We start from the raw sequence: 72,089 nt of genomic DNA, 5'->3' as shown, positions 1-72,089 counted from the left end.
CAAATAGCGAGTCTCAAAACCATGTACAAATGTTTTGCGGTCGCAAAACATTTGAAATTACCACCTACTTCAAGTAGATGGTAATGCATTTGCAAATTGGGAGGGGTCCTCAGGGGACCCCTTCCCCTTTGCAAATGCATGCAAAATTATCTTTTAAGGGCAGGCCGTGGTCCCAGGGACCTCTGCCTGTCCTTAGAAAATTAAACGAAAATGTTTCATTTCCTTTTTCTTTCAATGCATGGTAAATCGGCTGCATTTTCTTTTTAAAACTGCTTTATTTAAAAGCAGTCCCAGACATGGTGGCCTGCAGAGCCCAGCAGACCACCATACCTGGAAGGGCTGGCATTCCCAATGGGCTCGCAAATTGCGAGAGGCTCATTAATATTAATGAACTTCACAATTTGAGACCCCATTGGGAATCCCAAACAGTGTTTCATTTAGCGACTCGCAATTTGCCACTTCCCATATGTCGCCAATTGCGAGGCGCTAACTGAAATGGTCGTACATCTGGCTCAAAATCCTTAGTACTTTGATTATTTGTTTTGTGTGCACACGTGTGTATTTTATTCGAATTACTGTTTTAATATTTGAAATTTAACTCATACAAATTGCTTGGGGTCCCCGGCTTCCAATGGTGACTCAATGGGGGTCCTCAGGAGTCAAAAGTTTGGGAACCACTGACTAACAGATAAACAGGTTGAAATGGCACAGAGAGGAGCTGCATATACAATGCTGCATTTTGAAAAACTGGATAGACTAGCATTTACAGTGAAGGAATCACCATAAACAGAATAGCTAATCCATGGCCACATATCTCTACTGATCACTACTTTTCAATTTCAATATTGCCAACAATCCTCCAATAGTTTTTTAGGAAGAGGCCAAACACGATCAAGGGCCAAAGTGAGATATACACAACCATGGGAGATGACAACACGCCAACAACATTACAAAAACTAGCGGTATCCCCCATTTTCAATCTATCAAAGAAAAACCTAACGAAAGCGGAGGAAAGTGTTTTGGCCAAAGGACTTTCATTTGTACCGTCAAAAAGGACCGACTTCATAAAAATGAAAAATGAATTTATTGAGTTTTGTCGCAAGCTACGCCTAACTATGTTTTTCACTGACAATCCAGCCCCCATGCCTTCTGAAGTTACAGGACTCCGGAAAAAATCTACATTTTGCCCACCAGGTAATAAAATACCCAAGGAAATCATCATATTTGAAAAAACGGTCCTCTCAGCCATCACTGAGATGGAGAAACAAAGGAAATTCGTCAAATTTAATATTTCCAAAGAAGAAACCACCGCTTTATCCACCTTGAGAAATGACAACACAGTCACCATTAAACAAGCAGACAAGGGCGGCTCAATCGTCGTATGGGATACCACCGATTATACCGCCGAAGTGATGAGACAGCTGAACGATCAAGCCTGTTACCGTAAGAGTGGGAAGGACCCTATGACCGATTTTCAAAACATGCTTTTTCCTATACTCAAAGAAGGATTCGAACAAGGATTTATGGGCCCCAAGGAACTGGATTACTTACAAAATAAACACCCCAATATACCCATGTTCTATGTTTTACCCAAAGTGCATAAAGACCTCACTAGACCACTGGGAAGACCTATTATGGCAGGTTGTGATTACCTACTTGAGCCAATAGCCAAGTACGTCGAGTGCTTTTTGAAAGAGTTTATGGTCTGTGTTACATCATATCTACAAGATACAACTGATTTCATTAATAAAGTGGAAATGATTGATTTCAATACAAGAAAAGATTTGCTGGTCACACTAGATGGGACAGCGCTCTATACCCAAATACCCCAAGATGAAGCTGTAGCAGTACTGGAACACTTTTTGAACTTAAGACCCAGACCGGTCCAGGTGCCTACAAAATTTCTAGTGGATCTGGCGACATTTGTACTGAAAAGGAATTATTTTTGCTTTGGAAACGATTTTTACCTCCAAGTTAAAGGAGTAGCTATGGGTTGCCCATTCGCTCCCGAACTGGCGGTATTGTTCATGTCTCTCTATGAGGATACGTATGTTTACAATAACAACCCCTTTGCGGAATACATCACAACATGGCTGCGTTTTATAGACGACGTCTTTATGATATGGACAGGTGGGGCTAAATGCAAGAACACTGGATATAAAATTCTGTATCACACACTCAGAGAATAAGATTGCATTTCTTGACGTTGAGGTGCTCCCTTCAGAAGGCAAATTAGCAACATCTTTATTCGTTAAACCGACGGATCGAAACAAGGCCTTACTTTTCTCCAGCAACCACCCTAGGAGTTTGAAGGAAAACTTGCCCTTTGGCCAATTTCTACGAGGATTACAAGTTTCATGCCGAAAATCTGGTATCCAAATTATGCGACAGGGGTTACCCCAAAAAACTGGTCCGCAGTGCAATGAAACGTGCCAGGTGGATACCAAGGGAAACCCTCCTGGAACGCAAAATTAAAACAAAGTTAAAACGCCAAGTGTGCGTTACCACCTATTGCCCCAATGCCAATAAATAAAAAAAAAAATTGGACAAAATTGGCACCTTATAAAGAATTTGGATGGAAGCCTGCATGCACCTCCATTGTTTGCATTCAAAAAAGAGAACAGCATAGCCAATTATGTTGTAAGAGCGGCAATAAAAAATGAAAGTCAACCCACTCTGAGACAAATGATGGGATTGACTCTGGTTGTTGGCCACCATAAATGTGGAACATGTTCATGCTGCAACTTAACCATCGAGGGAGCCTTATTTCAACACTAGGGCACCTCATGGAAACATGAGACCTTCAGTAATTGCAAGTCGAAGTTTGTAGTTTACGGAGTCCTCTGTCCTTGTGGTTTCCTATACATCGGAAAAACCAATCAGGAAATCCGCCAGAGAATCTCCCAGCACAAATCAAGGATAAATAACAAAGTTAAACCTGCAACCTTGGTAAACCACTGGAATAGACATAAACATCAGATTAATGATCTAAAATGGACCGTGATTGCAAAAGTGGAAAAGGACCAAAGAGGTGGAGATTGGGATCTAAAACTCTCTAAACGTGAGGCCCACCTAATTGTCAAGTTCAACACAGCTGTTACAGGACTGAATGAATTATCGGAAATCTATAAACTGTAGCATTATATATACACTGAATATGTCGATTTGATGGAATCTGGAACTCCCATGCCGGCATAATTTTGCTAGGTACAGTACGCCAGATCGTTCTGAAATTATACAACTTGTTGGAATCTGGCTAAGGAGTAATAGGGAACTCTATGCCTTGGTCCCGGTTTTCAATATGCTGGTACATCTTCGAACAACCAAACACCGTTTTTCTAATTAATCAACAACTTCAATGTGGAGAATGAATACCAGCAAACTGTTTCTCGGTGCCGCTACACACTGCGCATGCGCCAGGACATAGGGGTTTTAGTACAAATGAACACTACAAACTGCATGCTGGACTGACCTGCGCATGCGCGAAGTGATTAGTGCTGGACTCCACGCTGAAGGAACAAGCGACCGGACGGAACCTTTCATTCTTGGTGAGTTCAATCACGAAATCTCCTGATTTTAAATTGGTCTTTCAGCTAGCGGGTGCAATGACTGTTTAGCTTACCGGACTGTTTAATTTCCACACAGTAAGACGCCCATGTTGAATTTATAAGATACTGCTGGGGAACCAGACGACCAAGATCGATTTAGGCTTACAGAGCCCCGGGACTAGGGGTAAGACGCTTTCATTCTTATTACACTTTTGTAAAAAAAAACCTCCAAATGAACTGGAATTCGGGACTCATTATACATATTGCCCCACAGATCCCGCGGCATTATATTACATCATTCTTCTGCCACACAGGACACACTGATACTAAGGACCAAGGTAACTCCCTTTGGCATTTATGCTGGCTGCACCTAATATAATTTCCTCCTTCGAGAAAATTCTTACACACATTTTTTCTGTTTATGATTTTACACAGGCTTCTTCGCCTTTATTCATGAGATTGATTCCGTGGATAGATTCCAACTGGTAAGCTGTTTGGTTTGTCTAGGTGTTGTAGCGCACCTCAGTGTTCTATCATTGAAATCTGTATACATAGGTTATTTTTCTTTCTTTCAGAATAATCTGGCCCTGAGGAGAATCCCATCGACCACTAGGGATTCAAAACGCGTAGGCCCCCCCCTGTTTTTTGTCTGCCTTTGGTTGATCTGGTGCTAGAGTGCACTAGTCTTGACAATTATACACTCACTTTTGTAAATATTTAGAAATAATTGATTTTTTTTTATCTAAAGGATTGTATTATTTAGAAATTGAATTCTTCAGAGATTCACAGCAGACCTATTACTTCCCCCACTGGTGTATCAATTCTCCAGTTTGTGTGAAGTATCCCTGTATGAATGTCTGTGGTATGAATGTGATATGGTTGATTTATGACTGGTTGTTTGATATTTTTATCTTGTGCTGTGTCCTTATTTCATTTCCTTGTCACAAAAATTTCTTTGGTGTTTACCATATTTAACAAGGTCTAAAATTATTGTACCTTTCTTATGAAATTTTGTGAATAAAACAGCTATTTAATAGCACTTCCCAGTCTTGAAGTACACTTTTTTCTGGTTGATTAAAGGGTTTGAGAACGAAATTATCAGTGCTGGCATCTCTCTTTTGTTGTTTCTTTGATTAGGCTCAGCCTTACTGATTAGAGCCAGCCCTAGTTGTTTCTTGTTGAGCAAAGGCAGGCATACAAATATGAAAATGGGTAAGGATTACATTAAGGAATCCTAGGAATTACCATATAGATTTCGATGCAGGAGTGGGGATCGAGAAGTGTTTCTAAGTGGTACAAACTGCAAGAACACTTTAAGCCGTTCTCTCATGTAGCAGGACATTTCACTGCACGGAGCATGTAATGGTTCAGTAGCGAATTTGTCCTGCCACATGCAAGGGATTCCAACTGCCGTGATTACACAGGTATTCGAGCTGCTCTCAAATGAGAGTTACTTGATGCTGAACGATCAAGGTTGCTGTGGGATGCTTCTGGGCATTGCCTATATGATCACTGTGAACTCCAGGGTTACTTGCTGTATGCAAGTATTGTTTCCCCCAGCAAGTACAGTCACGGAGGTGCCATTATGGCCTTTGTTGAATGTTTCTTTTATACAATTTGATACTTTGAGCAGAGTGAAAGCCATGCTTTTACAACAAACCATACCCTTAACCTGCGCTTGAGAGACCTTTGGTCTTCAAATCGCAAGGACCTCGACTGAGATATAGGCACTTATATGTACAAACGACCCCTTTCATTTCACAAAAATAGTGGGTTGTATCTTTAATATGTCTGATACAAGTGGTATTGTACAGTTATTTAAGACCATAGGGTCAGGATTTCTGAGCACCTTTCAGACATTCCTCAGAGTTATTCCAAATTTTATACACTCTGTATTTGGGAGCATTTTTGGAGGTCTACCTCTGATCCTGCTCTCAATATCTGGAACCCTGATTGTCATTTATTTGCTATGCAATGGATGGCCTAATCACCAACGAGATAGCAAAAGTGCTCCTGGAGCGGAAAAACTGTGAATGCATGGTACAACATGTGGGCACACCTCGCCTACGTGAACTGAGCGCCTCCTGGTTCCTATTGTTTAGGCCAGTCTGGATGGACTGCATCTTACTGTTCTTGGATGCGTATTTTGCGGTGAAGAATGCGTGTTGGATCTCTGTCTGACACTTGCATCGGACACGCTGCGGACTTAAATACCAGGCTGAAACCCTTGAGGTCTCATGCTCGGCAAGTTCCCCTGTGTATTGCTATACTGATGGCTGCATTTCATGAGAACCCACAGGTGCCTTTTACTACAACTGGCACTATACAACTTTCCACTAGCACCTACGTATCAACTACAGCACCAGCTGCCTCTACACCAGCTATTGGCAGTGCTGAATATCATTTGTGCTCCATTGACGTAATCCGCGAGGTGTGACAAGGTCCGTCCCCTCCAGCAGCAAGCAACAATGATGTTTAGTCTCCCAGCTAGGACACTTTATCTATAATTGCTTCATCATGTGCAGAAAAAGAATTTGGATTTTACTTTTTGTTTCAAACTCAACTGAAATTGGACCATTTCCTAAAAATGTGCACTTTTGCTAGAAAAACATGGCCTTCTAAACACTTGTAGGGGTTCAAATTGTACAAACAAACTCGTCTAGGACTGTGACTTAAGGAACAATTCCAAAAACGAATTTTCAGAAAACGTTTTCCCCTCTTAGACTATTTTTTAAAACATTTTAGTGTTTTTAAAATGTTTTTACGTGGCTCACTGAAACTTTTATGCGCTGCTACCTAGTAAAGTTCGCTAGCATTTTATTATTGTTGACTCATTCGGAAGAAGATTGGGAGTTATGTTTCATACCCTTTCACCTATATTACCTGCCCTACACTACACAGTAACGAGCCTTTTAGGATTGAACCTTTACCTAGTTTTAGTCCTGGGCGCAGAAGGAGGGTTTCCCTGAACAACAGCGTTCTATAACTTCATCTTTAGACTGAAACAATATGTATGAATATTCCCAAGGGTTCTTGGAAACCAGGCAGGGGCTATATCCACCTGTATAATATCTGCATACAAGGTTCATCCCATACGTCATCCTCAAACCCAACAATAGCTAAATACAAGAAACACGGAACATAGGAACCCTAGATACTTTTCTGTATAAATACAGCACCTCTTGCTGGTATTAGTTAGAGGAAACCGAGACATCCAGGCTGACACACTGACCAGAGACGCTGAGGCTCCTGCATGTAGACGCTCCAGCTGACAGTAGTATAAATATCCCTTGCGGGGTGTCCAACTCGAGACCAGGATGAGGTCCCACAGTCTCTCTTGCTTCAGTTAATGGGGCTAGACTAAACCTAGAGGGATTCTTGGCTTCACACCTACTCACATGCTAGGTACACTTAGGTACATCTAGATAGGAATCGTAGGAGTATGCACACTTTCTTTTATCATGCATTTTATATCCATGTATGTGTTAATGACTATTGCAAAATGGTAGAACTGTACTATCCTTTTATATTCACTGTACTGCTGTTCATATATCCCTGCTACTGTTTAACGATTGTTACAGCACATATATTATTCACTAGAAGAACAACTGTGCACCAAACATGCCAGACTGTTTCTTCTGTGTAACTCTCTGACTAGAAACCAAGTGAGCATGAGTGACTGAGCGAAAGTTAGTACAATGTTTCCACGATCATGGGGGATCAGGGTTGTCATGTTCCAAGGTTGCCAGAGACTAATCTATCCCCGATAAGAGGAGATTTTAGTGGCACTGTGCACTAGCTGATGCAAACAGGTTACCATACGTGGTGGGGATGCTGAGAGTTAGTCTGTCAGCAATCCTACAGTTTATGTTATCCAAACGTGCAGGTACTGCATGGGTACTATAGGAACTACACTGCAACCAGTTTAACACCCAGGACGAATTGTGCCTATGAGGGGGCATTCAGCCCTTAATGTCGTTTCTTGGGAACTTGGGAGGAGAGGGTTTGGCTTTTAGCATCTGTTTTGTTGTTCTTTGGAGCCCTAAGGGATCTGGGGTGCTTGTAGCTTGCGCCCAATGCCTCAAGGCTGGGATTTCCTTTTTCTCTATAATGCTTGCCCACCCAAACATAACCATATAATTTCTAGTGCAGAGGTCCTTGCGGAGATGGCAGCGTTTGCGGGGGAACAAGCCAGATGTCAGGTATCCCATTGTTATTGGCAAGCTGGAGGCAGTCCTGGGCTTCCTGTGTAATATCCACAGGTCCGCAGAAGAGGTTCTCCAGTTGAGGGCAGCATTTACATTAGCTTTCAAGATGGGGGTATTTGTGGCAAAGAAAAAGAAGGACATGCGAGGAGGTCTGCAGCTGGCCCATGTTCAATTTGTGGGTGGTTCTTCGACTATTACGCTGCCGTGCTTCAAAACAGACCAGGGTTGCAGGGATGATCACATCATCTTGCATAGGGCACCAACGAATTTCTGCTGTCCTGTGGGCAGCCTCAAATTAGTTTTGTCTTATATGCCTAATGGACTGGGCGGCCCCCTCCTAGCACATGCTGATGGGTCACCATTGATGATGTTTCAGTTCTCTAAGGTGCTTGGATTGGTGCTCAGGGCAGTGGGATTTGACCCCACTGAGTTTAGTTCTCTCTCTTTCAGGATCTGGATGGCCACTGCGGCAACATCAATGGAACTCTTGGGTCAGGCGGTGCAGATGATTGGCAGATGGTCCTCGGATTGTTACAAGTGTTATGTTAGGTTGCACATGCTGTTTGATTGCTTCTAACCTTTGTGCTTTTAGTCCGCTGCCAATTTTTCCCTTCCTGTGATGCAAATGGAAAGTCTGAAGTGCCAAGTCGATTTCCGGATTCCTGTGCAAACCTGGTGCACGCTGAGGTGACAGGGTTGATGGAAGCGTGGCTAATAGGCAATTCTTATGTGCACCAGGTTAAGCATGTTTTTTTGCAAGTAGTTTGAGGACTGGGCTTGGCAGGTGGGCTACTCTGTGTCTTTTTATGGCAAGGAGGCTATGGTTGGCACATTGGAGGACTACACTTGAATCATGGCTACTAAAAGGGTGTACGCCCCCTGAGATCGGGGTAGTGCATCTTGGTGGCAAAGATTTTGTGCTCCTTGGAAGGAGGAAAATATGGTTGGGAAACTCCCTCAGTCACTCATCGCTTGGTCCCACATCATCCTGAGATTACAATGGAGAGGGGGTAGGTTGGTCAGGGCAATCACTCACTGCATCAAGTGTATTATTATGAAGGGTGGTAAGCTGTTTAGACTGCCAAGATTGCAGGCTATCCCACATGGGTCCATCCAAGGGATATGCTTTTTTTGTCCAGGATGGGGTTCACCTCTCTAAAATGGGTAATGAGATATTTATTGAGAACATCCTTGCATGGTTATTACATCAGACTCTTGACATGACCATCTTGGGGTGGAGGCCAGATAGTAGGTGAACTATGCTGGCGTGTGGCGGGTGAAGTTATGATTGGTGGGGCACTTCGAGTCCATAGAAGGCATCCTTTTTCTTGAGCTAACTGGGACAGCAGTCTCAATGGGCCCTCCAGGGGATGCTTACAGCAAGTCCGCTAGAGGTTACCGGGGTGTGGAAGTGCTCTCTGCAAACAGGCCCTTACGGCCAATCCTCACATGGCACCTGGGCGCCAATCTAGCACAGGCTCTTAGGGGGATATGAGGGTGTAGGGGGTGCCCGAGAGAGGTAACTTGGCAGGCAGATGGGCCCCCTGCACAAGCTTTCACTGGAGAGGAATGCTAGGGGGTGGGCCCCTCCCCTTAGAGAGGCTAGATATGGTTAAGAAATCCTATGTATTAGAGTCCATGTAAAGGTTAGCCATCCATCAAAATGAATTGTAAATAAAACTCTACATGGTTTTATGGGGTTTCTGCATATCATTTTTTGTAAAGTGATATTGAGGGCATTTCAATGTGAGTGGTTTTTGTTATCATAATATATATGGCTGTGGGTTTATGATCCCTAACCCAAAAAGTGTGGTGTGTGCTGCCTTTAGCAATGGGGAATGATGGACATACAGGTGGGAGGATGCAGTGGAGGTGCTGGGTCTCGGTGCACACAAACATGCATCAGAAAGTAGGAGAATAACTTTTCCCAGACTTAGTTAAGCCTTTGGTGTTTATTAAAGCTGTATCAAGTGACTGACTGAGAATATGCACGCAGTTAATGAAATAAAAGTACAGAAACAAACAATCATATTTTATGCCTGAGGACTAATTTGTTTCAGGATCTTAGTCCAAAAAGTGTAAACCCGTGTCTCTTAAGACATAGAATTCTGTGGAACATCAAGAAAATACACTTTGGACATGTTATCTGTCACACTTTGTTCGATCATGTAAGCTACTTTAAGATGAAATCCAATCTTGCTTAACAGAATATGTTGTCCTTTGCTTAGTCACTCCTTCCAGAGATGCCGTGCATCTCCCTAAGTTAACCTTCATCAATCTAACAAAATCCCTCAACTCTGTGAAAAACATTTTTCAAGAAGTACATAATGATTGCATGCTTTTACTTAGTGTTTGTTGGACATAGTCTTTTTTGCAGGTCTCTACCCTGACTTTTTGCTTTTTGTCTCCTATTTTAGTACCCTCTTTATGTTGGCTTTAGGACTCTGGGCAGTTTACCACTACTAATAAGTGCTAAAGTGCTTATCCTCTCTGTGTAAATTGTGATTATAATTGGTTATCCACGATTGGCATATTTGATTTATTGATAAGTCCCTAGTAAAGTGCGCAATGCGTGCCCAGGGCCTGTAAATAAAATGCTACTAGTGGGCCTGCAGAACTGGTTGTGCCACCCACATGAGTAGCTCTGTAAACATGTCTTAGGCCTGCCATTGCGGTATCTGTGGGTGCAGTTTTAAACTGCCATGTCAACCTGGCAAGTGGGCTTTTGCTAGGTCCAAACATTCCTTTTTACTGCAGGTAAGGCAGCCCTAAGGTAGGCCCTGGGTAACCCCATGGGCAGGGTGCTGTATATGTGAAAGGTAGGACATGTGCTCATGTATATTACATGTCCTGATAGTGAAATACTGCAAATTTTGTTTTTCACTATTGCAAGGAGTAGATATCCCATGGACTATCATTTGAGCTCCCTTGTAATATTTTGCAAGTGTAACTTTCAGTTGGGAAAAGCTAGAGTTTTAGAGTTTGGGCTCCCTAAGCTCAAAATGTAATAACACACATTTTTGTAAAAGTGGTTTTTAAATTGTTTGGGTAAAAATGCCACTTTTATCATCCTGTTCCTCTGCCTGCATGTGGAATCAATGTCTGGTTTAGACCGACAGCTGGGTTGTTTGTGCATTCACAGGCTGGTGGGCTTTCCTGAGTTAGAATGGTGGGAGGAGCTGTTGCCTGCACCTGAATAGAGCTGTGCCTGGCCTTTCACAATGCTGTCCCCACCCTCCTGGAATGTGTCTGGAGCCAAGATCAGGCAGGACAAGAATGTATGCGCTACAAAAACAAGCCATTGAAGAATGCCTACTTAAAACACCAAAAGGGGTAGAAGTATTGGACCTAAAATTACAGATTTTTAGAGCACTTCTGGATCAAGGGCAGACTCTGCCAAAGATAAAGAGCTGAAGTGCTGTGATGAGTAGTACTGCCTCTTTGCTGGCTGGAAACGCCCTCTACGCCGGTGTCAACAGGACCCTCCTACACAAGCTCCAAACCATCCAGAATGCCGCGGCCAGGCTCGTCCTCAGGACACCTCGGCACAAACACATGACTCAACACCTTCGAGATCTACACTGGCTCCCCGTCAAGAAGAGAACAACGTTCAAGCTTCTCATCCACACCTACAAATCCCGCCACAACATCGGACCCAAATATCTCAATGAGAGAGTCTGCTCCCACGCACCCAAAATAAATCTCCGATCTACCGACCTCGCCCTAGCAGAGACCCCCCACATCCGCAGAAGAAGAGCAGGAGGAAGGGCCTTCTCTTACATAGTAGCCAAGACCTGGAACGAGCTTCCCAGTCAGCATCAGACGCTCCCCTAACCTGCACACCTTCAGACCAGACCTCAAGACCATGCTCTTTTGACTGAGCTGGAGCTGACCACCCCATCCCACCCCCCAGCGCCTTGATACCCTCACGGGTGAGTAGCACACTCTATAAACCCCCTGATTGATTGATTGATTGCTTTGCTGGGTGGCCTGCAGGTGCTCATTCTGGTTTGTAGAGGAAAGGACTGGACTTTGCTTTGTATTCTACTCGTGAAGTTTCTCTAAGGGCTTGTTTGTGCTTGCCTCCTGTTAAAAAGTCTCAGGGCCATCAAAGACTGCACCTGCAGCATTCCTGACCTCCACTGCTGGGAGTTCTGACCTGCACAGTGGTGCCAATTCCAGTTCTGGGCCCTTGGAGGTTGTTCCCTCTGCACAAATCTGCCAGAGACTAAAAAAATCAGTGAATCGCCCTTCCAGGTCATGTTTGTCTGATGCAGCACCGCCGCACTGTAGAAATTCCCATTCACAGCTGCCGTGCAGCTTAAGAAATCGACATGGAACCTGTCTGTGGCCGAAGAAACCGTTCAGCTCACTGTGTCTCTGAAGTCTGAAACACATTTCCATCATTCTATTGTCATTACGCGTTTAGACATTCTAATCTAGTCTCCTGCTAATCTTTGCAAGCATATTTTACTAATTCTCGTCCCGATCAGTGTTTATTTTGTTTACCTCAAGAAGTAAGAGAGGCAAAGTCATTGAACGCAGAAAACAGAGGCATCTTTCGAGATAACGCTGTCCTGCAGCCCAAGAGCCACCCAGGTAAAGTCAAAGAGACAATCACATCTTCTTAGTGTTACTTCACACCACGTGCATTGCTAGATTTTGGGAAGTCAACTGTTGTCTCACATGAAAAAAAGTGAGACCTTCAAATGGGTAAAGATCACCAACTGGGCCCTCGCTGGCAGACAGTTCACAAACTAGTTGGTTATGCCAGTTTAGGTCACTGGAGGTAAACTTCAAACAAGCAAAAGCAGGGGGAGGGACGCGCGCCTTGCGCAGCAGCAGGGGGTAGGAGGGGGCCTGCCCGATTCACTTGTGGAAGCGATAATTGCTACCATATGGCGGCGCTCGCTCCCACAAGTGAATCGCCACACGTGCATGCGTTGCCATTGAAGGTAATAGAACGCATTTACGTTTTTGGCTGAAAAGCCGAAGCGATTCCAAAAGGTCTTATTGCCTACGCAGTGCATGTGTGCTGCTTAGGCGAGACCTAAAAAGGGCCAAGTACCACTGGTAACTTGCGCTCAGTGCCCGCAACATTTGAAGTTATCTTACAATATAAAACACAATATACACTCATTATAGATTCTTAATTCTTGTTCTTTTATTCCAACTCCAGTCAAGTCAAAGTTGCTTTATTCGAGGTTCTCTCATAAAAGCACTTACAATCTCTAGTATAAAAACATTTTTTTTAAACATTTCAGTTAAAAGTAAGACTTGGTTAGCAAACAAATAGTTTAAAAACGTAAATATCGTTACAGAATAAAAATTTACAGATAAAAATTTAACAGGTAAAATAGCAGACAAACTTATAATACAATAAAAAAGACAATCAGCTGCCTAGAGACCTCTGTTTGATAGACCATGCCCATCCAAGAAATTTGGCGATAGCTATTACTAAAGGCAGTAGAGTGCTAGTGCGTATGATTCTTAAAGCTACAACACTGCTAGTGGTACCTAAATTATTGCACATTGGTGTTAGCCAAATGCGCCTGGGTTCTGCATAGGTCGTGCAAGCAAATAGAAAGTGGCCAATTGTTTCCTTGTGAGCTCCACAAGCTGCACAGTTGCTGATAGATGAACCTCCCCACCTGCCTGTCAGAGATCTAAGGGGAAGGGCACCTGCTCTAATTTGGAAAAGGAGCTTCCTGTCCCCTGGTGTGGTTATAGCGTCCCAGTAAAGTTCTAGGCTGGGATTCAGCTTTGCTTCTAGGAATCCTCCAGCCATAGGCGCTGCACTAGTACCACTCCAGTGCCGAGCGGTCACCTTCTCCCAGTAGATTTCTTTTAGGACTTTTTTAGTTGGGAATGAGGCTCCCACTGGGTTTTCCCAAAGCATTCGAAGACCGAGATCACCCAGCGTTGCTCTAAGTACATTCAACCAGCCAATTGTGTGGAACACATCCGCTTTAATGATATCTAGAAACCCCTCAGCATAGTGTAGAAGCTCAGGTGTAGTCCAGAGCCTCCGCCAATATAAAATTGGACGAAGCCTGGCCAAATCTACAACAGCCTTCCTGCCCAGATTGTACCTAAGTGGCAGCAATGGAGTACTTTTAGGGAGGCCAGTAATAGTCCGAAAGAACTTATTTTCAGATGTTTGAAGTGACTGGAGCTTCTCAAGGCCCCACAGCTCAGCACCGTAAAGTGCAGAGCCGAGGACTTTGGCCTCGTACACCTGCAGTGCTGGTTTTATTGGTTTGGTCATAGATTTTCTATGCTCTGAACCAAGAACACCAGCCAATTGTCTGTGCCTTAGTACTTCGATATCTATATGCTGGGACCATCTAAGATCATTTGATACATGGATACCCAGATACGTAAAGGCATTAACTACCTCTAGAGGGCGATCATTCATGACTAGTTTAGACCTAAAACTTCGGTGGGGATTACAAACCATAAGCTTAGTTTTAGCCACATTAACTTCTAAGCTATGTTCCAAACAGAATTGGTCAAAAATAGATAATGCACGCTGCAGACCACTCGGAGTCTTTGATAAAATCAAAGTGTCGTCTGCAAACATTAAAATCGGTATCTTAGTACCAGCTAATGAAGGAGCATCGACATTTGCAGACAACATACGAGCCAAGACACCATTAATACACAAAGTGAAGAGCGTGGGAGCCATCAAACACCCTTGCCGAACTCCCCGCTCCACTGGTAAGTCTGCGGTGACCATTCCCTGCTCCCCGCCCCACTGGATCTTAGCAAAATTTGCTTCCTGTAGCCTCATTAACATTGACAATAGTTCTTCTGGTAGGCCCAAGTTCTTCAATACCAACCACAGCTTGGACCTAGGGACTAGGCCAAAGGCAGCCCGCAAATCGACAAAAGCCGCATACAGGCTGCCCTTGCCCAGCAACACAGTCCTCCATTGCAATAAAGTAAAACGGAAGACCTGGTCCACCGTACTGGTAGATTTTCGAAACCCCGCTTGGAATGGAGACAAAGCGTTATTCTCCTCTGCCCAGTCCAGGAGCCTATTGACAACCATCTTCCCAACCGCCTTTTGAATGGTGTCAATTAGGCTTATGGGCCTATAATTCCCTGGTTAGGATCGATCTCCTTTCTTAAATACAGGTATTATGACTGCACCTTGCCAAGATGTCGGTACAGGTGCGCCCTGTGCAACTGCATTGGCAGGAAGAAAGATGTACTTACTCCAGCGCTCTTTATCATTAATAACGACGTCCGCCGGCACCCCATCTAAGCCTGGGGCTCTACCACTAGTCACTCTACTGAGGGCCATCATTACTTCATTGCTGCTGAAAGAGTTGTTTTCTTTGTAATAAACAGGCCTAAAGCCGACCATCAGGTTGGCAGGCTGTGTTTCAGCATACTGGGGCTTAAAATAGTTGACCCAGTCCTCCTCAGGTACGTTGTTATTAGGAGGGTCGGATACTCCCCCCCTACCCCACTTTATGATATTCCAAAAGTGCCTAGAGTCTTTTCTTTTACTAGCATCCTTTAACTCTTGCCAGTGGAGCTCGCCCCAAAGTTTCTTAGCGTTAGATATACTTTCCTCATACTCTTTTCTGCCGATACGAATAGTCGTCAATTCTCTTCCCTTGATCGCAGTGCCTAAAGCTAATCAGGCATTCCTGCACTGAGTAATATACCACTTTGCCGGCTTGAGGATAGCCCTTCTACTCCTCTTTGCAGGTTTCAAAAAATGATTCCTGATGACAGAGAAGAGGTTATCATGGATTTTGGTTACATTGTTCATTCCTGGTTCGGTTGTGTTAGGTTGCTCGATAGCCATTATAGCTTTATCCGCCTCAGCGTTAATATTATCCATGGCCTGTTGGTTGGTCACAACATATGCCCATTTTAACCTATGAATATCATTTGTAGGGACAATCAAGGGGGCGCTATCCACCTCAAGAATCGGGGACACATTGTCAGATGTCCACCATGTGTGCTCTACGCACATATTGAATTGTGGTCACTTTCAATCCTCCATTTGACTTCCATGTCACAAACTAAGTTCCAGAGTTTCATGCTACACAAAACATAGTCAATTCTGCTCCTATGACGCCCATTATTGAAAGTGCATGCCCCTGTCTTGTCGCTCATGGTCCTCCCATTTAGTGCCCTTAGACCCCTTTCGTAGCATATAGCATTTAAATAGATAACATCCTCGGACCAACGAGTAACAGGATTCAAATCTAATTTGGGGACTCCCCATTGCCTGTCCTCTTCATCCCCAGCAAAATCATCATAAATGGCCAGAGGTTCGAAGGTTCGGTTCAAATCACCAGCTATAACAATATTGTTGGCCAGAGAGTGGGTTTCAAGGAGGGAACCCAGCCGCTAAAACTTCTGACCTCCCACCCTTGTTACCCCTGGCATAGACATTGTAAATGTCAAGCCATCCTAGAGGGCCCAGGTCCACTCTAATAAGTTGGATGTCTTTACTTCCAATATCTACCACCTTGACAATGAGCGACAAGATCTGCCAGACCCAAATGGTCAAGCCACCCATAGGTCACCCCTTGGGACCCTTTGTTGCTTGAACAGAATAATGCAAATATCCCTGAGCAAAAGAAGGTTCACACAGCCACGTCTCCTGGAAAATACACACCTCAAAGCTATTTACAAAATTTAGCCAATTCTGGGATTCCTGCTTGAAACACATCCCAGCAATATTCCATGAGACTAGCTTGCCCACACCATCCCTAATGCTGTCAATTGTTCTTGGGGGAGTGGCTGCAGGGGGAGTATTAAGAACAATGATGTTAGAGATAGCTGCAACTGTGTTGTTATTACCATTCACCAAGTTAACCCGAGGTAAAGGGTAAACAGGCAAGATGTTGATGCCGTCCTGGAGGGGATAGCTAGGTGGATTACCACCCAGTCAATCGCAGTCGTTGAGGCCCGAAAGAGCATTAAATCTGTTTGTGACCTCAACATCTGAGATGTCTCCTGGGCCACCTCTCATCCGTGCTCCATCGGATTTCATAGGTATTAAGTTCCACCCTCCTGGACCCCTGGGATAATATGGATTATTAACAGGCATTCTGTTCATGTGGATCAGGTTGCTGGGAGTGCCCTGAATCCCTGGTCTGTAGACGAACCCGAGGGGCAATATTTCAATGCCCTGCCCCCCCATCAAGGTACTTTGCTCTACATCCTGGAGGATCTAGCTACTTGTGTTGGGCTGTTAAAGTTTATGACTATACAGTCACCTTCTCTAGTCTTCCTAGAGTGTCCCAGCCATGCAACTCGGCGGGCCATAATTATGTTATGTGCTACAATATGGCCACCTGCAGTGTTTCTGGAAAGCCAGTATGTGACCTTATTTTTTAGTTGAGAGAGGTCCTCTCTTTCTCCTTGACGGAGAGGGGGGACATTGCCCAAGATTATCACTAGAGGAGTACTTTGTGGGGGTAAATCTAGGGTGGATCGGTTTCCTATACCCTGGACCGGCTAATTGGAATGAATAGGCTCAGTCGCCAGTAAGGCTGATTGTATGCCATCCTCCTGATTTATCTGCTGAACCCCCACGCGTCACTGGCTTCCCTCAATGCCCAGGGCTCTATCTCTTGTATCTGTTGATCTATTATCACTATTAGTTAGGGTCCGTTTGGCTGTTGGGAATGCAGGTTCACGTGAAATTGATACAGGGGGTTCGTTAATATCTAACCGTTCACTTGCGTGTGTAGTATGTACTCCCGCCTTCTTGTTATCTGTTAGAGAATGTAACAATTTAGTGTTGCCAATGGTGGCCTGTTGGAGCTTACCTAAGGTATCATTAATTATTTTCAATCTCTCAATAAGATCGAGTATTAGGGATTTAATTATCTGTTCTACCTGCCCTATCAGTGCACCATCTCCTTGTGCAGCGGTTGTAGGTCTTTTCATTGGGTGTGATTGGCCATTTTTTAACAGGTGGGGTATACTCTTATTATTATGTGCGGGAGTATCAGCCTGTATATGGTTCTGTACACCCAGAGGTTTGGCCCCTTTGTTCACTAGTTTGGGGATCTTTGCTCGTTTACCTTTCTGTCCTCCCCCCCTCGCTTTCTTTTTCCTGTGGGTATATTACTTGAGGATGTCGGATCAACTATATGACAAGCGGGTTTAATAGAGGGGGGTATCTTGCAAGGCACATTTTCCTCCTGAATAGCACTACCTATCTGTGTGTTCTGTGTGCTATTCCCCAGGGAGATGTTGCTAAATGAATCTGACCCTATGCTAATCTCTGGCAATCCTAAATCACTTGGGTGTAGACTTAAACGATTCTCAGGGGTTGTACAGAGCTGAATTAATCCCAGGGAGGACCGTTTAGAGAATATTTCAGATGAGAGTCTTTTTTCTACATCCTCTATCTCTTGGTCCAGGGCGACTGAGACCCGAGTGATATAATTGTCTAGTGTTCCCTTAATACTTCCACTGGGGGATTTAAATCCTGGCTTTACCCCTTTGTCCAACTGTGTAGGCATGTTTTTAGGATCAAATCCCTGATGAAAAAGTTGGCGAGGTGCGGAATAATAAACATAAATCAGGTTAGCCCTTTATAATTATCGAAGCGACCAGTTCAGCTGTGGGTAGAGACACTACGTTGTACAGGTTCTTGGGGGGGTAGCCCAGCCCTGCCTCATCTGGCCTCATAGCCCATGCGCGGCCCCGCGACGCGGGGGCTGCGTTCAATTTATGCGCCTCCCGGCACGATGGTGACGTTGCCCTCTTCCGCCGCTAGGCAGGCTGGGAGGAGTAGTCCAGTGTCCCCCTCCGCACTGAGGCCGCAATGAGCTGTAAAATGCGGTGGCGGGAGGGAGACGGCCAGCGGGAGTGCCAGGAGCAGAGGGGAAAAGCAGAAGGACAAAGCCCCAGAATCTTTCACAGTGGCAGCAGGTAGGAAATCCAAGAAAACAGCGTCGCTCTTTATGTAAAAAAAAGGGACTACTTGATTAATAAAACAAACTACCAACTAGAAAGTTCGTTCCACAGCACACAAGTCCCAGATATCAGTTTTTTACTGCGTAGGAGCAGCGCAAAAACAATCACAACAGTAGTTGATCAACAAAGCAGTTAGCTGACCTACAGTGCTCCAAAGTCTCGTACTTGCCTCAGACTTGCCGCCTTGGACACAGACAAAAAAGGTGCATGTTGTAGTCTCCTCTTGCCCCAGGGCTTTGAAACACGAGTCCTGTACAATTCACGCTCCTCGCTCTGTGCAGAGGGAAAACCCAGCAGAAAGCATCGACGGGTGTAATCAAACACCGCAGCTCCCCAGCGTACTCTGCCCACTGTAGCTCCGCGGCGTCTCCTGCCTCACACCACTGAGAGCCGCGCTGAAGAACATTCGAATGCCGGATTATTGCTCCTTGTTAAGGAATTTTTAATCTATTCTAATACAGATTCACTACAGATGGCCCCGACACCCATAAGATCCGACAAATGGTCCTAAAAAACTGGCACCTTCTTGAGGATTTAGAATGCCCATTTCCTCGCCCACTGTTTGCTTACAAGAAAAACAGAAGCATTGGCCAAAGTATCGTGCGTGCAGAAATAGCTTTGCCCAAACCAAAGAGTGATTTATTATCACAATGGGGGTTGAAACCCATAGAAGGACACCACAAGTGTGGCAACTGTGTGTCCTGCACCAACACGATTGAGGGGAAAGAATTCCAACATGCCAACACCAGATGGAAACAGGTGGGATTCTCAAATTGTCGGACACGCAATGTAGTGTATGTTGTAATTTGCCCGTGTTCAAAAATCTACATTGGTAAGACTAACCAGCAGGTTAATGTACGAATAACACAGCACAGGTCCCGTATTAGAAACAAAGTAACATCAGCCCCTATGGTGGAACACTTTATTGACAAACAACATGGGGAAAATGACTTTAGATGGACAGTCTTGTATAATGTCAACCAACTAAAATGCCCCACTGACACAGAGAAGTTGTTGTTGCATAAAGAGGCGTATTTCATTTTAAAATTTAACAGTGCCCTAACGGGTTTGAATACTCTGTCTGCAGTTTCGAGACTCTAATTTGAAGAATGTACCATGTAAATCACACCTGAACTTAATAACATGGTTTTCATAACAATAAAAAACTAACAAAGCCCCTTAATGAAATGAAATGAAAAAGAAACTTGATTAAGCGCACTGCGGCCAAGCGGCTTCCTGGCGCTGGAGACTCATCCAGGCTCACAGAGGGAACCCAAGGGGACTATCTGGGGAATGCCTGAGAGAACAGAAAGGTTTTGAGGGCCTTACGAAAGTGTGTGTAAATAGGGATGGAGGGTATGGAAAGAGGGAGACTGTTCCAGAACCAGGGGGCCAGAACCGAGAATCGGGTGCCCCCTGTGCGTGATTTACAGAAACGGGGGACGTGGAGAAGGGAAAGTGATGAGGAGCAGAGAGTGCGGCTGGGGGTGGGGGAGGCGATGAGAGAATTGATGAAAAGAGGGGCGGAATGAGCGTGCGCCCGAAAAGCCAAGCAGGCTAGTTTGAAGTAGGATCTGAGATGAACAGAGAGCTAGTGTAGGGACTTGAGTGCAGGGGTGATGTGAGAAGATTTGGGTAGACGGAGGATAAGGCGAGCCGCTTGGTTTTGAATGGCCTGGAGGCGGCGGATTTCATAGGCGGGCATGCCTACGTACAGGCCATTCCCGTAGTCCAAGCGGGAGATGATAAGGGCCATGACGATGGTTTTGAGGGCATCTACAGAAAAAAAACGGGAAATCTTACGGATTAAACGAAGAGACAAGAAACAGGAAGACACGACGGAACTGATTTGGGCATGCATGGACAGGTCGTGACTGACCTTGATGCCCAGGGTCCGAATGGAAGAAACCGGTGAGGGAGGGGGACCAAAGGAAAGGGGCCAGTGTAACGGGGACCAGAGATTAGAAGGACCACCCGTGAGGACATGCTCTTTCTTGTCCGGATTGAGCTTCAAGTGATTGAAGCTCATCCACTGAGAAATAAAGACTAAAGTGGACCAGAACTTGGGAAGGGAGTCAGAAGGGGACGAAAGATCAAAGACGAGCTGGAGGTCATCTGCGTAATTATACACAGAGACCCGCAGCTCAAGAAGAGAAGAGATAAGAGGGCAGATGTAAAGATTAAAGAGAAGTGGGGAGAGGGAGGAACCTTGAGGAACCCCACAGGTAACCGGACGAGGGGGAGCAGAAAAACCGGAGAGGTGAACCGCTTGCGACCTGCCTTGAAGGAAGGACGCGATCCAAGAAAAGGCAGCGCCCTGGATGCCCGCTGCTCTGACACGATCGAGAAGGATGGCATGATCGACCGTGTCAAACGCAGCGGACAAATCGAGGAGGACCAGAGCTTGGGGGAGGTTGCTGTCAGCTTTCCCCTTGAGTTCGTCCAGGACCGCAAGGACCACTCCCTCAGTGGAGTGGCCTGGGCGAAAGCCCGCCTGATGAGAGGCCAAAAGATGGTTCTCCTCGATATAAGTGGACAAGCAAGATGTAACATGGCTTTCAAGGATCTTCCCCAGATAAGGGAGCAGAGAGATAGGTCTGAAGGTAGATGAAAGAGAGGGATCTAGACCGGGTTTTTTAAGAATTGGGAGAACTATAGCAGATTTGAATGAAGAAGGGACAGAACCCAAAGCCAGAGAAGCATTAAGGAAAGTGAGAGGAGGGACAGGACAACTGGTGAAGAGAGTTCTGAGAATCCGTGCAGGATCACAGTCTGCCGGAGAACCAGACTTAACCTTGACAAGCAAGTCAAGGAAAAGCTCAGAAGAAATGGGTTGAAAAACATCCAAAGAAGAGGAAGGCAGAGGAAGGGAACCAGAGAGTTCAGGATGAGGCACAATGGGGATGTTGGACTTGATGTTGATGATCTTGTCAATGAAATAATCATTCAGTGAAGAACAGAGAGTTTCAGATGGAACGAGAGACGTGCAGGTGCGATCGGAAGTGGCGAGATTGTGGACTAATGAGAAGATTTCTCTGGATTTGTTGGCAGAGAGGGCCACTCTCTCGGTAAAGTATTTGGTTTTAGCCGCTAGAATGGCTCTTTTGTAGTCGTTGAGGAGAGCTTTATATTTGAAGCGGAGAGTGGGGCAATAGTTCCGTCTCCAATGGCGTTCCGAGCGCCTGAGATCTAGTTTATGAACTTTAAGATCGCTGGTAAACCATTTGTGCGCGTCATAGGGACGGACGGATTTGAACTTCTTGAGCGGGGCAACCTGGTCACAGGAAGAAGAGAGCCAGGTGCTGATGGCATCTGCCTGACCTTCCAGGGACAGGTCAGTCAGGTCAGGGGCAGAAGAGGCCAAGGAAGACAAAAGAGAGTTGAGGTCGGTCTGGTTCCAACTACGAGCCAGAATGTTTTAGGTAGAGGGACTTTCTCGACTGGACCCAAGTGGATGGAAAATGAGATCATAGAATGGTCCGACCAGACGCAAGGGAGAATAGAGGTAGATGAAACGTTACAGCGTGAAGACCAGATTTGATCCAGGGCATGGCCGTGGATGTGAGTGGGGACCGAAACGTGAGATGAAAAATTCAGGCACTGAAGAGTAGCAGAAAAGTCTTTAGACGATGAGTCTTCTCTGGGGTCACCCGGCCAGAAGTTGAAATCACCAAGCAGTAGCAACGAAGCGTTGTTAACCACCAGTGTGGCCAAGAGACCTGCAAGGTGGACACGAACAGTGGCATAGCTTGAGGGGGGCGGTACATAAGGACAACCGTGAGAGGAGAAGGGAGATTAAGGGAACGGGCCACCAGGTAGTCTACATTGGGTATGGGGGGGTGAGCAAGGAGTTGGAATTTCAAGGAGGAACGAATTATCATAGCCACACCCCCTCCAACCTTGCCGTCCGGGCGGTCTGCTTGGAGGGCATAATAGGTGTCGGGAGGATGGCCAAGAGATCTGGAAGAGAATCAGTAGAGAACCAGGTTTCTGTAAGAAAAAAGAAATCAGGGGACTCAGTATTGAGAAGATTTAAGAGTGCCGTTTGATTTTTGGCCGCAGAACGGGTGTTGAGCAAAAAAGCAGAGGCTGCAGAGGGACCAGGGAGGGACGAGTGGCAGGGAGAGTACAAGGCATAGGGGAGGCAGAGCTGGGTGCGACTGCGAGAGAGCGGGAGAAGTGGGGGGCAGAGATACCAAGGGTGTCTAGACGGTGCAATAGAGAAGGGGAGAGAGGGATAGTGGCGAGAGGTGCAGACAGTTGAGCCGAGGTGTAGATCCTCGGAAGGGCAGAGTCTGTGGCCCCTGGTCCCGGCCCGTCGCGGACCTGCGCAGACGGGCTTAACTTAGGCGCAACCTCGGTGCGCCTTCGTCGCGCCCGCTGCGCTCGTCCGCTGCGCTGCCGGGACTGACCAACCAAGATGTAGGGACACATGAGGGGGGAGGGTCAGGGGGAGTGGCAGTCAAGTATATAAAAGAAATAACCATCTGATGAGCGAATTTCCATGCAAATAGATGACTGTTGGGCTAGCTAATCAATAGGTTTTAATTCCAAAATTGCACGTTAAAAGATGTCCGCCGTTTTTCACATAATACTAAACGTATAAAAAACACGCTACAAGATGGCCGCGATGTCTAAAGAATCGGCGGATTGAGAACCGACACAAGAGAGACAGGTAACACGCGTTACAGTACCAAGAAACTTTTGACTAAAATATAAGGCTACAAGACTAACTTTGGGCACTGTGTAACCATAGGAAACTGCTAGAAGCGATGACCCCAAAGAGAGGAAGCAGAGAAAGCCCGTTGTAGACGCGCAAAGCACTCAGCGCTGGACCGCGTAAGAATCAGAACAGGTATGCCCTCCCAAAGGTAAACAAATGTGAGTAGTAAATAAAAGATATTGACAGCAAGGTAATGCAATTTCTATAACTTACAGGCAAAATGCGGTGAAGTATTTCAAGTAGAGACGTGCAGCACCCCACGCATGAACACGTCTACTCGAAAACAGGTATGTCTTGTAAAGTATTAGAAAAATAGGACAATCGCTTAGAGTAAAACAGAGGAGAATAAACGTTAAACCACTCGGTTTTATTAATTACAGATGTTGAACAGATAAGAAGAGAGATAAATAATTGATAAGGATGCCACCACGAAGACACAGATCTGAAAAGGTAGGCTTTAGCAACGCTTTTGCAAACGAGTCCCTGAGCTTTACTACGAAGTACAAACAAAGGTGTTTACGAATGTAACTTTAATTGTAGAGAAAGAGTCAGACGAAACAGTGAGGGAAGCGTACAACAGTTGACCGGCAAAACGCTGGAATACAGGTAAAAATAGTGACATAAACGAATGGAGACACAAAGAGAGATAATATCTAAAAAGAGCAATGGAGCACTAAAATAGAATTCTTTTTTGTTTTATATACACTTTGTAGATAAACAAAAGAGACAGAGCCCTGATGAGAACCCACAAAGTGATGAAACTGGGTTTGAAACGCGTCGGCATTTAAAACAGAAACGCAATGAATTGCTGAACATCAAATGGCATTTAATAAGGAAAACATAGGAAGTTGCTGTATACTGAACGATAAATTCTTTAGTGTTTACTTTGTCCTTTGGTTTTAAATAGAATCAGAGACCATTTTTGTGAATATAAGTTGAATGTTGATAAAAGTTACTGTGAAATGTGTGGTGTATATATTTTTGTAATGTTGAATGTATATGTATTGATATAGTGGATATATGTAGAATGTGTTAAATGTGTTTTTTTTAATCAAGAAAGATTTAAAGATAATGAATTACAAAATAAAAGGTATCAAGTGGATATACTAAACAAACTATAAGAGTAATATTGGTTTGTTTTCCTCAATTGTGAGGAGATAAAAAATGTGAAGTTGGCAATCTCTTTTTTGTATAAGATGTAGGACAGTGGCATCTTTAGTTTTCAAAATTTCTGACCCGTAGGATATGGAGGGGAGGAATTTAGCAGCGATTACTTTAAGGAGATGGCCTGTTGAGCATCCTGTTAGCTTCTTCTGAGCATTTTTAAAGGTGAAGAGGAGTTGTTTTGCTTTCGTTTTGCCTTGTTCCAGTTGTGGCTTAAAATGTAGATTATGATCAAGATGAAACCCCAGGTATTTATACGAATCCACCTGGGATATTGGGTTTGCATCTAAATTCCAAATAAATTTACCTTTTTTCCTATTTTGCGGTGTTTTGAAAAGCATAGCACCTTTGTTTTTTGATGATTAATTTAAAGTTGGGTGGAAGTAATGTAGGCAGCTAATTGAAATATCGATCTCGGTAGGCCTATAGGTGTTTGGGCTAGGAGGACTATGTCATCCGCGTATTGGAGACTAGGTATCGATGTTTTGCCCAGTTTTGGGGGGTCAGTTTGTGTAAGTTGGAGGTACTTCTCAAGGTCTGCAGTATAGATGTTAAATAGGCTGGGAGCTAGAATGCACCCCTGTTTTAGTCCATTTGATGTATAAATCATTTTTGTTAGAGTACGCGCGTCACCTATTTCTATTTGGACCCACGTGTGCGAGTAGGTTAGGTTAATGACATTTATTAAGCGCTTGGTTGCACAAAGAACAGTGCGTACAAGTTGATTATGGCTTCTAGTAGTTATCGGGGCACCCCTCAACTTTGCATTTTGGCCCATAATTTTGCCCTCGAAACGTTATCGAATGCTGCTTTGAGATCGATGAAGCATGCATACAAGGTGCAGGATTTTGCATATGCTTGATTGGCTAGAAGAGTTACCGCCGAGATGTATGTGAGGGTGCCCATTCCTGCCGAAAATCTCGTTTGCGTGTTTGGCATCAAGTTTGTACGATCCACCCAATCCTCTAGATCTAGCAACAAGTTTGATGCGTATATCTTGGCCTCAATGTCGATTAATGCAATCATTCTATAATTGGAGGGGTCAGCGTAAGGGCCTGATTTGTATATAGGATTTATAATACTTCCTCGCCATGAATCCGAGATTAAGCCAGTTACTAGAGCATGTGCAAAAAGTGGGGTCAAAATACCACTCCAGAACGATGGGTCCTGCCGAAATAGTTATTATTTACCCAGTGATCAAGTAAAGAACTACAGATGCAATTGGAAAAAACGGTGGATCCGATCTGTTTTTATGAATTTTTGTCAGTATATATAGCTGGAAAAGAAGTGGTTAAAAAGGATTTGGTTGAGGAACTAATCCATTCTAACTCCAAAGACTTATCCAAAAGCGGTTGAGGATTTCCATGAGTTTTGTAGTGGGATCATGTATATTTACTCATCACTCACAAGTGCATTAGCTTTGGCTTTGTAGTAGTCCCTGCCATGAAATGGGCAGTGGAAATGCAGGTCGTAATCTGCTCAGGGGTGCCGCCTTCGGCACTGCCAGCATTTTCAGTCCCTCCCACCACCATCACTGAGGTGGGATCCTTCATCCTGGCAGAGGCGGCGGTCTTGTGAGGTCCCACCATCATAATAGGGCTGAAGGTTTGATGTAATGGTGTCAGCAGAGCCACCATCTATGGGCACAGTGATCCCAGGCAATTAGGCCCCTAGTCCTTTGAGTCCCAATCCACCACAGGAGTACTCTTCTGAAGCCCTCCAGGACCTTAGGGGTGGCACTTATATACTCACAGGCTGCCAGACAGAGGCCAGCAGCAGTGTCTAATCCAGGCCCAGTTGCCACTGGTCAGGTAGTCAGTTGCAGGAAAGGGCTCTTGTAGTTTGTTGTATCCCTGAAGCTTGAACAGGAGATCATCCTTTTGACCGTTGAAGTCAACTTCTTTGTCCTGGAACAAGAGGGAGCTGGTCACATCCTTCAGGACTCCTCTCAGGTCACAGACAATGGGTTCAGTCTTCTTCTGTTAATACTTAAGGTGCCTCATTTATGCCTCGCACAAGCTAATGGGTGAGAATGACTCCTGCACATGCTCTAACTAATGTGATACAAATTCCCTGGGCAAAGCCTCCCAACTTTAAGCATTTTCAAGATGGCAAAAGTCTTCAGCCACACAACACTTAGTCTCTGAGGGCTGTGTGTGTGGGGGGGGGGGGGGCACTATGGTAATCTTAGTGCACTCCCACATCTAACACCAAACTCCAGTTTGAAACAGCAAGAGTACCCCCAATGAACCCAGAAACCGAAGTCTTAAAGGGCACAGAGTTTTTTTAGCAGCAAGACAGCGGATAGCAAGAATTGTCTTGCATTCTTTTTCCTTTCTTTCAAGTATGCCCCATGTGTTAGATGTTACACCCAAAGACAGAAGTCTGGTAGAACAAAAGCAGGGTTTCCAGCAATCAGACAGTGGATACCCAAGAATGGTGTTGGCCTCCTGTTTTCTTCCTTTAAACTGCACCCCAAGTGTTATATGTAACCCGCAGCAGACCTGTCAAGCAGGATTTGACACTATAATGTCAAAAAGGCTGCATAGAGCCCCCTTGCATATTCTATAAGTTTCAGAGGCATAATCTCTTCCCATTCAGATGAACTGTCCATCACAGTGACCTATCATTTGGTACCCTTGGGAGGAATTCCATACCTCATTTACACCTTTTCAAATGCTGGCTGGGAGAAGGGGACAGCAAATTCAAAGTAGCCTCCAGGAGCTTCAGGCAGGAAAAAGGTAACATTCTAAAGGGTAATTTTCTTACTATTTGTTCAGAATCTACATTTAACATTGAATTTGTACTCTGGTTTTCTACATAAGACGGCTAGGCCTGCCACAGTGAAAATAGCTTTTGAGTAGGTCCTATAAGGACATAATGACATGATAAAAATATATTTCTACTTTTATATACCATGCACCTTGACTTGTTGGCTAAATGGCATAGGGTTGATTTATTAATATTAAAAAAGGGATATTTTTACCTGTCAAAAATGTTTTGGTAGTTTGAAATACTATTTTTGCACTGATACCTCCAGGCTACACAGGTAAATCTGAGGCCATGCTTTCACTGCCAAGGTAGTGGATGGCACAATAGATGTTGGAGTCCACTGGTGGCATTTAAATTCTGGGCCCTGCGTACACTTTGTACCATATGATAGGAGCATATTGGCAAGTTAAATATACCAATGAGGAATTTGACAATTCAGCAAAAAACACAAGTTGATGGACGGAATGTTGCACAATGGCAAAACATTTACCCCCAGTCACAGATCTGGGTTTAATCCAACAAATGTTTGCTCACCAAGCCACCCCAGTTCAGACATGGCCATATGCAAATCAGTCTTGGCCCTGTGCCTCATGGGAACAGTCCAGCCCGAACTGCCAAGCCATGTCTTTCCTGGACCGGAATCAAGCATCCTAGGACCAGTTTCTGGCTATCAGCCTTCTCCAGCCAGGATAGCTTGAATCCAGTGGCTTAGTGAGCAAGGGACCCACGTCTGGGCATACCCTTCCCACATAGGGTGAACAGCAAAACACACAAGTTGATGGAAGGAATGTTACACAATGGCAAAACATTCACCCCCAGTCACAGATCTGGGTTTAATCCATCGTTATTTTGCTCACCAAGCCACCCCAGTTCAGACATGGCCATATGCAAATCAGACTTGGCCCTGTGCCTCATGGGAACAGTCCAGCCCGAACTGCCAAGCCATGTCTTTCCTGGACCGGAATAAAGCATCCTAGGACCTCTTTCTGACTATCAGCCGTCTTCAGCCAGGATAGTTTGACTCCAGTGGCTTAGTGAGCAAGGGACCCACGTCTGGGCATACCCTTCCCACATAGGGTGAACAGCAAAACACACAAGTTGATGTTGGGAATGTTGCACAATGGCAAAACATTCACCCCCAGTCACAGATCTGGGTTTAATCCATCGTTATTTTGCTCACCAAGCCACCCCAGTTCAGACATGGCCATATGCAAATCAGTCTTGACCCTGTGCCTCATGGGAACAGTCCAGACGGAACTGCCAAGCCATGTCTTCCCAGGACCGGAATCAAGCATCCTAGGACCGGTTTCTGGCGATCAGCCGTCTTCAGCCAGGATAGCTTGACTCCAGTGGCGTAGTGAGCACGGGACCCGCTAAATGAAAGAACAAAGCTGCTTAGATCTAATAATTATACGGGCTCTATTTGAGTCTGAATAATTTCTGGAGAAATGGGCGCTCATTTCCAACAGATGCTCCAGAGATTGGATGATGTTGATTATCGAGACCGCCCGCGAGGTCCTGGCAATTCTGGCCAAAGAAATTGAGGAGCTGGAAGAAAAACTGAAAAAGGATAATCCAGTTGAAATAGGCAAGAAAAAGTTGGAGGATATCTGCCTTGAACTAGATTACTTCTCTAAATATCTCCTAAAGAGGAAGATGGAGAAATTCAGAAAAGATATTAGGCTGTTTTCACAAGAACGGGCCTATCTTTCCTTGGCACCCAATTTCTATTCCACCACTGAAGGAAGTGATCAGGGTCAAGGCCCACCTCGGTGGGGCAACCGACGGGTGACCACTTTTTCAGATACCACCGATTCAGATTTAGAGGGATCTTCCAACCATGACCCTAATTATAATTCCAACTACCTGTCACGCCAGGAAACATTCGAAAGACCCACCGGACAGGATCATTTTTTAGGGAACCGCAGGAGAAATTATCACCCCAGAAACCGGACATCCCAGATGAGGACTTTCCATCAGGGCCAGGGTCAACCTCAAAGGTACATTCAGACGAGGCACCAGCAATACTGGAGAACGTGAATAACATCCCGGTATTTAACCTGTCAGTGTCTACGATCCCCCCTGAATCCATGACACTTCTATCGAGGGGACTATCTTTTGTTCCCACTGTCAATTTTGACAGGTTTGAATTCATGAGAGACCTCCATGCATTTCTTCGCAAAATATGCCTAAACATTTTTTTTCTCACCCGGCCATCTTCTGACTCTACGGACAATGTGTCAGGGTTGTAGCCCCCATCTAATTTTACCCCGAGCGTAGACACCTTGGGCCCTAAGGTTGGAATATTCGAGAAAGCTGTATGTACAAAAATTGATAAAATTATCAAGTTTGTTCCCAAACCAACGAACAATCTCTTGTCTGGGGAACATGGTGCTAAAAACCCTGAGAGAAAACCAATCGCTCACAATCAAACCATGTGACAAAGGAGGGGGCGTTGTCAGCCTTAACACCCCCTCCTATATTGACAAAATGAACTCCTTGTTGTCATCCACCAGACATTACAACATGAGAAACCCTGAAAAGGCATTGAAACAGCAGAATTTATCCTTGGTTGAGGCAACTCCTAAACATACCCGTATGCCCATCATCTATGGGGTGCCCAAAACGCACGAGGAAGTGATTGACCCTCCCCTAAGACCCATCGTGTCCACCATAGCGGCGGCTACGGAGCCCCTTTTCAAATATATTGATCGGTTTTTAAAGCCCTTAGAGTGTAAATTGGAATGGTTCATCAAGGATACAGGACACTTCAAATCCAAAATAGAAAAAATGCAGTTCGACTGCGGAAAAGAGCTCCTGGTCACCATGGACCTGGAAGCTCTTTATACGAACATCCCGCAGGAAGGAGCTATCCAGGTCCTCCAACAAATTATTTTGGCTAAAAGTGGGCTTACCAATGCTCCTTTCATAATTGAATGTCTTAAGATTGTCCTAGGTGAAAACTATTTTGAATGTAATAACAACTTCTTTCACCAAATCCAAGGCACCAGCATGGGGGCGTCTTGTGCCCCCAGTGTAGCATGCCTGTATATGGGGCATTTTGAAGACATCAATATTTACAATGAGATGGCCCCCTTCTTTGAAAATGTTCGAGCTTGGTCTCGATTTATCGATGACATTTCCTTTATATGGGAGGGGGACCAGGCATCTCTTGATGAGTTTGTACTATGGATAAACGAGGCAGATACCAATCTGAAATTTACTGCCAACTCAAGCAATATCAAGATTGAATTTCTCGATGTATGGATACAGCATGCTAACCAAGAACTCCAGGTCTGCCTGTTCACAAAACCTACCTCTAGGAACACCCTTCTTCAATATGGAAGTTTCCATCCCCGGTGCCAGCGGGATAGTATCCCATTCAGCCAGCTCCTTTGCTTGCGAATGAACTGTTCTGAAATGTGAGACTTCCTCACCCAGTCCGACATCCTCAAGGAGAAACTATCCAACGGAGGCTATCCTCACAGACTGATCCGGGATTCGTTTAAACGTGCCAGGTATTTCAATAGGGAATCTATGTTTGAAGAAAAAACAACTCAATCTTCTGACCGGTTGGTATGTGTCACCAAACATTCCACCATCAATCATAAGGTGAGACAATTCATCAGTTCCCTGTGGTATCTCCTAAACATCAACGAAAGTGAGGACAAAATTTCTAAACCCCTGTTCGCCTTCAGGCCAAACAAGAACCTCAGAAATCATCTAGTAAGTGGCAGAGTGCCCAATCCTACTGAGCCCCGCCAAAAATCCATATTGGGCGCCACCCCTGTATTAGGCAACCATAGGTGCGGCTCTTGCCAAGCCTGCCCAAATGCTATAGTGGGACAGTCCCTTGAGGTCAATAATCGGACAGTCACCCTGGGTGAAATGAGAAACTGGCATTCGTCCAACGAAATATACATCATCTTCTGCCCATGTGGACTCATATACTTTGGTGGGACGTGCCGGGAGTGTAGAACGTGGATTGGAGAGCACAAATCGAACATTCGAACTAGAAGGAATGGTGCCCCATTGGTTCAGCATTGGATAGATAACAACCACCATGAATCCAACGTTAAGTTGTCCATTTTGGAAAAAGTGCAAGCAGTTCCTGGAAAAGATACTACTATTATAAGAAAGAAACGGGAGGTTTTTCGGATCTTTCTCCTCAATGCTGTACGCAATGAATTAAACGAACAATGCCCATGGGAAAACGCCATCACTTGAACAGTAGTGCGTTTTACCGTGAGGTCCTACTAATAGGCTTATTAGTTGGCCTGCCTGTGAGTTCAGCAGTTCAATTCAATTTTTCCTCGCGCCGGTCGGATTTAGGGTTATGTGAATCGTGTGTGATCGCCAACATATGTCACAGTGAGCAGTGTTTAATTGCCCCCATACCTGCCCTGTTTAATTGCTGTTTGTGCCTGGGCGGTGTCTGCGACACATTAGGAGATGCGCCGTTTATTTGCCTTTTTTCCTAGAGATTTGGCCTTGGATTCCACCTCCTGGATGGTTCAGAGAATGTGACTGATGTTTGGCACTTGCTGGGAGGGGAGACGTGTATGGTGCCGATTGACTCTCACATTTAGGGTATTTACTCCCTTGTTTGTTTTGGCCCTTTCCAAGTTTTTCCTTTTTGTTTTTGCCATCCGTATCTACGCCCCACCCCTTGTAGGGCGGCTCAAGATCCATACAGATCTCGCGGGACCTTTAAAAAGCGACTGCTCTCTCTCGCTGGTTACGAGAGCCAAAAGCCTACCAGAATACGGCAGAAGACTTGGAAGTCGTTGACTCCGTTGTGCCAATCTAGGAACGCAGGTAAATGATGCTGATCTTGGCGTTGGTCTTGATTGCTTATGTTTAGGGTAGAGGATAGAGCGCGAGCATATTTCGGAGATGGGGGGTGCCATCAGTACTTGCGCCTGCCTTTTTCGTTTGAGCATCGCCTGCCCCAATCCTATGAATGCATCAGGCTTTTTTTCCCCAATTAGAATTATAAGGCACTGTTATTTTTTATTTTTTTGTACAGCCCCGACGTCACCGAACATTATGGTGAGACGTTGATGGCAACTATCCAGCAATTTTTGCTTGAAGTTAAGGAACGCATCTCGTTCTTTGGATACTCTCTCCCCCATCCACTTCCCTTCCCCTCCTCCCCCACTTCTCCCCTTGCCCCCTTCTCCCCCCCCTTCTTTTAAAAAAAACCTTTAAGGGGTGGCCCTAGTGACTGTTTTTAAGATGTTAATGAGTGGGCAGAGCGTCCCGTGACCTACGATCTTCTGACTCGCGTCTGTACCCGGCTAGTCGCGCTCGACGTCCCTTCCGCCATAGCACGTCTCAAATGTTAAAAGTAAACTTGAGTGGGCGGAATGTTGGGGCATATTACCAAGGGTGGCGATATTGAATTATCGCCGCTTTAGCGCCCGTTTTCGGCCGCTAAGCGACGATAATTATTAAATTGCCCTATTACCAAGCTGTCGCTAACACCAGTTAGCGACAGCTTTTAGGCGATAGCGAGCGGTTTGGGGCCCGCTTTGCATGTCAGCGGTATTTATCTCTAATGACATGCAAAGTGGGCGTATCCAACCCGTTAGCGACTGACAGCAGTCGCTAACATCGCTATCGCCTATAACCAAGAAAGGCGAAGCGATGGAAATATTTGCGCTAAGCGCGAATATTGCCAACCGCAAACGCCTGCAAATACTAGTTCTTAGCCATGTTATCCAATGGGATGTGGATAACATGGCTAACAGCATTTGCACGCTAATGCGTGAACACCGCCGGTTTTCCAGCGATATTCACGCTAACGCCTGCAATATTATCGCTTTTGAGATAAACGTTGGTAATAGGACGTTATCTCAGCGATAACATTGGGCGAAGCGTGGCGTTAAAACAACTAACGCTAAGCTCAGTTAGCGATAAATCTCGCTAACTGTTGGTAATATGCCCCGTTATCTTTAAAACAGGAGTTTCATACTCACGGTAATACCCGCTAATTGACGTAGGACGCACTTTTTGTTTCAAGGCATGCCCCATGAGTCTTAGAGCGGGCATGGCTATGAAATATGTGCTGAGCTCCCTGCCGGATATCTCTTATCTACCTACCTATCTATTTACTTAAAATCTCATTAAAATGGGGGTCCGTTGTTGTTGTGTTCCAGAGCAGAATTCCCTTTGCCGGGATATCGTTGAAGGCACACCCGTCATCCGGAAAAACGAGGTTGCTGAACCTTCCCTGAGATCTCTGACCCTTTCAGTTTATCGCCTATGGCTTCTCATTTAGGTATGCGCTCCTCCTTACTTGTAAAAGCCGGGCTGTGCTGAAGACCTTACTAGGCAAGCAGGATATTTATGTTTGCACCTGATGTTTATCTCCCTTCCTAGATTTGTACCCAGAAAGGCGTTGAGGCTCATTTTAAACTCCGTATCCAACCAAACTGGAAGAACTTCCCTATTTGAAAACTTGGATAACACTCCCCAATGTGGCATGGTGTGTTACTGGGTATGCCAATAAAAGTATAGATATGTTCAACTTTCCTGATAGTTGCATCCTTGTTTTCTCCTCGTCATCCCTCTCTGACAGTTCTTAACATCTCCAGCTTTTCAGTATATATTTGGAACTGACGTTGAGATCGACGCTCTGAGTACGGCCTATACATCCCTCTGTACTCCGGTAGGTAATCTGCTGTTTATTTATTTTTCTCAACGCCCAAATCGGTGGACGTCTTTGTGTTAAATCCTTCTTTGTGCTCCATTTCAAGTATCCCCATGTCCCCCTTTGTAATTAGGGCCTGACTTAGACCCTTGTAATTGTAAACGTCCTTGACTCCTATCTAGGATGAGACATTCTTGAAATCTCTGAAATTTGAGCTAACGAAAGATCTGGCACTATATTTGATTAATGTATGTTTTTCTTTCATCGTTTGTTGTTATTGAATGTGGTATAGTGTTTTAAACATTCCTGCGACATACATATGCCAATACTTATTTTGCTTCACACCACTTGAGTTTGCAACCTGTTTTTTACACACATTGGGTGTTACAGCTCTTGCTCTCCTTCTTCCTAAAGCACCTAATGTCTTACATTCACCCCAGTACAAAGATCTGGGCCTAAATCCATCGTTTCTTTGCACTCCACACCACCCTAGGTCAGACAATGGCTATATGCAAATGAGCCTTAACCCTGTGCCTCATGGGAACAGTCCAGCCCGAACTACCAAGCCATGTCTTTCCTAGACCAGAATCAAGCATCCAAGGACCGGTTTCTGGCTATCAGCCTTCTTCAGCCTAGAAAGCTTGACTCCAGTGATGTGGAGAGCCTGGGACTCACGTCTGAGCATACCCAGCCCACTGGGGGTGAAAATTGCAAAAGACACAGTTAATGTACAGAATGGAGAACAATGTCTTACATTCACCCCAGTACAAAGATCTGGGCCTAAATCCATCGTTTTTTTTGCACTCCACACCACCCTAGGTCAGACAATGGCTATATGCAAATCAGCCTTAACCCTGTGCCTCATGGGAACAGTCCAGCCCAAACTACCAAGCCATGTCCTCGGAAGCTTGTTTCCGGTCTAGGAAAGACATGGCTTGGCAGTTCGGGCTGGACTGTTCCCATGAGGCACAGGGTCAGACTGATTTGCATATAGCCATGTCTGAACTGGGGTGGCAGAGTGGGCTAAAGAACGGTGATGGATTAAACCCAGATCCTTTGAGTGGGTGTGAATTTTTAATTGATTCAGATGCTCCGTCCATCACCACCCCCTTTTGTACCGCTTTTGGCTGTCATAAGTGTGGTAGGGTATGCTCAGACGTGAGTCCCTTGCTCACTTTGCCACTGGATTCAAGCAAGCCAGGCTGAAGACCGCTGGAATGCCAGAAACCGGTCCTCGGAAGCTTGTTTCCAGTCCAGGGAAGACATGGCTTGGCAGTTCGAGCTGGACTGTTCCCATGAGGCACAGGGTCAGACTGATTTGCATATAGCCATGTCTGAACTGGGGTGGCAGAGTGGGCTAAAGAACGGTGATGGATTAAACCCAGATCTTTTGACTGGGTGTGAGTGTTTGATTAATTCAGATGCTCCGTCCATCACTACCCCCTTTTGTACCGCTTTTGGCCGCCATAAGTGTGGCAGGGTATGCTCAGACGTGAGTCCCTTGCTCACTTTGCCACTGGATTCAAGCAAGCCGGGCTGAAGACGGCTGGAATGCCAGACACCGGTCCTCGGAAGCTTGTTTCCGGTCCAGGGAACATATGGCTTGGCAGTTCGGGCTGGACTGTTCCCATGAGGCACAGGGTCAGACTGATTTGCATATAGCCATGTCTGAACTGGGGTGGCAGAGTGGGCTAAAGAACGGTGATGGATTAAACTCAGATCTTTTGACTGGGTGTGAGTGTTTGATTAATTCAGATGCTCCGTCCATCACCACCCCCTTTTGTACCGCTTTTGGCCGCCATAAGTGTGGCAGGGTATGCTCAGACGTGAGTCCCTTGCTCACTTTGCCACTGGATTCAAGCAAGCCGGGCGGAAGACGGCTGGAATGCCAGAAACCGGTCCTCGAAAGCTTGTTTCCGGTCCAGGGAAGACATGGCTTGGCAGTTCGGGCTGGACTGTTCCCATGAGGCACAGGGTCAGACTGATTTGCATATAGCCATTTCTGAACTGGGGTGGCAGAGTGGGCTAAAGAACGGTGATGGATTAAACCCAGATCTTTTGACTGGGTGTGAGTGTTTGATTGATTCAGATGCTCCGTCCATCACCTCCCCCTTTTGTACCGCTTTTGGCCACCATAAGTGTGGCAGGGTATGCTCAGACGTGAATCCCTTGCTCACTTTGCCACTGGATTCAAGCAAGCCGGGCTGACGATGGCTGGAATGCCAGAAACCGTTCCTCAGAAGCTTCTTTCCGGTCCAGGGAAGACATGGCTTGGCAGTTCGGGCTGGACTGTTCCCATGAGGCACAGGTTCAGACTGATTTGCATATAGTCATGTCTGAACTGGGGTGGCAGAGTGGGCTAAAGAACGGTGATGGATTAAACCCAGATCTTTTGACTGGGTGTGAGTGTTTGATTGATTCAGATGCTCCGTCCATCACCACCCCCTTTTGTACCGCTTTTGGCCACCATAAGTGTGGCAGGGTATGCTCAGACGTGAGTCCCTTGCTCACTTTCCCACTGGATTCAAGGAAGCCAGGCTGAAGACGGCTGGAATGCCAGAAAACGGTACTCAGAAGCTTGTTTCTGGTCCAGGGAAGACATGGCTTGGCAGTTCGGGCTGGACTGTTCCAATGAGGCACAGGGTCAGACTGATTTGCATATAGCCATGTCTGAACTGGGGTGGCAGAGTGGGCTAAAGAACGGTGATGGATTAAACCCAGATCTTTTGACTGGGTGTGAGTGTTTGATTGATTCAGATGCACCGTCCCTCACCACCCCCTTTTGTACCATAATATATTATGTGTATCGTTGTGAATCTTCCTGAAGCTCACTGTCTTATGGCCACGTCAGCAGTTAGGATTATGAAACCTACTGTATGCTTCTCTGAATATATTAGGCTACTATATAAACTGCTTCACTGATAGTTGGTGATGTTGCATTGATACAATGTTTTTTCTAATAAATTATTTCAGAACTGTGTAGCTGTCCCCCTCCCTTCCCTACTGTGCCCTGATGAAGGTGCAGCCCAGGTCTAGGCCGGACAACAAAACACGCGTCGGCGTTTGAAGATAGTCCCAGTGTGTACTCACCCGCCTTGTTCCGTTCGAGACCCCATGGTACTTTAGTCATCGTAGCATCAGTTGGCAACTTGAGTGTGTTTTGAGAGGAATGAATGAATTGTTTTCCTGTATGCTTGTCTTAGTATGATTGTATGTCTGTGTGAAGGCATGAGTGGGACCTTGTTTTAGTGATGTGATTATTTATTACGAATGTAGAACCATTTTTCTACTAGAATGTCTCAATTGAAAAACTGAAAATAATAAAAATGAATACTTTTTTCTACCTTCTTTGTGGCCGTTAAATGTAAATTGTTTGTACCAGTCGACTTCAGACTCACTTCATAAATTTGGGGACTCAAATAGAGCCCGTAATATTAGATCTAGGCAGCAGCTTTGTTCTTTCATTTGGTTGTTTAGTCCCCTGCGCTCCTGCCTAGTATCCTTACTCAGGGGTCCTATTCTCTTTAGTAGTTGAGCACGGGACCCACGTCTGGGCATACCCTTCCCACACAGGGTGAACAGCAAAACACACAAGATGATGGATGGAATGTTGCACACTGGCTAAACATTCACCCCCAGTCACAGATCTGGATTGAATCCATTGTTATTTTGCTCAGGGAGGCTCAGTTCAGACCCTGTGCCTCTGCCTGAACTGGGATGGTGTGGTGAGCAAAATAACAATGGATTAAACCCAGATCTGTGACTGGGGGTGAATGTTTTGCCATTGTGCGACATTCCGTCCATCAATTGTTGTTTTTGATAAAGACATTAGGCCACGTGATGCGAAAACTCGCAGGGATAAAGTGACATCATGCCACGCACACCAACAATGATCAATAAAGTCAAGGTCTGTTAAAAAAAGCCTAAAAGAAGGCTTCTCTGGCACCACGCAAACACGATTGCATTGTTCTATAAAGTTAGAAGTTTCTCAAAAAACCAAAGACGGGAAGTTCCCCATAGGGAGGAACTTCGTGAGTCCTGCATAGCATACAGAAAGTGTGATGGTCAGACAACCCACCTACAAAGATTGCCACCCCCTCCACTACCGCTTTCACTGTGCAGTGCCTCACAGGACATGGGACACGCGAGCGACCACAGAGGAGGTGTGTGGCTGAAGGAACTTCCCGTGCAAAAATAGATCACCCGAGGAGGCGGCCGGCATCCTGACTAAAGGTAAATGGCACACGCATGCAGCCATAGCTGCCGCCCACGCTATGATACATGCGGTACTCTTAGAATAACCAGCGAGTCTAATAGTTCAATGGCATGGTTAGGACCCCGCACTACCAGCACTGCATGCCCCTCACTTCCTGAAACATTGCAACAATGTAACACTATGGGCCCTGGCTAACTTGACACTGATCACAATAGTAAACAATAAGCAACCCTACAGCCCCTTCGCGCACCTAACAGGATGGCTGACCCAAACCATCCTAAAATGAATACATGCACCAGAGCACAAGCCCACAACCAATATTCTGAGCACGACACTGTTCTCACCTATGACAAAGCCTCCCTCTTGTTAACCATTTTGCCCTGCACCAGACTCAATGACCTTTTCCCAGCATGTAACTCACAAGCCAAGAATAAGGCTTGCACGTGCAAGCATTGATAGCAATATAAAGGATGCATATGCCCATCCACCCTAACAAACCTCTCACTTGGTGTACCAAACACCCAACAAATTAAAAATCACAAGGTGTCCTTTGATCTTCCGCATGTCTCCAGAACAAAACTGTTGGCTGGTCTCCACTAAATGCACTCCAAGGCAGGATTCTCCTTTCTTTTGGGTAGAACAACTCATAAGACCGTGCATTCATACATCTCATAGAGTAACCCTCGCTCCCATTTCAGGTTCACCCACATGTAGAACCTCACGTTAAAACAGAAGTCTGCAACAAGAAACCCAATAGACACTTCCAAAAAGAATGTCGGAACCAGCTGACCCAATGGTATGTATCCTGATAAAGTCTAAAACCATGTGAAATTTAGTCCAGACCTTGTTAAATTAGGGTGCACAAGGACATACAACAGATAGTAACTATCTCTCTTAATATCCACACACTGTCCACAAAGTGTACAGCCCTGAAGAAGACCGTCCCCGAAATACACCACAGGCCCAATTTGAAGGATGAAACGCATCAGCGCAAGAAACGGGACCACGAGCTACCATAAATTGGTTAATTTTGCGCACGAGGTTGTGGATTATGGCCCATCATCTAAGGGACACAGTTGGGATGACTCTTTCTTTGATGCCACATAAAGCACAACATTATAAATATTTGCATTTTAGTTCCTGTGCATAAGAAAGCAGTGCACCAGAATGGAGAAGTGTGGCTCACTGGTTAGAGGAGGCAGACCTGGAAGCAGAGGTCAGCCCGGGACCAGGGTTCAATTCCCGGCTCGGCGGGGTCTTGAGTCCTAAAATGTCCATGGACTTGACAATTCTCGCTCCGGTGCCTACTTGATTCACGGGTTCACACTCTGTGACTCTGGGCAATAACTTGCTTAATCTCCACAACGGCCCCTCGCAGCGGGATGCCTGGCTTTCACCTTGCGGATACCCTGCCGGGGTTATCTCACAGGGGAATACCAGGACGGGTTCCCTAAGCAAGCACTTAGAGACCGGTTGGTGATTTGCGCTATATAAATTCCTGTACAATACACAATGGACTAAAAAGTCAATAGCATCCCTCATTAACTCTGAAGATTGTAAAGATGCTTTCAGCATACCATCTAATAAGTGGCAAGGATCTCCTACAGGGAATCACTTTAGCTCAGTTTTCAATTTTGACGGGTCATCACACAACTTTTTTATATACGTCGCTGAATCACTGCAAATACCAACAATATCACTCCAATCTTTGTTGAACTTGGAAAGAACCTTCTTTGCAGAGCATTACTAGTGAGACTGCGTTCTATGTTTTCCAAAAGTCGGGTGTCATGTTTTCACCACTATCCCAGATGCTTGGTGATATATATACTTGTCAATATACCTTGCATTGAATGTTTAAAGCCTGAGGTGTTGGCTATTCACCTACTATCAATACTGGCCCACTAGAAACTATGGCCTGATATATTAAGGGTTCTTACCCATTCTCTGTGGGTAAATGTGATGACACATATTAGGAAAGATTTTTATGAAACCAGCCATTTTACCTATCAGTGAAAGAATCAAATGCAGCCAAAATATCAAATATGAGTTTGATATTTCCTGATTCTCTATATTTTATAAAATAATTAAACTAAACCTAAAACATAAAACTAAACCCTGCATCTTTAGACCAAAGGCCACAAAACTGAAAAAGTAAAAGGAAGAAGAAACAATATTTGTGTGGCATCTCTAAAGAACAAAACTCAAGCAGAATAATGTTACTGCTAGCTTGTATAACAAAGTTACATTGTATTGACCCCTTCAGGAAGAAAGAAATTACTCTTTCACTCTCTTTTTCCTTTCTTTGATGTCATTTAGTTTGTGGTTGTCCAGGTGTTTTTTCAGTGTTTATATGTTTTCACCGGTGAGGGCTATTTTTCTTTCAGTGGGGTTTTATTAGTTGTTATAGGTTTAAACCTAAAACCCCACAGCCTAATTATGGGATATGGAATTTAGGATTGCATCCTGTCACTAACTTATGCTCTGACCCCTACCACATTAGGGCCAAGTAGTACTGTTTACTACTACAGATAAGAGGACCTAAGTGGCAAAAGTGCCACCAATATGACAATGTAGGACACTAGATATGTAATCCTATTTGCTTTGTTGTATGCTTTTGGATGAATTCTGTGCATATACTCAAGAAGTGATGTCATGTATTTTTTGGTTTGTATAGGTCTTGTCCTTTGTCATTGTGTTTGTAACTGTATCCAATGTTTTCTTGATTTTTTTTCTAAAAAAGCATTAAAAAATGCTACAATTTAAGAAAGAGGACTAGTGAATCATTATATTCAGAATTACAAGAAACAATATACATTGGTGTGATATACCTGAGTGTACATCTTTGTTGAAAAATCAAATAACAACAGGTCAAATCACAGACATCAAAAGGAACAATATTTTGGGTTCTTCTTTTAAAGAAAGAAGGGATTGATCGTCTTGGAGGTACCCTTCTTTCACCCTATATCCTTAGGCACCATGATGCTTCTCTCCTTAGTTCCTAACTCACTTAAGTGAACCTGACTCTCACTATTAAAGGACCCATTTATCAATCTTGGTAGCGTTTCCACAATGTACTTAATATTATTCCTTAACGACTCTACATTATTTCAATTTCCAAAACGTCTGAGAAGACAATAAGTAGCAAAATAAATAAACATTGGCAAAGCCAATAGCCCTGACAAAAATATTTAAAAAGCTTGCAGCAGAAAACAAAAGGCAAACATGATTGCTTTCTACATTCAGTTCATCAATGAGATGTAGAATAATGCCTCATGCATTGCAATACAAGCCCTTTATATGAAAAAGATGAATGCATCAAGTATCCAATATCACAAGGTGATTAAATAATACTCCTCCGGAGTAAAGCCAAATGTATATATATTTTGCAAAATTACACTGGTAATCCGAACTAGCTGGCTAAATTAGGTTAAAAAAGCTTTAAGAAGCTTTTAAAAAGTTGCTGTTTCATTTTTTTGGGGCATGCATCACACACGCATACTCCTACAAAGTGTGTGGCCACTTTTTTATTTACCAATCAAAATTGGATCATTAACTAAAACGATTTTTTTTCAGTAGGTGGGGGGACAGAATAAAGGGGGTGGATGCAATGGGAGTGAAGCAACACCATGGAGTGTGGGGGAGAAGGGACATTGGGGAGCAGGGGCAGAAGCAACACTGGTGGCACGGGTGGTAGTGAAAGATGCACTGAGTGGGAGCAGTAGGGGGGAAAGGATACTAAGAGAGAGTAAAGTGACGCACTAGGGTGGGGAGCAAACAGGCGAAAAACAACAATATGGAGCTGGTGGCGAGAAGCACATGGGCAAGATACCAAACAGGTGCGTGGAGGAGATGAACTCGGGCAAGTGAGGTAAACACCGGAGAGCAGCAGGAGGAAGAGACTTATCCCAAGGAGACACATGAACTCGCATATAGTGCATTAACAAAAAGTAGTTATGTTATGTTATGTTATGTTATTTATGGGTCTTATATAGCGCAACGGCTACTCCAAAGGAGTGTCCCGGCGCTTTGAGCTCCAGACCCAGAAAGGAGACTGAAAAACATAACAAAGGAAACAGAGAATAAGGAAAGAGGCGCACTAACCAGAGAATAACCAAGTCTTTAGACCCTTCCTAAAGGCAAGCAGATTGGATGTGGACCGTAAAGACAGCGGTAGAGAATTCCACAACTGAGGGGCCAGGAATCTGAAGGACCGACCGCCTACACGGGCCTTCTTGATACGGGGAACTACAGCAAGTGCCAATGATTCTGATCTTAAAGATCGTGTCGGCCTGTAAAAATCCAGCCTCTTCTGTAGGTATTTTGCACCAGTGGCCTGGAGGGGTTTGTGGGCTAATGTCAAAGCCTTAAATATTATCCTCTTCCGTATTGGGAGCCAATGGAGAGACTGCAGCAGGTTAGAAGCCCTGGCTCGACGATGCAGACCAAAAATAGCTCGAGCTGCAGCATTCTGGGTCACCTGCATTCGCTGTAAGAGATATTCTGGAAGACCCGGATACAGAATGTTAGCATAATCCAATCTAGATCCGACGAGGGCCTGTACAGTTATTCTCCGATGTTCCTCAGAAAGCAAAGGAAAGAACTTTCAAAGCATCCTGAGGATGCCGAAACACGTCCCTGTGAGGGTGGACACCTGGGATTTGAGCGTAAGCCCGTTGTCAATTTTAATTCCCAGGTTCTTAGCCCATTTAGAGGACTGGGCTGGAGGGAACATGTCAGCAGGCCACCAACCACGCCAGTCCGGTTCTGATGGGCATCTGAAAAAAAGTATCTCGGATTTATCCGAGTTACACTTGAGGCTGTTCAGTTGGAACCAGTTAAAAACAGCCCCAAGGCACTCTCGGATACTTTCCCCATCGAAATCTTCGCTCTTGCGGCAGGTGAAAAGAAGCGGGGTGTCGTCAGCATATGAGACGATCTGGGCCCCGTAGGACTCCACCAATGTTGCCAGAGGGGTCATAAGGATGTTAAAAAGAGTAGGGCTCAATACTGAGCCCTGGGGTACTCCGACTCCCAATGGCGGCATTTCAGCAGATCCCGGAGAGGCCCAGACCGTTTGTCGGCGGTTGGCTAAGAAAGAACAAGACCAGTTGAGCACCGTCCCCCCTAGACCAATGTCATGTAGTCTTGTGAGGAGATCCTCATGGGGAACGGTGTCAAAAGCCGCCGACAAGTCTAACATAACTAACATCACCCTGCCTCCAGTGTCCAGCACCTCCTTCACAATCTCTGAGACTTCCAAAAGCGCTGTCTGGGTACTTAGGTTGGATCTAAAGCCCGATTGAGATGCATGAAGAAGCTCATTCGACTCCAGGAAGTTGGAGAGCGCGCTGTGGACATGTTTCTCCAAGATTTTAGTAAGTGCTGGAAGGAGCGAAATCGGTCTATAGTTAGACGGGACTTCTGGGGCAAGGTTGGGCTTTTTAAGGAGAGGAATAACCATGGCCTGTTTCCAGGAGTGTGGCAGGACTCCCTGACTCAGGGAAAGATTGAGAATCGGATTGGCTATAGGATTGACAACATCTGCCATTCTAGCCAGAAATTTCGCCGGACAGGGATCGCATGGTGAGCCAGATTTAAGATTCCTCATCAATGCTAAAGATGAGGTTATTGTAAGAGGCGGGAAGTCCAGCAGGACAGGGCCAGAAGTAGGCAGGTGGGCTATCTCATTTGGCGAGGTCATAGGATCAGCTATCGGTCTCGGAGGAAAGGAGTCCTGTATCTGCCTAATTTTGGTAGTAAAAAAATTAGCGATGATACCAGCCCAGGTCTCAGCCGGAACTTCCTGTGCTACAATCAAACGCGGGGTAGTGAATTCTCGTACAATCGAAAAGATCTCCTTGCAGGAGTTTGCTGCTTCCTCAATTTTTTTTAGCATAGTAGCACTTCTTTCCCTGTAGGATTAAATCATGATAAGATTTCATCATGGATTTATAGGTCCGTTTTGCCTCAGCATCATATTGGGCTCTCCATGCTCGTTCGGCGATTTTACATTGTCTACGGGAGTGGGCCAGCTCCGCCGTAAACCAAGGGGCTGAGATCCGTTTAGTATCAGATCTAGGTGGCTGTAAAGGGGCCAGCTCATTTAATCTAGCTAGGAGCCAGGTCTACAAGATGTCAAGGTCATTGTCCAGATCACCAGTATAAGAAAGGGGATTGTTCACCAGGGCCTGGGCTAACAAATCTGGGGTCACCCGATGGCACACCCTATAGTCACTACTCTGCTGTCTCATGGCACTGCTAGCTGGTTTCTCAGTGCCAGATATTTGAAAATGAGCAAGATGATGATCGGACCATAGGACCGGCAGGAGAGCAGTAACCATAATTGGTGAAGTGGAGAAGACCTGGTCTAACGTGTGACCTTTGTCATGGGTCGGGCCGGAAAGATAAGGGAGCAGGCCCAAGGCAGACGTAATATCAAGCAGCTTAATAGCATCCTGATCCTGAACATCTTCCATATGGAAGTTAAAGTCTCCCGCCAAAAGACACTGCTCAGATCTCAGGACTAGTACAGACAAGACCTGCTGGAGATCCTCAAAGAAAGACCCCACAGGTCCCGGAGGCCTATATACTACAAGACCCTTCACAGCTTGTTGAGGTGAAAGGGATAAGGTAAAGGCAAGGGATTCGGCGCCTGTGATGGACTCTGTGTGCATAACTGCACACGTGAGAGATTTTTTCACAACTAGGGCGACTCCTCCCCCTCTTCCCTTAACTCTATCTTGTCTATAGATGTTGTACTCAGGGGGAATGGCTACAGCTATGTCCGGATGGGAGGACTCATTGAGCCAAGTCTCAGTGAGCATAAGACAAGTAGGATTGTACGTAGAAAGGAGATCAAAAATCTCCTGAGTGTGTCTGTGCAGCGACCTAGTGTTGAGGAGTAAGCAAAGATGTTTAGGGCTACACACCTTCGTGTGGGAGGTGGGGGGAAGGGCGCTAGTAAGATGCCAGTTACAGCCTGGAAAAACTGAGTAGCAGGACGCCTCAACAGTGCGCAAGGAGTGAAGCTCCTGGGATGAATAAGACAACATAATCGAACAGGGGAAATGGGGAGTAGCGGCCAAGAGAACCTGCCACGCCGTACGCCTCCGGGACGCTGACAGGCGCAGACGGGCAGGACTCTGGCACGACTCCGGCGCAGATCCGGCGCGTCCGCAGTAAGCGTCCGCTGCGCGGAGAAAGGGAGGAGCTTTTTATAGCGCTACTAGAGCGCGAGGGAGGAGAGTCCTACCCCCAAGATGGCGTCCAAAATCAGATCCCAGCCCTCGGCGTCAATACTCGGCCTAGGGCGGTCTGAAAACCCAGGCAAGGGGAAGGGAGCAGGCGAAGCGCTTAAAAGCGCTAGGAAGTCTCAGGCAAGGCAGCAACACGCTTATAGATCAAGCGCGATCCTAAGCTGCACACAGTTTTTAAAAATGACTAACACGAAGTCAAACACACTCAGATTAAAAGTGCCAAGAAAAGAGAGGAGACCTCCCGGCTTCCGCCTCAGGAGGTGTAGTGTAGTTCCTAGTTTCCCACTAGGCCCTGCGCATTGGAATAACATAAACAGTAGTATCGACGTGGAACTGCTTATATTCCAGGCCTCCACTGACTATGCTAAACTTAATTGGGTTGTGTTACCAACTAGCTCAGAGGTCACTGGAAACTTTCTTCTCTGCATAGGAAGTGATCAGCTTCCTTGGCACAGACAAGAAGGGATTCAGTTTTCCAACAACCGTGCAACATGACAACTTTGCTCCTCAGATCAAGAGTCGATCTCTAGGGTCGTGTGAAACAATAGACATAGATTTCACTCAGTCAGTCTAGTGCAGTTTACTTTCACGGTATGTAGAGAATAGAGAGACGGGCGTTAGTCAATAAAGGTTAACATTTATTGAACAGTCTTTCTTCTCGTACAAGAGAAATGTATTGCCACAATTGCAATAACTGTTATTATAAAAAGTACGTACGGTAAGATAAGTATTGCGAAATAGAACTGTAAAAGCATTGATATGGTTTCTTAGCCATACAATGGTTTAAAAGTAATAAAACATATATACAGTCATATATACATTAGGCTAACATACTCAACTGGTGCTTCTAACTAAGCCTACCCCAGTGTGCCTGACCTAAGCCTAACACGTGAAAAGGGGAGTAAGTAAGTAGCTTTAAGTTAAGTTGGTTTTGCCAAGGTTTGTTTCAAGAATTCTCGTCTAAGGGTTTAGTCAACACCATACCTCTGAATAGAATGATGGAGGATTGGTATCTCCTTCAGGGGTCTCTCTCGATATCCCAGTCACCCGCGAGGGTAAACCGGAAGCGCCGGGACTGGATTTCTCTGCACGAGAAAGGCAGCGGCTCTCTTCAGCGCGTCGAGGAAGGAGGGGTGACAGCGTCCGCGGGCAGCTGGAATCTGCTGGATGTCTTCGCAGAGGACGGCTGTTCAGCTCCTTAAGCGTACTGCACCATAGGTCGCGCTTTAGCGGCGATAATGGTAATCAGCAGCTTCACCACCACAGGATAGCAAGCTGCAGCGACAGAGTGCTAGTTTTTACCAACACAGGGTCATGCAGGCAGCTGGCATCAACAACAGGCAACGAACTCACCTTGCTTAAGGCAACGTTGGTAATATTTATACCTGACAGGTGCCGGGTTTGACGCAAGTTTGCTGGACATAAGACGTCAATTAAAGATGTCACTAGGAAGTGACAGTTATCAGTTGCTCATTAGAGTTCCATTACTAATCAAAACATAGCAAGCGGGGATTTCCAGGTTTGCTAAGTTTTTATCTTGTTGAAGAACTCGGAGTGTTATCTAGGAATATCAGATAGTGACTGCTGCTCTGTCATTGCACTAATTGGTCGCAAAGGAAGTAGCAGAGAGTCATGCTGGAATGTGGCTCTGTTCGTGTGAGGCCAGAGATGACTTTTCAGAAAATCTCACTTGAACGGTTATGCCAATATAGGGAATAAATGGATTTATAGCCGAATAGGGGCATAAGGTCACAGTATCGATCAGGAACCTAGATAAGCACGCAACACCCACTCCACGTTTTCATGTCCATCAAAATTACTAAAACTAAGCAATAAGATGCATGTGTAACATTGCCCACCCCAAAATACATAAATGCATTCGAAATAGGCGTACTTGTAATACATGGAATTTAGGTACTGTACGTTTTTTAAAGCATATTAATCATTCAAAAAATTATTGCATATGAAGTCAATGAACGATTATGCAAAAGGAATTACACATGAAGTATCTCTGACAGAAGAAAGGCGAGATAAATCATCACATAAAAATGCATTGTAATAACATGTGTGCTAGAGGCTGGTGTTATGTTGTTATGTCTCTAGATGTGCTTAGAAATAGAAGTGTGAAGCTTCTGTTCTCTAAGAATAGTTTTTACGTTAAGCAAAGAATTATTCGTGCCAAAAAGAGAGGGTCAATATTTAAAAAAATTGTCCAATTCAAAGAAAAATAGATTTCCAAAGCACTTGGCAGTTTTTGTTGATCAAAACTGAAGGCCGAATTCAGAGTTCATGGGAACGCTGTGTGTCGGAAAGCTTCTCAAAAGTTATTGTTTCTCTGTGGGTGAGAACATCGTATCAGACAGGCTCTCAAAGAATTGGTCTACAAAATCAGGTGATAGTTCAACCAAATTAGATAGCGCTGTAACTTGGCAGGTGTGAGAATGATTGCTGTCGTCGAAGGCAGGACCAGCAATGCTCACAGAACGTTGTACCTGGATGATGTTGCTTTTGTCACTCGCTCCACTGTTACCACTTGGCTGTAGTACAGGAGTCTCCACAAATGCCGTCATCAGGATTGGTAGCCGCTGGGGACAACACAATGCGTGAGCCGTTATTGGACTGAGCAAAGTATCGACGTCCATTGGTACTGCTGATGGAAGTGAAAGACAGATGTCCAACACGCATTCATCGCCGCAAAGCATACACCGTAGCACAGGTAAAATGCAATTTTGCCATATCGGTCTGAATGAAAGGAACCAGGTCATGTTTAGATCTCTCAGCCTGGCCAATCCGAGGACGTTAGTTATACTGTCCCTGTAGCGCATTGCTAGGATTGTCTCTTCCATTCCCATGGGAGCTATGTCTGAGCCGAGGCTTGCCATAACGTAGCAGGAGGGTCAAAAATAGAATCCCTGCAACGAGTCCCAAAAATAGTGGTATGCCGCCAAAAATGGAGTGCACAAAATTAGGAAAGATTCCCAAAATTGCCTGGAAGGGTGTTAGCAGTCCCGTAAAGACTGTCTTAAATATGCCTGGGATGCTTGTTGCACTAGACATGTTAAGGAGTTGGCTGAATATTTCTACGAAATGCACGGGGCAATTTGTTGATAAAAGGTCATGAACCTCTGTAGCCGTCGTTGCGACTAGAAGATCATACGTCTCTTTAGATGACGTTATAGGCACGGTTGTCTGTAAAAGCACAGATTTCATTTTGCTTAATGTATCAATTCGTATAGAATAGAGATTCAGACGAGGCCAGATGGGAGTCACTATGTCTGGAGGCCCGCTCGGAAACAATGCTTGCATACAACATTTGACCATGGACGTTACTTGTACTAGATAACTTTTCCCTGGCGCGAGGCCACAACATCTTTGATCCGTTCTAAGAATGTAACTCCCATTTGCGAGTTGCATAAAGAAGGGCTCTATCTGAGTTGCAGGTGTGACTAGCTGGTGGCATGAAAGGTTGTTTGAATTTCCATCACATGCTCTGTGTAAATTAATACCCTGACACAAAAGTATACCGCTTAGTGAATGTTTACAGTTGTTACCACTAAGAAATACATTTTTGTCACTGTCACTATAGCAAGAATGAGTGTATGGTAATTTCCATTCGGATTTTACATATCCTTTACCCAATTGTTCATACTGGCCAGCAGGTATGTACTCAAGGCACTTTTTAAATCGGAAAGTTGTAATCGGAATTGTGATAATTCCGTGTATTATCCATTCAATGACAGGACTCTCTGACATTGTCAATGGTAATCTCTCGAGTTTTTCGATGCTCAGAATTGTATAGTCTGCTCCTTTCTGTGCCAAACTGATCTGTTTATCAGTAAGGTTAAAACTGGAAAATAATGACGTTGTGTTGATTAAACGCCAAGGCACATAGCCTGAACGAAGATTTTGCAGCGTCCAGCCTAGTTCTATAATAGAGCGTAATTGAGACTGGCCGTGTTGTAACATAAGCAAATCTCTGTCTATCACATCAAAGGCAGAGGATACAATATTGTCCAAAGAATATATTCTGGAAGACAGAGTCGTTAACCCATTGTCTACCACAGAAAGTGATTTCTCCAAATTAATACGATCAATTTCTCGTATTTTTTCAGCAGTTTCAATTTGCTTTACTTTCCAAGCCTCGTTGTACGCAGCATAGATACTGGTCGCTATGAAACGCTTTTGACGCTGTTTGCGTGGTCCAAGAATGAAATCGCGCAAATCAGCACCATCTTTTAGCAAAGACAAGTGTTGCTTAATTTCAGCTAGTGTGGATGTAGTTAGCCATTCAAGGCAGAGTTTCCCTACACTGTATGTTGTTATAATCCCTGGATGTTGTCTCTGGTAGTATCTAGGGTCTAATCTGGTCATTTTTAACCCCTGTGTTTTATTCAGGAACCTATCTTGACAGCTATTTGTGTCTGTAGGCCAGATCAACCACTTTTTCCAATCAGGATGTGTTCTGTTGAAATGTAAAATTTGTGACACGTCTAACTCAATATCAGCTGTTGCATTTTCTGGTATTGGCTTTGGAATAGACGGTGTTTTAAGGTCTTTGATCTTAGCTAGGCCAAGACAGGATGTTTGGTGTACAGTGTCATTTAAAAATAACATTTGTTCTGGTATCATGCAGGTTCTAAATAGTGCTTCTATGCCTTGCACCTGCCAATCTTTTGTACCCCAAATTGTTTTCGTTTCAATATTATTTTTCCAATAATCAAAACCAAATGTCATCATTTTGTCATAAAATGCTTCTGAATATATCAATTTAGAATTTGTCAGCATTGTTTTCATTCCTGTTTTATCTAACAGTTTGTAATAAAACATTTCTGCATCACTGGTGTTAAACCCTGAGAAGTATTTGAATTTCTCAAAAAATGCTTTAGAACTGCTTTTAGGTGGTGTAGCACAATGTTCCCATTGATTATACATAAAAACATTTCTAGGCTGTGCAGATTTATGCAAGTAATGATCCCCATAATGGGTGTAACAGAATAACTGCTCATAACTAGATGAACCTTGTAAATAATCATGATCTGTGAATCTAGCTGACATTACTAAATCAGACATCATGTCATTAATACTGTTAAAGTCCCAATCATCAGAGAATGTACTCGGTGTCACAAAGTCACTTAAGGAAACCTTTAGTTGATGAGGATACTTCAGGATTTCGACCGGACCATAGATCTCATAGTCTGTTTTCTCCCATACTACCCCACCAGGTATTGGAATTGCTGTGACATTTACTGTTGACAGTTCTCTTTTCTTCACGTGGGATGATCTGTGTGGTTTCAGGACTAGGTTGATGTTCTGACTTGCTGTGTCCATTCAATTGTAATGAACTTCCCTAAAATTAAAACTAAAATTAGGCAGAGTAGGAGTATGAATACCCCTGAAATAATCCAATGCTCAATCAACGGTGAATCCAGATATAGTTCTTTGATTTGTTGAAGGAGTCCTGTTGTATTTTCTTTAGAATACTTTTTTGTTTCTGGCATCACTTCGGGGTCGTTAAAATCTTCAGAGAAGTTGTCGAAGTTGATGAAATAACCAGAGGCAGTTCTGTCAATTGATGGGATTGTTCTTTCAATCTGTCTTTCGGTAGCACATTCTGATGCCACATCATTGTAGACTGGTGTTGTTTCTTGACGAACTGTTTCAATCTGTGTTTCAAGAGGCACGAGTTCCATGGCATTATTGCATAGTCCTTCATTGTGCACTGCAGGCTGATCGAATGTGATTAGTCTTTCAGTTTGAACCTCTTGGATTGTTGCAAGTTTGGGTATTCTGTTGTTTCTTGGGAGTCCACTGGGCCTACTGTTGATTATAGGCCACATGCTTGTGGTTTTACCAGATCGATAGACACGACTCTGTTCTCCTTTTTACCAGCAAGGGGCGGTAGCACAACTGATCTTGTTCCGTTGACTGCTAAGACAGGTACTGCTTTTCTGTAAGAAGGCCCAAATTCCTTCTTAACCGCGATCTTTTCCCTGACTAGATCCCCAATCTTTGGAATCCAGACAGGCCTTGCTGGGGCTGTTGCGGGTGGTGCCTCGTCAGTGGTACTTGGCTGTTGCTTTAACTTTATGTTGCTTAATGATTTTCTTGTTTCATTCAGTTCCTGTAAAACAGCCAAACGGTCTTTTACATCAAAGTGCGTTGTTTCTTCTTGTACCACTGACATCTGACTATCGAGGTCCTGAACGTTCATTCTAATTCGGAACAATAGTTCGTATGGGCTGAAACCTTTTAGAGAATTTCTTGGCATGTTGTTAAGACTAGTCTGGACACTTATTAAATGTTTGACCCACCCAGCGCCTGAACCTAATACCTTCGCTGTTATAGATTGCTTTATGTCCCGGTTTTTTCTTTCTACCACACTATTCCCTTCGGGGTGCGACGGACAAGAATACCGCAACCCAATTCCCATGCTAGCCATGGCCTCCTTATAAGCTCGAGAGCTAAAAGCAGGACCCTGGTCAGAATGGAACGTGGTAATTGCGTATGTGCCGATATTGACTCGCAAATCTTTTATAACCGTTCTAGCGTCAGCCGAGCGTTGGTGGCCTCATTTTTTTAAGTGCTTTTCGTCTTAACTATTAATAGGACGCAGGATGGGGTGTAGGCAGCGTTACGCTCTTTTTGACTGGTAGCCGGTAGCAAGGTTCGCTACTGCGATCCCTATTACAGTTTTCACAGTTGTTTGCATATATTTGGTGTTCTACACTCATTCCCGGCCACCAGAATACTGATTGTAATTCAGTCAGTGATTCCTTGATCTCTCTGTGCCTTAGACCCAAACCCATGTGTGCGTCTGCTATTAAAAATATTCTCCTGTTCATGTTTGGAATTACTCTATCCCCCACTCCAGGGATTCGAGCAAAAGGAACGGAGTTTGCATCGATTATGTATGCATAATTGAGTGGATAGTTTACGGGTAGTGCTGCACAGTCGCCTTTTACGGTCGTTTTTACTGCCAGCATGGTTTCCCCGTCTATGTACTTATCTGTACGCTTTTTTGTGGCTACGGAAGCCGGTTTATTTGCTTCCGCTTTGGCTGTATTAGCCAATGAATTCCCTGCAACGTGAACGCCATCACGTTGAAGACTCTGTGCGTGAATCACGTGAGTCTTTTGTAGTTCTTTGTGTAAAAGAGCTACCTCGTTCCAGAGCTTTTTATGCTTTATTGTGGCACCTGTGTCATCTTTGTAGTCGTTTTCGATCCAACTCTGCAGTTTATTGTTGTAAGAGTTGACGCAAAAATGAGAATCGCACACTATAAGTGTGGGGAATTCGCGTTCTGCATTTTCGAGCGCCATCTTTAAAGATCTGATTTCAGTTCTTTGAGCCGAACAGTACTTTACTGATTCGGTTTTTGTTATTTTCGGTCTGAATTTACCGCACAGCCAACGACCTTTAATGATCGCACATGCTGCATCGTAGGATTTTCTCTCTACGTTGAAATGCTGTACAAAGCTATCTGTATAGATTATACAGGCGTATTGTGGGAGAGGCAGGATTTCGATTGGCAGAGGATATTCTTCTTCATATTCTAAATCATTCAGTTCTTCAAATTGCGGGGCGAAATAGTATTTCACATCTTCCGCTCCTAGAGAATCTATGTACTGAATCCATTTCGGGTCCAGTGACACTGTAGGCAGGTTTACTGGGCTGAATAGCGCCTCGAAGGCGGATTCCGCTGTAAGGATATTAATCCGTTTGCCGTGTGCTAGTTCTCTTTCATTTGCTAATGCGATTTGCACTGCGTTCACAGTTCTTTCTGTGTGACTGAATGCTTTTTCTGCTTGTGTGTACAAGTGAGATTTAATTGAAATTGGTACCTTTTCTCCCACATTAGAGGTTAGGTACGTGAATCCGCATCTTCCTGGGATGACTCGGATTACAAGATCGATCGTGTTGTCACGCGTATCTAATTTTGTTTTTGCTAACATGTCTGTTTGCAGTGATCTCAAAATTTCTGTGTGTTTTTGAGTCCAATTGATTTGTTTTAAATCAGGTTTTATTAGTTCGTAGAGAGGTTTAACCCTCTCTGCGTAATTTAGTATGTAAGTTCTTCCGAAATTCAGAAAACCTAGTATTGATTGTAAATTCTTCAGCGTTTTTGGAGCTTGGAGTACAGCGCACTTCTCTAAGAAGTTGTCCGCTAGGCTTTTCCCTTCACTTGATAATTCGTACCCTAAGAACAGTACTGTCAGATGGGCAATTCGGGACTTTTTAAAGTTGAATTTGTAACCCTCTGCTGCGAACCCAAGTATAATGGTGTTCACTCTTTTCAAGTGAGTATCCAAGTCGTCGTCTGTGAGATAAATATCATCTACGTAAGACAATGCTTCATCATCATAGATTTGTAGTAACTCTGTTACCTTAGCTGAGAATAGTCCTGGGCTGTTCTTGAACCCCTGTGGGAGTCGACAGAATTTTTACTGTGACCCAAATGCGGAGAAAGCGGTCAAATATCTGCTTTCTGGTGCAATGTTTTGACAAAAGAAACCATTAGAAATGTCTAATGTCGTTTTGTATTTTTTCCTGACTATGTTATTCATTAGGGCTGCACTATGCGAGTTTTGTACTGCAAAAGTTTTGCAACATGTATTAAGATGTCTGTAGTCCAAAACTAGACGATATGAATTGTCTGGCTTGGAGACAGGAAACAAAGGATTGTTCATTTGAGAGGTGCATGTTTCAATCACCCCCTGGTACTCAAGTTGATCTAAGATCTCCCTGACCTGTTTTTTAGCTTCTTGCTTTTTGGGATACTGCCGTTGGGCAGTCGGTTCACTTTTTAATTGGACTTTGTGAGGCGGTGAATCCTCATCCCATCCTACTTGATTTTTATATAATGCAGGTGCCTGGGCCACTGCCCATTTCCTTGCATATGTATATTTTTTGTGAATCGGAATGTGATTCGAGAAGGCAGGCATAATCACTTCTTCGCCACGAGGGCACTCCCTGACAAACTCTGGGGGCCAATCTTTTTCAGCTAACAGAATATCATAGCCTTTTGAGAGCTTATCCCAAAATAGACCCTTAATTTTCCTAGTCTTATCACCCTCTATACGCAAAATTATTTCGTATATTTTATGGGGCTCGCTAAGTCTGGCGTCGGCAGTTTCAACCTGAATGTATTCATTCGTGTCCACTGTCTCCAGATGACTCATCAAGATCTTGCGCGCTATACTGATTTCTGCTGCACTGTCCAACATTGTCAATGCCCACTCCCCGTTTTTCAACTGTGTCCTCAGTATTCTCGGCATGGTTGATTACTCTAATACTGGCTACCTTCTTTTTCTGAAATTGAGATTTCTTATTTTGAGCAGGTTCCTTGTCTTTGGACTTGGTGTGCTCTCCTGGGTCTGACCGTCCTCTTCTTTCCGAATTCTGTGGAAGAGATCGAGAGGGACGTGTATCAATACTTTGATATCTATCAGGTTTTTTCAGATTATCCCTATTTCTAAGGTTATATCTTTTCTCAGAGGGCTCCCGTTGGGGAGACTGGCGTTCTCGAGTCGGAGTTCTTTCCCTCCGTCGAGGAGACCTTCCTCTGGACTGGAAAACTTTTTCCTTGGGAGTGGATTGTTTATTTCCATCCCAGCTCTTTTTAGGAGTGTTTGAATTATTTTTAATAAATAATTTTTCAGGATTTTCGAGCAGTTGGGGCTTAACTGGTTTTCCACCCAAGCTGTCTCTATCTAATTCTTCATAGCATTTTTCTATGATTTTTGCAAGCTCAACAGGATCTTTTATATCTGTTTCCTTCAACTTCTGGCGAATCGCCACAGATGCTGCTTCTCCCTTTACGTTGGCTAATAATATAGCCGTGACCTGCTTGAAGTCTTTCAGTAATTTCATACCTAGATTTAAAGCGGGCTCTGGACCGAATTCATTTTGAATCTGTTTTAGCACTTCTGGTATTACCGCCATAGACGGAACACCGTGTGTTTTTGTGTAAATGGAAGCAAAGACTGTACCCCAAGTGTCACAGTCCTCCACGTGTGGTGCGATTCCCATAGGAAGGCAGATGGTCAAGATTCTGTGTTTCTCAATAGGGGTAGTATCAGGAAATACTGCCTCTATTTGAGTGATTTTCTGGGCTAACCAGAAAGGAATTTGTTCCCTTTTTACGGGTGTTTTACCAAGACATGACTGTATGTTCTGTGGTGTAATTTTATTTGTGTTCCCCTGGTGAGGGGTCAGCTGGTGTGAATGAACAGCTGGCTGGACTGTTGCAGTCCGCATTACATATTGGACTAATTGCCTATGTATTTTAATTAATGTTTTGAGCTGTGCTGACAGCTCTTCCTTAGACATGTTTGCAATGTCAGGATGTGGTGTGTAGCTGGCTAGAACCGGCCACGTGGCTCCTGGTCTACCTAATGGACCGAGCCTAGTTATGTGATCATTATGTTTTAGGGCGCCATTAAACCAGAGCAGGTGCTCTTGAAATTTAAGTGGAATTTCAATCTCCTCGAAAGGAGCGTACTCTTCCGGAGGTTTCTCTATTTTGTAATAGTGAAACTCTTGTGTTATAGCGTTTACCGCTGGAAAGTTTATCCATGAATAGAATACCTCTGTCTGCCGATACTCGTGAGCCTCTATCACGAAAATTACTGTACCACCTTGAGGTGTCAGTCCGTTTTCTATAAGTTTTAAAGTTATAGATCTTCTTAACTGGACCGGGATGATAATAGCACCCGGGTCTGTGTATTCGGGACCTTGCTGAGTCGCATCTGCTGCGGCCCCAGTGGTGCCGTTGTTTTCTACGGACATTGTATAAATGCAGTTTTTGCAGAGTAGGTCTCCAAGGAGACAAAGATTAGGTGCACAATATTTTGGAACACTGTATCCTTCAACGTTGAATAAACCAGAGCTTTACATAAGAATCTCTTCCTACTAAGGTCGGGCGGATTTTAACCTTTCACCCACTCCAGACGTCTATTGGAGTATTTACGGGAGAAAGGGGTGTGAAATATGCACGACTGAGTTACTCTACAAGTCTTGCGTTAGTTTATCGCCTTACCAAACGTTGGGCACCATGTAGTATAGTTCCTAGTTTCCCACTAGGCCCTGCGCATTGGAATAACATAAACAGTAGTATCGACGTGGAACTGCTTATATTCCAGGCCTCCACTGACTATGCTAAACTTAATTGGGTTGTGTTACCAACTAGCTCAGAGGTCACTGGAAACTTTCTTCTCTGCATAGGAAGTGATCAGCTTCCTTGGCACAGACAAGAAGGGATTCAGTTTTCCAACAACCGTGCAACATGACAACTTTGCTCCTCAGATCAAGAGTCGATCTCTAGGGTCGTGTGAAACAATAGACATAGATTTCACTCAGTCAGTCTAGTGCAGTTTACTTTCACGGTATGTAGAGAATAGAGAGACGGGCGTTAGTCAATAAAGGTTAACATTTATTGAACAGTCTTTCTTCTCGTACAAGAGAAATGTATTGCCACAATTGCAATAACTGTTATTATAAAAAGTACGTACGGTAAGATAAGTATTGCGAAATAGAACTGTAAAAGCATTGATATGGTTTCTTAGCCATACAATGGTTTAAAAGTAATAAAACATATATACAGTCATATATACATTAGGCTAACATACTCAACTGGTGCTTCTAACTAAGCCTACCCCAGTGTGCCTGACCTAAGCCTAACACGTGAAAAGGGGAGTAAGTAAGTAGCTTTAAGTTAAGTTGGTTTTGCCAAGGTTTGTTTCAAGAATTCTCGTCTAAGGGTTTAGTCAACACCATACCTCTGAATAGAATGATGGAGGATTGGTATCTCCTTCAGGGGTCTCTCTCGATATCCCAGTCACCCGCGAGGGTAAACCGGAAGCGCCGGGACTGGATTTCTCTGCACGAGAAAGGCAGCGGCTCTCTTCAGCGCGTCGAGGAAGGAGGGGTGACAGCGTCCGTGGGCAGCTGGAATCTGCTGGATGTCTTCGCAGAGGACGGCTGTTCAGCTCCTTAAGCGTACTGCACCATAGGTCGCGCTTTAGCGGCGATAATGGTAATCAGCAGCTTCACCACCACAGGATAGCAAGCTGCAGCGACAGAGTGCTAGTTTTTACCAACACAGGGTCATGCAGGCAGCTGGCATCAGCAACAGGCAACGAACTCACCTTGCTTAAGGCAACGTTGGTAATATTTATACCTGACAGGTGCCGGGTTTGACGCAAGTTTGCTGGACATAAGACGTCAATTAAAGATGTCACTAGGAAGTGACAGTTATCAGTTGCTCATTAGAGTTCCATTACTAATCAAAACATAGCAAGCGGGGATTTCCAGGTTTGCTAAGTTTTTATCTTGTTGAAGAACTCGGAGTGTTATCTAGGAATATCAGATAGTGACTGCTGCTCTGTCATTGCACTAATTGGTCGCAAAGGAAGTAGCAGAGAGTCATGCTGGAATGTGGCTCTGTTCGTGTGAGGCCAGAGATGACTTTTCAGAAAATCGCACTTGAACGGTTATGCCAATATAGGGAATAAATGGATTTATAGCCGAATAGGGGCATAAGGTCACAGTATCGATCAGGAACCTAGATAAGCACGCAACAGAGGGAAAAGGGTTAGGTAGCAGATGGTAATCACAAGCAAGATGACACGATTCCCTTTTATAGCGCTACTAGAGCGCGAGGGCGGAGAGTCCTAACCCCAAGATGGCGGCCAAAATCAGATCCCAGCCCTCGGCGTCAATACTCGGCCGAGGGCGGTCTGAAAACCCAGGCAAGGGGAAGGGAGCAGGCGAAGCGCTTAAAAGCGCTAGGAAGTCTCAGGCAAGGCAGCAACACGCTTATAGATCAAGCGCGATCCTAAGTAGTGCCACACAATTGAACAGTGGAAGGGCACTAGTAATGTGTTCATGTTCCAGGGAGGGCCAAACACAAGAAGAGGAATGAAAGTGCCCACTTGCTAATGAATAAGAAGCAAGCACATGTGAGTGACTATGAAGCCAACCAATGGCAAGAAAGGAGTGGGCCCTAAGCTCACTCTAAGTTAACAATGTCTTTCAACAGAAAGTGCATGCGCTGCTGTCTAATAGGAGAGACCAAATAATGAATTCAATAAATTTCACAACACCCAAGACTCCAACACAACCAAAACTGTTCTTGGTTTTGACCTGTTTTTCATGCGAGATGGGAAATAGCCCTGCGTACTCAAGACCTGAGGCGCCTGGCTGTGAGGGGGTCGAAGCAACAGCCTTCTCTTTCATGGAGAAGTTGAACAGCTGGTTTGAATGGAGTTTATTTGCATGAAAGCTCCTTGGTGTACACTAGTGTCACTGGACGCCATGCTGGCCTAATTAAAAAAATACCATAAACCATACAGCTGTCTGTCTGTCAGCAGCGTTTCTCACACAGTGAAGCCCCCCACCTGCCTGGATGGAAAAACACTGAATAGTAGGTATTGTAATTCAGTAGCATTTGAGGCCATATCTTGCCTTCGGCTGTTTCAGATTTCTACCTGTTAAAACTCGGAATCAATTGGAATTTTTAATGAGCGAAAGCCGTTACTTCGATCGGATCGGATGCATTTCGCTGAAAATGGGGTAAAAAAAAGTCATACAGCGGCCTGCCACATATATGCGTTATTGACTTGGCTGAAGTTTTAGATTTAGGCATGGCAAAAAGGAAACAAGGCAGCCTGTTCTCAAAATCTAGAGAGTTTTATCCCCAAGAGGAGAGAGAGCGAGAGAGGGAGAGAGAGGAAGAGAGAGACGATTAATGGCGAAGCAACGTTTGAGAAATCTGCAAGGCAACAATGCTTGTGGGAACGCGGGATACCGCCTCCGACTGGCTCCCCAGCTTACATGATGAGCCGCTTTGATCAGGTATTGACATCTCGACTGATTCCTTCTACTGTGTCTTTCTTCTGTTTTTTGCCACTCGCCAAAGTCAAGTTCCCAGAAGCGAGAGAGCCGTGCCTTGCTCTCCGCCGGGGTGGTTTGAAACACTGACATGAAACAGACCTCTCCGTCGTGCTCTGCTGTGGTTTGCTTCTCCAACAGCTACCCCCTGGTGTCTCCTGAAATACACTTGGAGGTCAACCCTCCATTTCGAGCTTCGATCCTGTAATGTATCCTGACTGGTGATGCAGTGACGAGGGATAAACTGCCTGGGCGTTAAAACACAGAAAGAAAATTAGAAAGCTGTTTTGTGAGGGCTGGATACATAGACGCAAAAAGTTTTATAGAGAGACATCTAAATTGGCGTGAAAGTGGATTTCTTTTTTCATAGTCCCTTTTGTTGGACTACTTGTTTCCTCTCCATAATCATTACCGATTTTCGATACTTCCTTGTACTGCCTCAAATATATTTTTTTGTTGGTGTCTATCAACTCATCAGTTCTCTCCGTCTACTTGATATACCTTGTCGACAACCGCGGCCCGTGCAGGTAAGAGCGGTGAGACCAGGTGGGGAGGGTATTTTGACCGACGATGACAAGGGAAAATTGATTCTTTATTTAATTTCCCCTCGTAATCATCTGTCGAAATCCCCCCCACCCGGCCCAACTGCTCTTACCTACACGGGCCGCATCTGCATGTTGAGGTCATCCACCACACTCTTTGTAGTATTCTTGTTTGTACATGTCCAGTGGTCACAGTGCGTTAAAAAATATATGAAATTGTGCTCCTGAGTGGAATGGGTCAGGGAACGCAGAGATGGGATTAAAGGTGTGCCTAAAAAGAGCAAAAATATTCTGCTACTCTTTAGTTGGTCTTTCTACTTCGTATTATATAACGCACACCTTACTTGAAAAATCGATGTGAGTTAAACTAATGAAAAAGAGATGCACTATTTTATGTTAAATGAAACCTCTATTGGTTAATGTGATCACTGCACATGTCATTCCCCAGGTCTGTTGTTAACACACTTGCAATGCCTCTCAAAAAGCATACATCTTTGTCCTTAGGAAGCTTTAAGTGAACCCGGTCAATTAAAGCTGATACCAATTTCTAAGCACCCTTTACATTTGCAGATTACCCAGTCGTGCACATCAAAAAAAAAATCAGGCTGCTAACACTCTGCAAAGAAAGCTTGTTTAGTTTACCGGTCTGTCCCTTTCTCGGTTTCATAGCACTAGAAAACTTCCTCCTATCCACTTCAGTTTTAGGCATCAAATGTCAGTATTAACCATCTCGTGATGTTTGTTTGCAAAAAAAAAAAAAGTAGTGGAACTGTTTTTTTTCAAAATAAAAAAGAATGGGTTCCGCATGCCCTCAGACCCTGCCCATTTTTACCTCTGGTAGATGTTTCTTCTCGGATCTTTCACTTTGCATTGCAGCATTTCATATTTGCATTTTCCCCCCACATTACTGTTGCACAATTCCCTCCGAATTAGTTACTCTCTAAACCAGGGGTCTCCAACCTTTTGTGTAGTCAGAGCTACTTCTGGCCAGTGAAAATTGTCATGAGCTACTGAACCCGAAGCAACTCGCACATTTTTCCGAGAGACCCCCCCACGCCTAGTTTCATTGACTTTAAACCTAATTTCATCAGAGCCCATATTGTGGTTTGAACAAAATACCCAAGACAGGCCTGACTTAAGTGTTCCCTAGAACACCAAAAGGAATGACTTTGGATTTGTGATGCTTCAAGACATTTCAATTAATAGGTCAAAAATTAAGGTCCAAAATTTCAGAGACACTGCTAACGAGTACAAATTACAAAACGATAAAGTAGTACTATCACAAAATTAGCTGCAATACACCATATAATTTGTCTTTTCTGCTGCATGATTTTGTCAAACTTGCTGCATAATTTGGTCCCCCAGTGCCACATAATACCAGTGGCCCTGAACGATGACTTAACAGTCATGCCCCCTTAATCGCATGCCCCCCATACCCCTCTACTCCCCCCCGCCTCATCATGAGCTTGGCCTTGACTACTGGACACAGACAACTGCAGAGTTATAAGAGGCAGTGGTACCCAAGGGCTTATGGAAAGTGAGCAATCAGACAGCAGCACGAAAATTCTATTGCTGATCCTGGCTGTATCTATTTTTACCTGCCTGCCAAGTAACGGTAACCTATACACATGTGCCTTTCAACGTTTGATTGCTTTTATTGTATTGCCTGTATTATCATTGATGTGTTTGTGACTGCTGTTGTCTGTCTTCCCCCCGCTGCCTGTACGTGGTACGTGCCCCTTTTTCTTCCCTCTGTTCCCCTCGCTGTCCTCGTGCTCTCTCTGCCCGGTCTTTCCTTGTGTACCCCTCGCTGCCCCGTGTCTCTGCCAGGTTTTTGCTTCTGTTCCCCTCGCTGCCCCCGTGCCTGTTCTGCCTTCTGTTCTTAGCTGCCCCTATAATTCTGTATTCTGTATTTTGCCTCTGTGCCATTTGTTTTTTGTGCCCGTCTGCCCTCTGTGCCACTCGTTTCTCCCTGTTTTTTGTGCCCTTCTGCCCTCTGTTTCACTCGTTTTTGGTGCCTTTCTGCCCTCTGCTCCACTCATTTTTGCTTCATTTTTTGTGCCCTTCTGCCCTCTGTTCCACTTGTTTCCCCTTGTTTTTTGTGCCTTTCTGCCCTCTGTTCCACTCGTTTTTTGTGCTTTTCTGCCCTCAGTTCCACTCGTTTTTCCTTCGCTTTTTGTGCCCTTCTGCCCTCTGTTCCACTCATTTTCCCCTTGTTTTTTGTGATCTTCTGCCCTCTGTTCCACTCATTTTTTGTGCTTTTCTGCCCTCTGTTCCACTCGTTTTTTGTGCCTTTCTGCCCTCTGTTCCACTCGTTTTTCCTTCGCTTTTTGTGCCCTTCTGCCCTCTGTTCCACTCGTTTTCCCCTTGTTTTTTGTGCTCTTCTGCCCTCTGTTCCACTCGTTTTTTGTGCTTTTCTGCCCTCTGTTCCACTCGTTTTTGGTGCCTTTCTGCCCTCTGTTCCACTCATTTTTTGTGCCCTTCTGCCCTCTGTTCAACTCGTTTTTGGTGCCTTTCTGCCCTCTGTTCCACTTGATTTTGCTTCGTTTTTTGTGCCCTTTGCCCTGTGTTCCACTCGTTTTCCCCTTGTCTTTTGTGCCTTTCTGCCCTCTGTTCCACTCGTTTTTTGTGCCTTTCTACCCCTGTTCCACTCGTTTTTTGTGCCCTCCTGCCCTCTGTTCCACTCGTTTTTGGTGCCTTTCCGCCCTCTGTTACTCTCGTTTTTCCTTCCTAACTGGCGCTTTCTGACGCCTTGTCAGCCATCCCTCCCACGGGATCCCTAATTCCATCATTGAGCCTACCTGCGGTGGAAGTCACGTCTCCCACTGCTCCGCGCTGGCACCCGACGATGATATGTGAACAAAGAACTGCCTACATCCTAAAAAGCCCACTGGGGAACCCCCTTCTTTCACTTTTTTACCCGACGATGATATCACAAGAGTCAGACTCTCATGAGAGGAGTCTGCAGCTCCAGGAGCGGAGCGTCATCCTCTTCGCCCGCCCCCACTCCAGCTTGGCTCCAATCCGAGCCGCTGGTTTGGGTGAGGTCGGGCAAAAGTAGCCGGAAAGCCTAATAGCCCAAAATACCACCAAATACTACTGAAGGGCTACACAAGCTACTCCCGGAGTCTCTGCGAGCTACCAGTAGCTCGCGATCGACCGGTTGGAGACCCCAGCTCTATACGAATCCCTTCCATCACCATCCTGCTGCTTTCTCATTCTAATTACTAATTTATAAAATGCTCCAATTTGCACAATTTCGTGTACCTTTCCATCCGAACAAGGTCGCTTTGTGTATACTCCTTCATAAGTACATTGTTTCTTTAATCACTCTCTACCCTCTAAATCATGATCTAAATCTCTAATTTGGTGCACCATCTCCATTTCCCACCATCATGTCATGTTAAGGAGTTCATATATAGCAAACAGTTCCACTGCTATTGCCTTGAAATATTTTGAGCACCCTTCTCCAGCATCTGAAGCTGATTCCCACCTCTGATTTAAAGGTTACTCAAACATATCTGTATCAGGTCTATTTTTTTTTTATCATTCCTGTTAGTTTTTTCTGTGTGGAACTAGTATATTCTTAAAAGTGGGTTACTTAAACATTCTCCCTAGTCTTCTGTTTAATTTTATATTACTTCCTACAATGTACCTTTATTTGTGGTAGCCGAATGAGCTGTGTTTTTAAAATACTATGGGTGAGATAGTCTGGTTAAATGTGGGTTTTTGAGAGGAATTGTTATGATTTGCTGACAGGTGAATGGGAGTCTGGTGAGTGGTCCCTTTCTCTGGCAGTTGTCACAGTGGTAATTGTTGTCTTTCACTCCCAAGTTTGGCCATTCTGCCTCTGAGTGCGGCAGCAGGTAGGGCAACGTTTAATGAGATGAAGTTTATTAGGAATGATGCACTAACTGAAAGGTGGATTGACTGATCATAGGTACCCCCGATCTGTTTATTAAAAACAGTGTGGGAGGCAGGGCCGGAATGGGAACCGAAACCGGCCCTGGCAAACTGCTCGGCTGGTGCCCCCTGGGGTGAGGGGTTGCAGCCGAGCAGTTTGCAAGGGTGGGTTTCAGCCATTTTTGTTACAGGGGCCGATATTTCCGATTCCCAGTCACAAAAACAGACCCCATGGTCCCAAAAACAGCCCCACCCTAGGGGCCCACCGGGGAAACACCCGGTGCCCACTACAGCCAGTCCGGCCCTAGTGGGAGGTGTTTTTAAAAGTGTTACATGTCCCCCTTCTGTGGTCGGTCTCTGTTTCTTCCCGGATGGGAATATACTAACGCTGTATCGAAAGGTTTTAAGGTACAAATCCCTCACTTTGGTAATCACATATTCCTAGTCAGAGATACTTAGGCCCCGAATATGATGTCGGACGGACCTTAGTCCATCCGACATTGTTTGGGAACTCGGGCCGAACTACCTCCTATCGTCGGTCCCAACCCAGCAATTTGGATGCGACCGAACACTGTTCGGTCGCATTCCTATTCTTTACAATGGGAGCATGCATTGAGACTGGAATGTATGCTCTCATTGCAAAGAGCTGAGGTGCAGTTCATCCCTGCACCCCGTGGCAGGTACATCAAGGTGCCTGCCACAGTGTGCAGTTATCAACTGGGGGGCACTTTAGGTGCCCCCTAGGCTGCCATCCGGCAGCCTTGAACTGGGGTCCCCCAATGAGGGATTCCTATAGCCTTTCTGTGTCGGAAAGGCTGGCACAGAAAGGCTGTGGGAATCTGCCATTGTAATCCCTCGGGTGGAACAAGCCACCCGAGGGATTACTGGAGGCTTTCCAAATGGCAGACGGACTCTCCGAGCCTATCCGAGGCCATTTGGAAATCCGGTTCGGATACCTTTCTGACCGACCCCTTCAAAATGGGTCGGTCGGAAAGGAATCCGAACAGCCAATTACGAAGGTGTAGGAATGGGTCAAACCAAGGGTCGGAGCCATTTCCTATGGCATTGTAATCGGGCCCTCAGTATATATTTGTACGTTTTGTTTGTACGTTTTGTTTGTCCAAAGGCAGTTTATGACTGCTTCTATTTTACATAATTTGGAACTCTGTACACAAACAGCTTGACAATTCTTAAAATCTAAAGCAGATCCCGAAAAGAAAGTTTGGAGTTATAGTCAACCAGTGAGTTTTATTGGTAGCTGAAAATATTTTGCGTATCTCTGTAGGTCTCTTTTCTAAAGTCTTCCACTGCTTTTTTAATGGAGACGCTAGGATAATAGATATTGTAGGAAGCTGGCTCTCTATATAGTGCACTAAATTGAAGTACACTTTGCAGAGACTCCAGTGTGACCCAGATTGGTATGCAGAGGCAAAAGTAGATAATACTAACGCTCTATAGGTGGTGGTGTAGGCGAGCAGCTTGACTTCTCAGAGGGTAGTGCCAAGCATTTGTTGAACTCACAGAGGCAATACATGCTACACACATGCACACAAGAATAAATCCAAGACCAATTTATATAAATACCACCAATGTTTATATAATTTTTCAGACCGAGAACTTTGTTCTACAGTAAGTACTTTTCAGGATATAATTTTTCAAGTTTGCAAAATAAATCACTTTTGTGCACAATTACGCACTTTTGAAGTCAATGGGAGAAAATAGAAAAAATACTTATAAAATCATACAGTTGGATTTTAAGGTTCATCTTCAGGATTTAGGTAAGTAGCAAGGCCAGTCCTAATGTTCCACCAGCAGATTCTCTGGAGCATTCTGTATTCGGCTGGGAGCAGGGTGCTGAGGTCATTGGTATCTGGTGCGCTACGAAGAAGTGGGCCATCTGAAAACCCACTGTAGAAAGGGACTTAAAGGTAAGTCCGGTGGATCCCACACAAGGGAGCAGGTTGCAATGGCCTCAGGACCACTGGAGCAAAGATGTCCTCGCTGTCAGGAGCAGGCAGCGTGGAGAGGCGATTCCGGGACAGCTGGGCCACTCCAGAAGCGGGCAGATGGAGTCTGTATTTGACTCTTCACCTCGGTGAATGCTGAAGAGGGTCTGGTACCACGGGTATTGGTGAAGCATGGCTTCGCTAGATCCTGATGTTGTCAAACTTGGAGGGGAGACAGGTTTAATCCTCTGAGGCTGGTGTAACACTTTTGGTTTGAGGGCTGTGTTGGAGTTGCCAGGGAGCAGCAGGTCGAGAAAACAGATTCTACAGCGCTGTTGCCTGTGGATTGCAGAGGAGTAGTACCTCCATTCCAAGGGAGTTGATTTTCCAAAGGCTGGAGGTGCTCCAGGGTGCTTGGAGGCCTCACAGCTGCAGGATGAGACATCACACTGCGATTATCAAGTCCTTTAGGCAGCAGGCAGGGTGTGGCATCAATTTTCTGCAGCAGGGCTTCAGTCCTCGGGTGAACAGCTCTTCTTTGTATTTTTCTTTTCCATGCCCACCAAATCTAATTTGCAAGGTCCAAGGATGCCACCTAAATACTAAATTGTGGGGTGTTAAAGAGGGTGACAGGTATAAGCCAATGGGCTACCTACCGTTAGGGTGTCTTCCTGTTGGAAGATTTACTACCCTGACGCTAATTGGCTAATTCTCTGTCAAACCAAGATGAAGGGAAATGAAATGTGGGCTTAATATCACCTGCCCCACAAGAGAGGATGTGCTGACTGAATAGAGTCCCATCTACTTATTTAATTGATTTTCCCACCTGTCCTCCTGCCAAATGTGGAGCAGGACAGGGGTGTTAGCATTCTCGACTATCTGGTGGTGCCTGGGTCGCATTTCAAAAGCATCATTTCCTTTGAAGCTTCCTGCCTTGGAAGGCCATCCTGGCCTCGGGGAGGTGTGAAGCACATTTGCCCAGAACAGGCATTCTTCCTGGCCTCTGAGAGGGCTGGCTCTCACCCCATAAGGTCAGAAACATATCTGGTGGTGGAAGGGTGTTTTAGACTTGTCAGAGACCACAACAGTGCCTGGTAGGTTTCCTGTGGACCCTCCAAGGTGTCTCTTGTATGCATTTGTTAATACCTCCAACACTGGCATCAGTGAGGATTTATTAACCCCTTCCCTGCTGATGACGACCTGGACACGTCATGGCACACAGTGGACGTGTGCTGATGACGAGTCCAGCTCGGCATGGGCCCCAAACTCGGGGGAAGCTCTGGTGCTCCCCCCGTGGGTGTCCAATTTTACCCCCACAAAGGGGCATGGCAGCGGAAGAGCTGCCACGCCGACCCCCCATGGGAATCCCATGACATCAGCGCCACAGCACGCGCTGACGTCATCAGGGAGTCCCCGACGCTCGGGAAGCCATTTGCTTCCTGAGCCTCCTGGAGTCAGGTAGGTGTCTTCGTTCCTAGGGGGGTTTTGGGGCCGCAAGGAGGCATCAGGGGAGAGGAAAGAGATTTTCCTCTCCCCTGATATCTTTTTGCAGGGCATTTCTGCCTCACGATCGCGCACAGCGTCGCGATCGTGCGGCGGAAATGCCCCCACTAGCACCAGGGATTTAATTTTAGAATGTAGGAAGCGACGCCTTGGGCAAGGGTCAATTCCAGGTGGGGGCCAAATTAGTTTTTGATTTTCTGCCCCCCCTAGGGCCAAATCAGCCAATTTCTTTGGCTGTTTTGCCCCCAGGGAGGCAGAAAAACGCCATTAGCTCCAGCGATGTTATTTTAGAATGTAGGAAGCGACCCCTTGGGAAAGGGTCGCTTCCAGGTGGGGGCCATTACGAAATTTGATTTTCTGCCCCCCCTGGGGGCAAATCGGCCAGTTTTTCCAGCTGTTTTGCCCCCGGGGGGCAGAAAAACGCCACTAGTACCAGGGATTTAATTTTAGAACGTAGGAAGCAACCCCTTGGGCAAGGTTTGCTTCCAGGTGGGGGCCAAATTAAAAATGTGATTTTCTGACCCCCCTGGGTGCAAATCTGACCGTTTTTTTGGCCGTTTTGCTCCCCGGGGAGGGAGGGGGCAGAAAATGCCACTAGGCACCAGGGATTGTTATGGGATGCATTTTATTTTTGCAATGGAAGCGACCCCTTGGGCAAGGGTCGCTTCCTAGAGGCCGCATTTTTCAGGAATGTTTTTCTGCCCCCCCCCGGGGGCAAAGCGGCCCGTTTTTTCTGCCGTTTTGCCCCCAGGGGGGGCAGAAAAACGCCCCTAGGCACCAGGGATTTTTCTCTTGACAATTTCATTAGAATAGAAGCGACCCCTTGGGCAAGGGTCGCTTCCAGGTGGGGGCCCATACATATATTTTGATTTTCTGCCCCCCGGGGTCAAATCTGCCCGTTTTTTGGGTCATTTTGCCCCCAGCGGGGCAGAAAATGCCACTAGGCATCAGGGATTGTTTGGGGCCATTATGTTTGTAATGGTAGCGACCCCTTGGGCAAGGGTCGCTTCCTAGAGTGGACATTTTTTAGGAATGTTTTTCTGCCCTCTCCCGGGGATAAATCCCCCCATTGTTTTGGCTGTTTATTAGCCTTTCTGACCCACTAGGCACTAGAGATTGTGTGTGGTAGTGTGTGGAAGTGAGCCCTTGGGCAAGGTTCGCTTCCAAGGTGGTTATATTTTTGGATGTTTTTTTCTGGCCGCCCCCCCCCCCTTGGTGCCAGTCGGTCTTTTTTTGTCCTTACTGCCCCCGGGTGATGGGGGCACAGTAAGGACAAAAAGAAGACCGACTGGCACCAAAGGGGGCGGGCAGAAAAAAACATCCAAAAATATAACCAGTGTCTTGGCAGAAATCCTCACCTAATCCCCAATGGTCTCAGCCCTATTTGAAGGCCCATCTGGCCAAATGTCCATTTGGGTAGCGACATTGTGTGTTATAATTTTAATTGTTATATTGTTTGTGAAAAGTGATAGTAATTTTTTTATTTCTCTTTTTCATTCTAGTTCAAGGCTTTTGCTGTTTGGATTGTTTCAGGCAGGTCCCTCCCCACGCCGCCCACGCAGCTCCACCTGACTGCGCCTGTGTTCCTGTGCCCCCTCTGCTGAATCGCTCTGTGGGTGTTTGAGGCCCGCCTACACCCGTAGGCTTCCACCTGCGCCTCATCCCTTGTGGCCAGTGGGCCTGAGGTTTGTTGCTGCCACCTGTTTTGTGCCCCCAGTATCCTTTGTGAACACTTGTATTGTGCCCCAGTTACCGCTTGCATTTGTGACCGTTTTGTCACTGTTTTTTCTGTTTGCCGCTCGCCTGTTGCCTTGCCTTAGGCTTGTTTTCTCCTTCCTGCCCTTTCCTGCCGCTGCATCCCTGCAGCCCCGCCCTCCGCCCCCATTGGCTCCCTCCCCCCTCCCAGCTGCTCCTCCCTCCCACCTCCCCTTCTTATGGTGGCCGCAGCGCGGCTGTGAGAGCGACCCTTGACCCTGCCTTCAGGCAGGTTTCTCCCCACGCCGCCCACGCAGCCCCACCTGACTGCACCTGTGTTCCTGTGCCCCCGCTGCTGAATCGCTCTGTGGGTGTTCGAGGCCCGCCTCCACCCGCAGGCTTCCACCTGCGCCTCATCCCTGGTGGCCAGTGGGCCTGAGGTTTGTTGCTGCCACCTGTTTTGTGCCCCCAGTATCCTTTGTGTCCACCTGTATTGTGCCCCAGTTACCGCTTGCATTTGTGACCGTTTTGCCAGTTTTTTCTGTTTGCGCTCGCCTGTTGCCTTGCCTTAGGCTTGTTTTCTCCTTCCTGCCCATTCCCGCCACTGTGTCCCTGCGGCCCCGCCCCCCTGCCCCCATTGGCTCCCTCCCCCCTCCTAGCTGCTCCTCCCTCCCACCTCCCCTTCTTATGGCGGCCGCGGCGCGGCTCTGAGAGCGACCCTTGACCCTGCCTTCAGGCAGGTCGCTTCCCACGCCGCCCGTGCAGCTCCACCTGACTGCGTCTGTGTTCCTGTGCCCCCACTGCTGAATCGCTCCGTCCTTTGTGACCACCTGTATTGTGCCCCAGTTACCGCTTGCATTTTTGACCGTTTTGCCTCTGTTTTTTCTGTTTGCCGCTCACCTGTTGCCTTGCCTTAGGCTTGTTTTCTCCTTTCTGCCCCGCCCCCATTTGCTCCCTCCCCCCTCCCAGCTGCTCCTCCCTCCCACCTCTCCTTGTTATGGCAGCCGTGGCGTGGCCGCGCGCACCGGGTGCACCGCTGGCTCACCAAAGGTGTGCCAAAGGCAAGCCCGTCTGCGCCCGTCCACGCCTGGACCGCACCCAACACTAGAACCCCTGGACCCGGAAGCCGCCACAACACCAGACTGCACTACGACTCCAGCACCCTCCACGCACTCAATCCCGGACGAGATCACCCCTGCTACCGGGCCACCCTGAAGCGCACCCAAGGGCCCTTCACCTGCCGGAACTGCAGCTTCTCCAGCATCCGGCCCGCCAAACCATCAATCAGAGAACCCAACCACCTCTAATGCATCCTCCTCAACACCCACTCCGCTCGCAAGCACGCCATCGCACTCTGGGACCTCCTAGACTCAACCTAGCCCGACGTCGCCTTCCAGACGGAGACCTGGCTTAACGCCACCTCGGCACCAGACATCGCCATAGCCATCCCAGAAGGCTACAAGATCTCCTGCAGAGACCGCACCAACGGAGTGGGAGGGGGAATCGCCATCATCCACAAGGACCCCCTCAGAGTCTCGACCAGCACGGACGACACCCTCACCACCGCCAAGCACATTGAAGAACCGGGATTTAAACCCAGCGGCGCCAGGGGCACGCCCAAAGTCTTCGGGTTCACCTGTCTTAGAATACAGAGACACGGGATACTTCTTGGTGGTGTCAAAGATCAAATTTATTAGCTGCAGCCAGTAACAGAGGTCCTAGAAGTACAACACAGTGTATGTTCTCAGGAGACTGCTCAACTTTACAAAGCCAGCCATCCCTTTTTATACAAAAAATTGTGCTTCAGGCAAACATTCCTTATTTACAGTTTGACGACTCACATGTTTCCACGACAAAAAGCATTGCATGATGACAAACCCATTTTTCAGTTTGTCCAGCCCATAATTAATCATCAAACAAACCCAAGATAAACATTCTTCTTTAGACAAGCCGGACAAACCCATAATAAAAAGGCCCGCAGCCCACATCATAAATAGACCATAAAGAAGGAAACAGAAACAGATAGAAGTAGGATAAGGCATGTTTGTGTGTGGTAAAACTTTACGATGTCCTGTGCTCTGATCCTTAATCTTGATCAGCTAAAGGGCAAGAACTAGTTTGGCAACGTCAGCTTCAGGCAACAGGGTTCGTTCACTCAGGTCAAACAGAAGTCAGCACAAACTCAAGCTAAGGTGTATGTGTCCTAAAGACTGTTTGGCCACAGTCATCAGCCTATGTGAGGGCAATCACAAAATGGCTGCCATGCACAAAATGGAACCCGAGGGTACAGAACAAAATCTTCAAATACACAGGGAATCCATCGGTGTAACATGACGAAAACACTCATACTTGCTGAACTCACTATTTACGGTTCGCTGTTACCAAAATCGTAACAGAACCACAACCTTTATGACCCAGGTTCAGAATTTACAGAACCTCAGGCCCTCCTTTTGCCCTTACAAAGGCAATCACTCAGTCTATATCTGAATCAATGTCAATATTCATCAGGTCATCAAGGATGTTGGAGCATTATCCTCTGTACTTCTCTTGAGACAGGCGGTCTCCTTACACACGTAGTAGCACAAAGGCCACATATGGCAGGACCACACTGTACACAAAGACAACACGAGAAAAGAATCACTAAAGCCACACCAATCACCGTCAGAATCTTCCATCCCCACGTGGATAACAGTTCCCAAAACCATCCAACTAACGACCAATCTCCTTTGTCCACATGTATAGACTCGGAGATCTTATGTAACCTGGAAATGACCTCGTATACCGTCGGAGCATTGTCTGGGATGAAAACGCAGCAACTCGATTGGAACCCTTTACACACTCCACCTCGATCTGCGAGTATGACGTCTAAAACCATACGATTCTGTAATGTCATAAGGCGATCCGCTTGAAGCTCAGCCGTCAAATTCCTAAGGGCACCGGCAGTTTCGTTTATGGTGGATTCAACCACTCTCGTCAATTGCCGCAAGCCTCTACTGTTAGCTATAGGTCCCCAAAATGGTAGGAAACCCTGAAAGAAGTCTCCCACTTCTTGTCCAGCTGTATCTTCCTTATCGAAGACACCTCTAACAACTCTCGTCTTGTGGTA

Source organism: Lissotriton vulgaris, chromosome 2_1 (assembly GCF_964263255.1).
Source record: "Lissotriton vulgaris chromosome 2_1, aLisVul1.2, whole genome shotgun sequence".
NCBI lineage: Eukaryota > Metazoa > Chordata > Amphibia > Caudata > Salamandridae > Lissotriton > Lissotriton vulgaris.
This window is presented reverse-complemented; position numbering follows the sequence as displayed.